This window comes from Gymnoscopelus microlampas, assembly GCF_963454915.1.
Source record: "Gymnoscopelus microlampas genome assembly, chromosome: 13".
Taxonomy (NCBI): Eukaryota; Metazoa; Chordata; class Actinopteri; order Myctophiformes; family Myctophidae; genus Gymnoscopelus; species Gymnoscopelus microlampas.
Genome location: NC_139950.1, coordinates 42,730,485 through 42,799,429, shown reverse-complemented (window position 1 = coordinate 42,799,429; position 68,945 = coordinate 42,730,485). Strand labels below are relative to the sequence as shown.

General features: G+C 41.0%; 8 protein-coding genes across 12 annotated transcripts in view; 2 read left to right on the top strand and 6 right to left on the bottom strand.

The window, feature by feature from the left end:
* Positions 1-16,100, bottom strand: part of rrbp1a (ribosome binding protein 1a) — a 22,631-nt gene extending 6,531 nt beyond the window's left edge. For 2 of the 4 annotated variants that reach the window (XM_084075509.1, XM_084075510.1), the window contains exons 1-18: positions 15,806-16,100; positions 12,065-12,953; positions 10,490-10,638; positions 10,209-10,331; positions 9,355-9,507; positions 6,992-7,110; positions 6,389-6,542; positions 3,691-3,829; positions 2,950-3,131; positions 2,282-2,316; positions 1,985-2,061; positions 1,659-1,695; positions 1,445-1,526; positions 1,291-1,331; positions 1,092-1,173; positions 923-997; positions 313-405; positions 124-213 (exon numbers count right to left, since the gene is read on the bottom strand). In XM_084075509.1, coding sequence (XP_083931635.1) covers positions 124-213; positions 313-405; positions 923-997; positions 1,092-1,173; positions 1,291-1,331; positions 1,445-1,526; positions 1,659-1,695; positions 1,985-2,061; positions 2,282-2,316; positions 2,950-3,131; positions 3,691-3,829; positions 6,389-6,542; positions 6,992-7,110; positions 9,355-9,507; positions 10,209-10,331; positions 10,490-10,638; positions 12,065-12,935 — 2,502 coding nt within the window. In that variant the 5' untranslated portion in view covers positions 12,936-12,953; positions 15,806-16,100. Of the gene's footprint in view, positions 1-123; positions 214-312; positions 406-922; positions 998-1,091; positions 1,174-1,290; positions 1,332-1,444; positions 1,527-1,658; positions 1,697-1,984; positions 2,062-2,281; positions 2,317-2,949; positions 3,132-3,690; positions 3,830-6,388; positions 6,543-6,991; positions 7,111-9,354; positions 9,508-10,208; positions 10,332-10,489; positions 10,639-12,064; positions 12,954-15,805 lie in introns of all 4 variants that reach the window. The other 2 variants (XM_084075507.1, XM_084075508.1) reach the window with 2 other exon arrangements.
* A 6,081-nt stretch (positions 16,101-22,181) lies between these two features.
* On the bottom strand, positions 22,182-32,131 carry snx5 (sorting nexin 5). Its single transcript, XM_084076593.1, has 13 exons — positions 31,960-32,131; positions 30,978-31,082; positions 30,404-30,514; positions 29,711-29,832; positions 29,180-29,303; positions 27,395-27,490; positions 26,299-26,404; positions 25,686-25,761; positions 25,336-25,375; positions 25,144-25,230; positions 24,439-24,598; positions 24,056-24,141; positions 22,182-23,915 (listed from the first exon to the last, which is right to left on the bottom strand). Exons 1-13 carry the CDS (start codon positions 31,996-31,998, stop codon positions 23,865-23,867), a joined length of 1,203 nt encoding a protein of 400 aa, XP_083932719.1. The 5' UTR covers positions 31,999-32,131; the 3' UTR covers positions 22,182-23,864.
* Positions 32,132-32,806: 675 nt separating this feature from the next.
* mgme1 (mitochondrial genome maintenance exonuclease 1) lies at positions 32,807-35,162 on the top strand. The gene is made up of 4 exons (XM_084077248.1): positions 32,807-33,402; positions 34,316-34,553; positions 34,650-34,782; positions 34,949-35,162. Exons 1-4 carry the CDS (start codon positions 32,868-32,870, stop codon positions 35,087-35,089), a joined length of 1,047 nt encoding a protein of 348 aa, XP_083933374.1. The 5' UTR covers positions 32,807-32,867; the 3' UTR covers positions 35,090-35,162.
* A 769-nt stretch (positions 35,163-35,931) lies between these two features.
* Positions 35,932-38,856, bottom strand: LOC311059377 (glycine N-acyltransferase-like). Of its 2 annotated transcripts, none has more exons than XM_084077252.1 (6): positions 38,758-38,856; positions 37,438-37,527; positions 37,178-37,288; positions 36,997-37,102; positions 36,524-36,650; positions 35,932-36,340 (listed from the first exon to the last, which is right to left on the bottom strand). In XM_084077252.1, exons 2-6 carry the CDS (start codon positions 37,507-37,509, stop codon positions 35,938-35,940), a joined length of 819 nt encoding a protein of 272 aa, XP_083933378.1. In that variant the 5' UTR covers positions 37,510-37,527; positions 38,758-38,856; the 3' UTR covers positions 35,932-35,937. The 2 variants fall into 2 exon arrangements, with proteins under 2 accessions (XP_083933378.1, XP_083933377.1); XM_084077251.1 differs by lacking the exon at positions 38,758-38,856 and adding an exon at positions 37,961-38,137.
* Positions 38,857-38,928: 72 nt separating this feature from the next.
* On the bottom strand, positions 38,929-41,336 carry LOC311059376 (glycine N-acyltransferase-like protein 3). The gene is made up of 5 exons (XM_084077250.1): positions 41,028-41,336; positions 40,835-40,942; positions 40,612-40,732; positions 39,940-40,072; positions 38,929-39,720 (listed from the first exon to the last, which is right to left on the bottom strand). Exons 1-5 carry the CDS (start codon positions 41,100-41,102, stop codon positions 39,324-39,326), a joined length of 834 nt encoding a protein of 277 aa, XP_083933376.1. The 5' UTR covers positions 41,103-41,336; the 3' UTR covers positions 38,929-39,323.
* Positions 41,337-43,043: 1,707 nt separating this feature from the next.
* On the bottom strand, positions 43,044-45,017 carry cst3 (cystatin C (amyloid angiopathy and cerebral hemorrhage)). The gene is made up of 3 exons (XM_084075943.1): positions 44,718-45,017; positions 43,639-43,749; positions 43,044-43,329 (listed from the first exon to the last, which is right to left on the bottom strand). Exons 1-3 carry the CDS (start codon positions 44,919-44,921, stop codon positions 43,237-43,239), a joined length of 408 nt encoding a protein of 135 aa, XP_083932069.1. The 5' UTR covers positions 44,922-45,017; the 3' UTR covers positions 43,044-43,236.
* A 704-nt stretch (positions 45,018-45,721) lies between these two features.
* Positions 45,722-51,099, top strand: ephx5 (epoxide hydrolase 5). The gene is made up of 9 exons (XM_084075593.1): positions 45,722-45,956; positions 46,641-46,854; positions 46,971-47,151; positions 47,245-47,454; positions 47,535-47,664; positions 47,939-48,150; positions 49,704-49,812; positions 50,093-50,218; positions 50,331-51,099. The coding sequence occupies exons 1-9, from the start codon at positions 45,934-45,936 to the stop codon at positions 50,530-50,532; spliced, it is 1,407 nt and encodes a 468-aa protein (XP_083931719.1). The 5' UTR covers positions 45,722-45,933; the 3' UTR covers positions 50,533-51,099.
* A 2,299-nt stretch (positions 51,100-53,398) lies between these two features.
* mad2l1bp (MAD2L1 binding protein) lies at positions 53,399-59,191 on the bottom strand. The gene is made up of 6 exons (XM_084076218.1): positions 58,837-59,191; positions 57,636-57,884; positions 55,843-56,100; positions 55,397-55,645; positions 54,747-55,000; positions 53,399-54,208 (listed from the first exon to the last, which is right to left on the bottom strand). The coding sequence occupies exons 1-6, from the start codon at positions 59,108-59,110 to the stop codon at positions 53,681-53,683; spliced, it is 1,812 nt and encodes a 603-aa protein (XP_083932344.1). The 5' UTR covers positions 59,111-59,191; the 3' UTR covers positions 53,399-53,680.
* Positions 59,192-68,945: the final 9,754 nt, after the last annotated feature.

The following is a 68,945-nucleotide window of genomic DNA, read 5'->3' as shown; positions in this document are numbered from 1 at the left end:
ATGTATATACTGTGGTATGCGTGTGTATACATGTCATATTGTCTCAAAGTTTGAAGTGAAGCTCAATGTGTACTCCATCTCACCGTTGTGTGACAGACTGTAAATTAGGCTGGAGTAACTTACCGTTTCAGCCAGGACTGTCCTGTACTGATCACACTCAGCCTGCAGTGAGCCGTGACTATCCTCAGCCTCTTTCAGCTTCTCCAACAACTCCTGGGAAAGCGACAGAAGAAGAATAGAACATTGTAACTTCTGCTTCCCTGTGATATTCAAACCACAAGGTCCATTAACAAAGCGTTCATCGTGGCTTACCGGTAGCTCAGTGCTCGTCTGAGACTCCTGACTCTGCTGACTGTGAGAGGTAACTTCCTGTGCTCTCTGTGCAAAGACTTGCAACCAGTCGGGCTTCAAAAAGGGGGAAAAGTGAGACATGTACGATTAACCCATTAAGACCTGAAGCCGATTCTACAAATGTCTTCTAAATCCCAACAGTTTTATGAAAGAAACGTATGTTTCTATATCAGTGGTGCTCAAACTTTGTCATATCCAGGACCCCCAAAACTATATGAATTGGTCGCGGACCCGCATCCCAAAATATTTTGTTCCAGGCACCCCCAGAAGCAAAGATTTGAGTTAAAAAATGTTTGCTTTAAAATAATATATATATATATATATTCAAAGATTTGCACACATCTTCACGATTTTTCAAAAATAGCAGATCTACAAGCTCGTAGCGCGGCACTCGGTGCCGCGCTATGAGCTTGTATATCTGCTATTTTTGAATAGCCAAAGTGTAAAATAATGATTTGGAGCTCAAATCAAAAAGTGACACAGACGCGTTCCAGGTCTTAAAGGTGATCTAAATGTGATCTTTAATGTACATATTCAATATTTTTCAAAAAATCGGAGAAAGGTTTCCTACCTGCTCTGTTTCTATGGGTATCTGTGGGAAGAGTGTCTGCAGAGTTTCTTTGGTTTCAGTTTGAAATGTTGTCAGCTGTGGGATCAAGAGATGGGGGTCAGGAAAGCGATTAAGAACAAAGCTGTAAATATCAGTGTCACTCCACAAACCCCACAGATAAAAAGCTTACGCTGTCCAGGGCCTTTGATTTTTCCCCGGCTTCTCTCAGCTCCTCTTGTAGTGACGTCACCAGGACATCTCTCTCACTTAGACTGGTCACACGGCCAAAAAAACAGGACAGAACAGTTAAACATCACATTCACGTAATTAAAGCCATTGTGAGATTTAACATTTGGTTGATTCCAGACACCATGCTTCACATTATTTACCTGTTCTGCAGTAGTTCCAGCTCTGCAGAGTTGTCCGTTTGCTAGCAGAAACAGACAGAAGTGTAACATTTTTAATTTGGACTGATGGTGCTTTTGGTATTTTGAAGTGAGTAAAGAAAGAGAAACAACACAGCACAGTGATGGTAAAGCTTACAGGTGTGTTTTTAAGTTTCTCCATTTCTTCTTGAAGATTTTTAAGTTCTTCTTGAAGTGATGCCACAAGGCTGGCATCTTCACTAAAATGAAAGAGAAACATTATTTGTGTAAACATTATATCATTAAAAAAAAGTGTGAATGAGAAACCATGCAAATTCAGTTTTCTAGAAATAATCAGAGCCAAAACATGTGGTTAGTCAACAACAAAGTACCTGTTGGTTGTCTGCTCTGTCTCAACAGCAGTGTTCTGTGTAGGACACAAAATAATTGTGATTAGCTAGCAGGGCCAAAGTATACTTGAATAGGCCATTCACAACAATGTACTATGCATATTTAACCAATATCAAGATGCTGCGACACAGAAAAATCATCATTTAACTCAGAGTTTACAAATGTAACCAAATGGACCTGTAAGTGTCCATTTGGTTACATTTGTACACTCAGTTACAAATGGCAAAATTAACACTGAAGATTTTACAGTGTAAGAACTTTATCTTTATGGTGACTGTTGCAGTAAAAGACATGTATAGAGCATTTACCGTAACCTCCGGCGTCATCTGTAGCTGCTTTAGTTCCTCGTGGAGTGAGGCCAACTGATCATCCTTCTCTTGAAGGCTGAGAGAAGAAGGCAGCAAGCCTTTCAGTAAGTGCAAAAACTCTGGGCCCTATTTTGTACCAGGTCTTATGACTTAACTTAAGACCTGGAGGTATGGCCAATGCTGTTCGGCCACTCAAAATAGACAAACAGCATTGGCCATGCCTCATACTTAAGACGTGCAAAATAGGGCCCTCTGGATCTTAACATTGCATTGCAGTAGGCTTACAACTGACATACCTGTACTTCAGCTGCTGTACTTCTGTGGTGTCCACCTGTCAATTCAAAAGCCATAAGACGTTCTTAGAAGTGTAAACTGTGGCTTAAGTTGTACATCCGGAGGATTTTTTCTGTCAGTACCAAATTAAATGTTCAAATCATGGGCAAAATTGTTTGTTATGAATGCTGGTTTGCTTGGTTAATGAGACGGTGTTAAGGGTGGCTGTCTCCATAGAGTCCTAGGCTCCAACAAAGCTCTAGCAGTGTACAACATTTTGGCCATAATCATTTAGTCTGACAGGTGCCACAATGCATGAGTGCTCCGAGCGATGGGTGGGCATGTATGACGTAAACTAACATCTGTTTTTATCCATGTCTTTATATTTATTTTTACATTTAGACTAGCCAGAATTATATGTACGCTTGGCCAAGCCGGTTGTACCGCACTGGATTCAAACCCACAGACTCTGCGGTGGTGGACAGGTACTTTAACCCTGCGCCACCCGAGCACTACATCTCGTTGTTAACCCAATGACAATGGAGAAGCTTAAATCACAGTCTGACAGGCAGGGCTGAAAGCGAAATGTCAACTCAGTCACACCGACATGTTTACACACAGTCTGTAGCTACCTTTATCTAACCGTCTTTGGCAAAGTCAGTTAAGTTGGACAACTTCTGCAGACTCTTACCTGGCTGCTGTCCTCTGTAGTTTTGTTCTGACTGGCCTCTAGCAATGAGTTGATGGAGGTCACCTGCTGTTCCAGATGGCTCTTCTCCTGCTGTGTCTGCTCTAGCTGGACATTGAGGGCATCTGCCTGTGCAGTGCGCTCACCAAGCTCAGCTTCAACGCTCCCCAAACGCACCTGGAGCTCTGCAGACACACAAATCACAGTCAATACTCAATTACTCACTCCACCGGCACCAGATCATACTCCCAATATTTGGTATTCTACACCATTCAAAACGAACTCCTCAGGAGAGTATAATATATTTAATCCATTTGAATATGGAACATATTCTCATAATCAATTTGTTGATTATATAACAAAAATAAAAATTCAATTAATCTATACAAATAATCTATACAATTAAAAAGAAATGTCTTAATTTCAAGGTTTTATTAGCACCTTGTTCCTAACCATTATCTACATTTGTTTTCAGTAGCACCGTTTCTCATGTTGTTTGAGCTCAAAACCCTCCACGGTTTTAACATGTAAAATGCTAATATAACTTCTTAGCCAAACTGGCCCTGGCCAAAAATAGTCATCCCAGTACAGTATAAAGCATCAGGAAATATCACGTTATTCAATAACATAAACACAATGACACAACAACAGTGATGCATTTTGAATCACTGTTATTTTGAGAAAGTTGGTTTGCCTGCACTAAGGACAAAGAATCACATAAAGATTTCAAGTGGACTGCCTTACCAGAGTAGGCACCGCTGTCCTGCTGGGAGTTCTCCACGCTGGCCTGCAGGCTGCCGTTGAGGGTCTGCGCGGTCCTGAGCTCCTCACACACCTCCTCAAGTCTCCTCTGCAAAGCCTGCTCACTTTCTGCATGACTGGCCTGGTGGAACAACATAATACATGTATTAGTCGAACAGCAGGGGGCAGCAGAGGCTCACAACCGTGTATTCCACTCTCATAGGGATGTTGATCAGCAGTTCATGTGAATCACATCCTCTTTCTATCAAAGACTTGTTTTTTTTTTCCATGCCGTCAAAACGGCTAAAAGGTGAAGTATAGTACATCACTGGAGAGTTCATGTGAGAGTCACAGTTCTTTGGCCTGTGCATGCTTAGAGGAATTGAGAAAGCGGTTTGGTTCTGTGCACACCACAGCATGTCACTTTTTTTATTATGGGTGCTTTCGGATATATAGCACTGAGCGCACTGGCCAGAATACAAACTAATACGTGAGTGAGCTCCTGGAGCGCATTTCCGAACGCACCCTATATTTAATTATTCATTATAAATAAATTAAAAAAACATAAAACACTGTTTACAGTATGCAAATTGTTTGGTTTTGCAAGTTTTAGAAAATGCTGGAAGTGCACATTGGACTCCCCTATGAGGTGCCAGGTGACTCCTCTGAGGTCAAAGAACTATCGCAACCCGACAACCTTGAATTACCATTAAAGAGCCTGGACCACATCATGTACGTATACCGACTAACGACCTATGCCATTGCACAATATGTTGTTGGTACACCTTAAACTGTTGGAAAGGGAAGCTGGTAAATGATTAGACAAAACGAACACTTGACCGTCAGGAAGCGCTGACTCACTTGCTCCCCGCGGTGACTGACTTGACCAGCATTCTGCTATAGTGCACACAGCAAAATCCTCATTCTTATTCATCCATTTGTAACTCAAATAGAAATTGTAATCACAATTGTATCAACATTTTAATCAAATCTAAGTTTTTCAAATAGTTTTTCATGATTTTGCATTTTTGTACAAAGATATCTATCAGTCAAAACTTCGGTAGGCCTATTCGGGATCGGACCCAAAACTCTGCCATCGGTCAGGCTCCATTTAACAGACACTTATAGATGGCTATAGTGGAGTGATGCTTGGGCACGCACGCATTCCAGCTGGCGATGAAACGCATTTCCCCCACAGCCCCATTATTGTGTGGCTGCATTCCAGCAAAGCCTGCAGGGCTGTGTGATTACAACACCATCAACCTTCACACAGCAAGCATGGCATTAAGCAGGGGGCTGGGAGGACTAGGCTTGCCGATTTACTAGCTGTTCCGACAAGAACTGGAGAATTCTATCAAAGCCGTATTCAAGATTCTAGAATGACGCTGCTGGCCACAGTGTGTCGTTCTCTCCCATGGGAGAACTTAATGGGAGAGAACTTCATTGATGTCAAAGTCCCACTGTACTGCAGACTACTGTCTGCAGTACAGTGGGACTTTGACATCAATTGCAGACAAGTGTTGCTTGTCTGCAATACATGTAATATGTTGTAGAAAATGCCTTAAAAAAGGCTTCTCAGAATTGTTACGGTCTGGTGGTAGTCGACATAAAACTGTAAATGCTTCACTGAGCAGCACTTATTTGCATTAAAACGGAAACCTTCACCTGTTGCTCCTCAAGTTCCAACACAATAAAAATGAACAGTGCGGGGCAGTAGTGAGCAGCAAGCAATTTTAAGTGCTAACCTTGTACATCGATAGTTATTCACGGTTTAAAGCAGAAACATAATATCCCACATAGAAAGTTTGACCTGCTGCAGGTCCTGTACAATTTTTATGTTAAAAAATAAAATGCACTTTTAACAGCACTGTTTATCTCGACTGGCCACATGGCACAGCAGGAACAAAATGAGGGATAAGAAAAAGCAATTACAGTAAGCTTGCACACTACGCCGTACTATTATGACTCATGCAGCAACTGTGGGTGGAGGGCTAGTTCACAGGAAAATGTTATGCCAAGTAGCAGCCACACAATTTACAGCATGCAGCATAAGAATTTAAGATCGGTTTAAAAGGCTGTCAACTTTTATTCGATATGTGAGGTTAGGTTCATACTGTGGGACTTTAGAAAACAAACTTCCTTTACATTATTAATGTTACTTTGCACAACACATACTGTACTGTAGGGGAAATGAAAACGGCTGCGATTAGGTTTCCTTATAGCTGCATTTTGTAATACATTCCAAGCGTTGTGACACCAGGCTTGCGCTAGACCACTGTTTCTCAATATTGGGTCCAGGGACCACCATGGGTCCAAAATGGAGACTGTAGTCTGTAACTCTGCGAGTGTACAAATAGAACCGAATGGACCTTTACGGGTCCATTTGGTTCCATTTGAACACTCTCAGAGTTCAAATAAACACAGAGGATTTTACAGTGTAGATTGGGGTCCGAGCGATTTTTTTTTGACCAAACTGGGGGTCGTTGAAATTGAAACGGTGGGTACGGAGATCCTTGTGAAATCTTTCATAGTAACAGAACTTTAATCCCCGTTGTAATGCTTTAGCTCCGTGTTAGTACCGCGGGCGAGAATGCGTTAAGCAGGGTGTTGCAGTAAGAAGACTGCATCAATGTTCATTCAATCTGAACCTGGAAAGCAATGGTGTTGATATGGCTGTGCCACACATGCTAGTCTGTCTTACCTGCAGCAGGGAGAGCTGTTTCTCCGCGGCGGTGACACTGGCCTCCGAACGTCTCCTGGCGCTCTCTTCAGCCTGCAGGCTGTCCGTCTTCTCTGCAAACTCCTTGGTCAGTTTGGTACAGTCCTGACGTAGCTTGGCCAGCTCTGCGTTTTGTCTGCAGAGGCCAGAGAGATGGGGGGGATCGTTACAGAGTCAGGACACGTGCCTTGCTCGAACACAGGCTATTTTAGGCTAACAGTTTCCATTTTTTTTCCAAAAGAGCTAAAATGGCCGGTCTACAAGCCTGCAATGCTGAAGTTGCAGATTGGTCATTTTCACGTGACACCATCATACTACGAGTATGAAACAGGGCTTAAGTGGTTAATGCCGGCCCCCAGTCTGAACACAGTCACGCTCCACAGACATAACTTTTAAGTTTGTAATTATACACCGTTACAACAACCCAAAAGCAACCTCCACCAAATCTCAGTGTTTAGAAGTAAAATGTAGGCCATTATAGATCTGCAAACCATTGGCTCTAAGTTACTGTCATTTCCTCTTCCCACACAAATGCAAACGTCCTCCCGTCATGCCCTCCCCAGCCCAGGGGCTGGAAAAACTCACTTGCTCTCAGCCTGACTGGTAGCTTGGTTAAGGGCGTCACGGAGAATGGAGTTCTCCTGCTGGACACGGGCCAGCTGGGCATTGGGGCCCTTCTCCAGTTGGTCCTGCAGGCTAAGGATCTGATTGGAGGAACAATGATGGGAGAGAGTTAACTTGTCAATGAAACATGCAGGTTTGTGCCATTGGTAGCCGCATTGAAAATGCAGAAGATTTTGCTGCGGAAAAATCCTCCAGCCATATGAAATGTAAAGGAATGATTTGAGTACTCAACTCAATGAGCCCTACTTAACCCTTTCAGCCCGAGAACCAGTGATGCTATGCTCATTTGAGAAGTGGTTGCTCTCTATTTTAATGACATGACGCGCACGTCGCTTAACACCTACAGTACAGGTCACACAATGGACAATTGATATGCATATAGGCCAATTCTTATGTTAATGTAGGCTACCTGGCGTGAGTCGGGAGCCTTTGTAAACTTTGATGAAGTGTGAATTTAAAGTAGTTTTAAATCTATGCGTGTGCCTGCGCGTCCCCCTGGCCAAATAAGTGGTTGCTCGGCGTGCAACCCCGTCCACTGAGCATTGCACCCCTGCCGAGAACGCATCTGTGTCATTTTAAGATTCCTTTGGGCTGTTCAAAAATAGCAGATCTACAAACTCATAGCGCGGCACTCATGAGCTTGTAGATCTGCTATTTTTAGAAAAATCGTGAAAAAGTGTGAAAATCTTTGAATATCTTTTTCTCTGTAGCGCACATTTTTAACTCTGTTACAACTTCTGGGGGGGTCCCTGGTACAAAATATTTTGGGATGGGGGGTCCGCGGCCAAAATTCGGCGGTCCTTGACATGAAAAAGTTTGAGAACCACTGATTATAGCAACTTTTTTTCTTTCTTTTTTTAAACTAGGATTTTGAAGACATTTGTAGAATTCCCCAGAAGCAAAGATTTGTGTTTAATATTTTCGCTTTAAAAAAAAAATATATATATATATATATATATATATTCAAAGATTTGCTAAAATTTTCACGATTTTTTGAAAATGGCAGATCTACAAGCTTGTAGATCTGCTATTTTTGAATAGCCAAAGAAATTACAGATTCTTTACCGGTGCTAATGGGTTAAAAAAATGTTTTTAATGGCGTAGCTTGTAAGCCAAGTTGTCTAGATTAGAACATGATTTGTCCAGGATGTATCCTCAAAAGGTAACCAATAACAGCTCATGCTGCTACGTGCATGATGTCATGAAACAGATGGCACGCCTTCACTTCACTGCCTGGTGAAGTAATAGTGAAATGAAACTTAAGAGAAATGTGGAAGTTGGGTTGTAGTTGAAAATGTAATGAATCGAATTCTATGTACAACAACAAGAAGAAAAGAAACAAAATGTTGATGAAGTAGTCTATTCATAAAAATCACCACCATTTCCATTTGACCAAATGAGGCACAGAAGAAGTGAAAGCAAAACTTGTGTGAAGAGTGTGAAAGTTAAGTTGTAGTTGCATAATCTATGCTCGCCAATAACTGCACACAGAGAAACCTGCACAGATAGTTCCAAGATTGGACAGGGACACCATAATGCCATCATTAGTCTATGTTTTGTTTTGTTTTACATTAGTTATTGTCTTCCATTGCAGAGTTGATGAATGAAGACTCAATATCTTTGGACTGCAAACAAAATAGACATTTTCCATACTGATAGTTCGCATCCAGTTTATTAAGTTAACAGCTTCCAAATGAATAACAATTACATTTAAGTTAAGTTGGCATAACAGAAATCAATTGAGCTGCATTTTGTTCCATGAATGCATTAACCCATTAAGACCTGGAACGCATCTGTATCACTTCTTGATTTGAGCTAAAAAGCATTGTTTTACACTTTGGCTATTCAAAAATAGCAGATATACAAGCTCATAGTGCGGCACTGAGTGCCGCGCTATGAGCTTGTAGTTCTGCTCTTTTTGAAAAATCAAGAAAATGTGTGCAAATTAGTATATTTATATTCTTTTCAAGCGAACATTTTTAACTCAAATCTTTGCTTCTGGGGGTCCCTGGAACAAAATATTTTGAGATGGGGGTCCGCGGCCAAATACATATAATTTTGGGGTCCTTGACATGAAAAAGATTGAGAACCAATGACATAGTAACATACGTTTTTTCAAAAAACAGTTAGGAATTAGAAGACATTTTGTAGAATCGGCCTCATGTCTTAATGGGTTAATTATAAATCAAGTTTATATTAGTACATTTTAGTTTTCCGACCAACAAAAATACACACAAAAAAAACAAGCACAAGCTAACTGTGCTACAATCTGAATTACACAATGGAAAATATCTGTTTAAAATGATTGTTTTATGAAAGCTGACCTTAGCACTGAGCTTCTGGGTCTGGGCCACGTGGTCCTGGTAACTGGCCTGCATGCGAGCCTGCAGAGCAATCATCTCTTGTTCTCGCTTACTCAGCTGGGAGCTCAGCCTGGTCTCCACGCTGGCCACCTTGGACTTCTCAGCAGACAGTTCCTAATTGACAAGATGCAAGACAGTCAGAGTTAAGACTGAAGGCCGTTAACAGCACATCTACCAGACGGATGCTGAGTATTAATCATAATGTGTCTGAGTGGCCGACACACACATCAGGACAGGAGCAGTTTCAGGAAGTTTGCCTCGCTTAGTTTCCCTTTGCTGCTGGGACGGAGCAAACAAATGCCAATCAGTTTGCCTTGGCAGCAGGCAGACGCTGGTCAGGGTTGGCCTATCATCAGCACATATTTGCTGCAGAGTTGTAGGGCGAGCAAAACCAACTCTGTGCTCTGTGAGAGAAAACTACACACATGCTGTTTTTGAAGAACATTTCCCTCTTTGAGTTTTTCCTGAAATAAATGTATACTACATTGCACGACAGCGTCGTATGACACAAATTACAGATTTTCAGCAGAAAAAAAAGGTTTATGCCACTTTAATCCTGGCGTCTCTATTTTGGGCATAGGCAACAAATCACACAGTTCAGAAAAATGCTAGGTAACTCTTGGTAACTCTTAGTCTCCAAGTCTTGAGAGGTCTGCTTTAGCAGGTTACTTTTAGTTATGGGCAACACTACTGGTGTGACGTTAATTTACATTGTTTATTAAAAACAGTACTTAATGTAAATTGAATAAGGTGGTGATCTTGTGCAGGACAAGTCTCCTGCCCACACCCAGAGACCCAGAGAGACGTGTCCTAACCTTGGTGAGCTCTCTCTGACGATTCTTGGCAGCGGCAGCATCCTCCTGTTCAGCCGCCAGCTGTTTCTCCCTTTCATCCAGCTGCTTCTTCAAGATGGCCACTGGGTCTCCCTTCTGAGTGGCCTGCGCACACGCACGCACACACACGCGCACACACAGGAAAGTTGATCAGCCTCCAAGTCTCACATTCATTCAGCAGCCATGTGCCTAGACAGTTGTGCTAGTGTTCCAAGTATTAACAGACACATCCTCCCCCTCCGGTCCAGTCTCCCATACAGTACCATATGCCAGGTGTCCTGCTTGACGTTGGTCTTCTCAGACAGGATCTCGATGAGCTTCTGAGCTTCTCCCTCGCTGAACACCATGCTGCTGATGGTGGAAACCAGGGCCTTGTAAGGCAGGTACAGCGGGCCGTCCACAGAGTCCACCACTGAGACAGAGAGAAAGGGAGAGAGAGACGGACACAGTAGTGTTCCAGAGAGACATTTAGAAACAAAAGCAGTAAAGAATAGTATGGGAAGACATACCACACAAAACACAGTCATAATAAACTCTCAAGGTCCAGGCGGTTTCAATGTTGATTCAATTCATGGCTACGCTGAAGGGTAAAAAGCCAAGCATTTTTTGAGTGCATCACCAGACTGCCACCACAACAGCCATTGCCTCGGGGCAATGGCTGGGTTGCGAGCTCTCGCTCTCGCCCTCTTGCCGTTGAGCAGCTATACGGCTGGGCGAAGTGATGGGGCACTGTGGCACCAGGCAGAGACAGCCCTCTGGCAGAGGAGAGACCCCTCCATTGTTGGGGCACTGAGAGGCTTTGTCAGTTTAACAAAACAGGGCAGTGGTGTTTAGACAGGCCAGTGCGCAATGCCCTCCAAAGTGGAGTGCCAGACATTGCCCACCTCTGTTCGACTGGCACAACTTCGCATGGATGGGATGATGCACACACTGGAGGTTCATCAGGAGATTGTGTGTGTGTCTTTAAAATTGTGTGTGTGTGTGTGTGTGTGTGTGTGCACTGCAGTCTAACCACCAGACATCTGAGAACTATACGATCACCAGAGCCGATGCACTTCCTGCCCAGACAACCATTTCCATCAATTCAAAAGAATGGGCTAATTAACATCCTGTCACTTATCTCAAATCAAGCACAATCACGACCCACTTGGCAATTTGTCCTGCTGAAAAAAGGCAAGTGGGATTTTCCATCTGTACACAGTGGTGTCTAGACCTTTTTATGAGAAGTATACCTACCTAGGCTTTAATTAATTAAACATAAAAATATATTTAGTCAGTCAGTACTTAGTTATGATTGAACCTGGCAAGTTTACTAAAACAAGTAGTAACAGCAAGTCTTGGAGAGCAGTTACAGAAGGAGAGAGACGATTTATACTTGCCGGTGCACGCACAGATACATTATATAGCAGTTCTACAAGCTCACAATGCGTCACAACGCAACACATCATGAGCTGGTAGATCTGCTATTTTCAGCATTACACACAATTAAATCTGGGAGCCACATCTAGTGGACCTTTGGAACAGCTGTGTTGTTCCTACACACTGTGTGTGTGTGTGTGTGTGTGTGTGTGTGTGTGTGTGTGTGTGTGTGTGTGTGTGTGTGTGTGTGTGTGTGTGTGTGTGTGTGTGTGTGTGTGTGTGTGTGTGTGTGTGTGTGTGTGTGTGTGTGTAGGGGGTTTTCCCAATTCATGTACTTTGCCTAGACTTTGGTCACAACAACCTTGCTTAGTTCAAATCTGCTCGACCCACCCCTTGTCAAGCCATCGGCTCCTATATTTGGTCTACCACCACCATCTCCGACGCAGGTCAGTACATCTCTCCTGACTCTTATCACTTACCAGGCTCAGATTTCTTCTTGGAAGCCTTCTTCTTGGGCTCGGTAGCCTTTGGTGAAGCCACAGCAGCGGTGGGTGTCTGCTGAGAGCCTACCGGCGGCACAGCCATGACTGGGACCTCCTTGGTGACAGCCTCCAGCACGGGTGCAGGCTTAGATGCCACCGCAGCCTTGGAAGGAGCTGGGGAAGACTTGGTTGGGGCTGAAGACTTGGCCTGGGTTGGAGCAGACTTGACTGGCACGGGTGCAGGGGCAGACACCGCTGGGGCAGGGGCAGACTTTGCTGGGGCAGGGGCAGACTTGGCTGGGGCAGGGGCAGACTTGGCTGGGGCAGGGGCAGACTTGGCTGGGGCTGGAGCTGGGGCTGATTGGGTAGAGGCTGGCTCCACCTTGGCAACCTTCTTCTTCTTCTTTTCTTTAGATGAGGGAACGGGTGAGGCCTCGGCAACGGTCGGGCTTGGGGCAGCAGCCGCGGCAGTAGCCTTGAGCTGGGTAACAGTGGTTGCTGCTGGGGCTGGAGTCGGTTCCGGGGCAGAGACGGGTTCGGGGACCGGAGCTGCATCCACGACCGGGGCAGCAGAAGCAGGCTCTGCTGCCAGGGCCTCGGAGATCCTCTCTGGCTCTGGGATCTTTCCATTTTGCTTTTCTTCTTTCTTCTTTCCTTTGTTCTTCTTCTCAGACGCCTTGTCCTTCTTCTTCTTCTCGGCACGAGGGGGCTGCATCTTGCCCAGGTCCTGTCGCTGCTTGGCGAGGGCCTCCTCGTAGGAGGTTTCCTTCATGGAGAAAGTGGATACCAGTGCAATGCCAATGGCAGAGATCACCATAAATCCACCAAACACCATAATCCCAAGGGTCTGGGGGTCGTAGATATCCATGATTCAGTCTGGACTATCCTGTCAGAAGAAAGACCACAGTACCAGCGTCAGAATTCTCGTATACAAGGCATGAGAGCTCTAGGAATTTTACAAATAGAAACATGGAAAAAATGTCACTGTGTTAAACAAAGCCTTCTTAACCTTAACCTCGTTTCTAAACTGCTAACAGAATGCCAACCATTCATAAAAAGGGCCCAAACTAAACACGCATTCCCAATCCCAGCAGAATTTCAAGACAAGCATTAACACTTTTGTTATTATTTGTTCTGGCCTTGGAAAAATATTTAACTCACCGTGGCTGTGGTTCAGTACCAGACACTTGTGTATTAGAATATGAGTGGCTCTGATGAGGATTTCTATTTTATGGAAGGTAAAGTTACAGCTTTTTGGTATGGCTTCTACCATTTTAGAGCTGCAACTATCGATTATTTACTTTATTAAATAATCGATACGCTGTTTTTTTTAAAGTAAAATAATTATATAATAACAAACGTGAAAAAATAAAGACACAGATTTCTAATGGGAAGAACCAAAATGACCCTGTGCATCCTAGAACAGCTTAATTAGCAAACAATAACAATCAGATCATTTAAAAAAACACCCTTTTCATCCATTAGTCACAGTTGTTGCCATTTTACAATGCATGCCGTTTATGTGGCTTTTTTAAAAGAAATCCCGGAAACAGACAAAACAAACCAGAAAGTGTGTGGTTTCAGGGGCAGAAAGCGGCTGAGGGCAGGTGGGGACACCAAACCAATGGCCCCATTCACAGCAGGCATTTTGACAGGTAAACACATGTGAAAGTAATGACATAACTGTGGGTGTGTTTCATTCAGATTTCATTCTGTATGCCAGCATTAAGTTAACAGTACAGGAGCTGTCCATGACTTATTGATTGAATACTTTATTAGACAGAAATGTAAACAGCACAAGGTACAGTCAGACATTTGAGCTAAAAGGATAACACAAAAAAGTCCTGTGGACTTGTTTCCTTGATGGTCCTGTGTATGATAGCACACAGTAACACCTAAATGAAACACAATCACAATTAATGCTATTATAACCTTCAATTGTGATTATCTGTCTGTCAAGTCATCCCAGCTTCATTTGAAGAAATGCTAATCACAGTAAATGTATATATGTATTGTATATAAACATGTATAGTATGTATTCATTTGTAACTCAGAGTGCCAATCAGGCACCATTTGGTTACATTGAGTTAAACTAAATCCATGCAACTTCACTCAGAATGGTGGCATTATCAACACAGGGACACTGCTACATATAATTGTAAGTAAAGTAATTGAGCTGCAAAAGTTAAGGCAAACATTCCATAAGGGAATCTCTCATTCATTGACTTTCATTGAATTAGTTTTATAGAAATATAAATGACCATAAATCTTTCATGTGATGCCGGTAGCCGGTAACAAGCAACTCTTTGATTCTATTTTTAATATCTGGAATCTAGAGTTGCAATACCAGCCCTTGACAGCCCATACATCCAGACAGAAAAGTCCTATCTGGTTGTATTAAACGAGGTTAAACTCACCAACATTGCAGCTGTACGGAAAGCTTGGATTATCCTCTTTCTATCTGCAAAGTTTGTGTTTCATAAAAATCCACCATAGACATGTTATGAAAAGCTACTTTCTGTCAGTAAATTCCGTGCGTGCAAGTGATACTTTTTCTAAGTGTTGGAGTTTGGAAGCGCCCGTTGGAAATCACTGAACGGTCCTTCGGACCAGCTGTTTCTAAAAGCCACATCATGCAGGAGGCAGCAAGACGTTGCGTTATTGAAAACAAGCGCTTCCAAACTCAAAAACGTAGAAAAATAATCACCTGCACGGAATTTACTGACAGAAAGTAGCTCATAACATGTCTACGGTGGATTTTTAATTTAACAAAAACTTTGCAGATAGAAAGAGGATAATTCAAGCTTTCCGTACAGCTGCAATGTTGGTGAGTTTAATGTCGTTTAATACAATCAGATAGGACTTTTCTGTTTGGATGTCAAGGGCTGGGTATTGCCCACTCTAGATTCCAGATATTTAAAATAGGATCCAAAAAGAGTTGCTTGCGGCTATGATGAGATGCCGGGTGGTTTAAAGCATTGGTTCTCAAAGTGGGGTCCGGGGACCCCCAGGGGTCCTTGAGGGAGTTCCAGGGGGTCCCCAGCTAAATGATAGATTAGGCACCAAATGGACCCTTATGGGTCTCTAACTCTGAGAGTGTACAAATGGAACCATATGGACCCTTATGGGTCTGTAACTCTGAGGGTGTACAAATGGAACCAAATGGACCCTTTAAGGTCCATTTGGTTCCATTTGTACACTCTCAGAGTTACATTAACATAGATTTTACGATATAAACTGGGGTCCAAGAGAAATGCCATTAAATGGGGGTCTGTAGCCCTAATGCATGTCAAACTTGTGATCCTTGAAATTAAAATGGTTTAGAATCACTGCTAGAGAGCCATAAAAACCTTCTCTTATTGTGGTCCCTGGCTTATCTTTTCAAATGGGGGTCCGCGGGCTAATAAGTGTCAATTTGGGGGTCCTTTCCTTGACATGAAAAAGTTTGAGAACCACTGGTTTAAAGAAGACCAGCTTTCCTAGAAAAGTTGTCAGCAAGCATCCAGTGGAACTTGGCTGGGTTAGCATCTTGCATCCTGCCCTGCAGTGACTGACACGTATCACTGCGTTCACAATAAAAAAAATAGTTGAAGTGTCATCTGGTCGTTTCCTTGTAGTTTATAGTAGATCACTGCTCGGAATAATGAACTACAAATAGCAGCGGCTAGCTTAAACCCCAAGCTAGCTAACGTTAGCTCAACTGAATGAAAATGTTCAAGATTCCCTTCTTTTACTTACCCTCTGTGGTGATGGAGAGATTATTATAGGCTTCAGAGAGAGGATGAGGGTGGGTTAGAGAGAGAGAGAGGAAGCTGGTGGGGGTTGTTGTGTGGATGAACAAATCTCCGTTATGTACAACTTAACTACCTCTTTTTTTTGTATCTCTAGCTACAACTTGCTGTTTCCCTTTTGCTGCTCTGTCTCCTCCTGTCCAGTTGAGAAGCCGTGGGTCTGTGTGTGTGTATGTGTGTGTGTGTGTGTGTGTGTGTGTGTGAAGTCGTGGCACTTTGAGCTGGCTAGACGCTGCTGGCCCCGTGCCCTACATAGCGACCATTAGACCACAACCCGTCGGATTGGCTGTAGTACGCGACGAGGAAGCGAAAGCCCTCTGGGAGTTGTAGTTCTTTTTAAACTCTGTGGTTGTAGTCCCATAGAGTGTACTGTAGTGTAGTCCACCCCACATAGAGCAGTGGTTCTCCAACTTTTTCATGTCAAGGACCCCCAAAATGATATGTATTATTTGGCCGCGGACCCCCATCCAAAAATATTTTGTTCCAGGGACCACCAGAAGCAAAAAAATTAGAGTTACAAATGTTCGCTTTTTCAAAAATAGCAGATATACAAGCTCATAGCGCGGCACCGAGTGCCGTGCTATGAGCTTGTATATCTGCTATTTTTGAATAGCCAAAGTATAAAAGGTCATAATTATTGTGATGGTATATTAACACGTTTTGCTGGGTACCCCCTGGAACCCCCTCAAGTACCCCTGGGGGTCCCTGGACCCCACTTTGAGAAGGCCCTAGCCAGGCGCACTGTGCAGTGGTGTAATTTAGTACATTTAGGTCTACAAGTACTGTACTTAAGTACAATTTTGAGGTAGTTCTACTTTACTGGAGTATTTCCGATTTTCAGTACTTTTACTTCTACTCTGCTACTTCTCAAAGCCAAATATTGTACTTTTACTCCACTACAATTATTTTAAAACTTTAGTTACTAGTTACTTTGTAGATTTTGATTATTATTACAAAACATACATAACTACTTCAGCTCATTTGAAAATTGCCGATCTACAAGCTCACAATGCTTCATGAATTTATACATTTGAAAACTTGTGAAACAGAATATTCTGCACAATGAGTGCTTTCCACTTTTGGTACTTTAAGTACATTTTGATAACAATACTTTTGTACTTTTACTCAAGTCAATTTTGAATTCCGGACTTTTATATCTGTAACAGAGTACTTCTACATTGCAGTATTGATGCTTTCACTTGAGTACTTTTTCCACCACTGATTGGGACACAGATGTTTGTATTTTGGTGCTACTCTGGAGGACTATATGACAGCATAAGTGTGTTTGACACAGACCCCAAAACAGCTGGCTGAGCACACCTTCTACACAGCTTCTCCCAGAGGGATGCTAGGCTTGGGTCATTCATTCATTCTTTGCCTTTGAGAGCTGTACATATTACATAATGTGGTTAAAAACTCTAACCGGATCTTCGATGATTTAGGGAAATTCAATTCAGAGACCTCCTGGAAGAAGGTTCGGCCCAAGGTACCTCTGATTCATTGCCGGGAACTCCTTAACGGCTATGAATCAGAGCGAGGCCCAAGGCAGAATGCCCATATAAGATTTATACGATTTGCTGTTGCATGGTCGGAGGAGGCTATCCTATCTTTGGCATGGAAGATACATACACTCCTGATGATCTGTACTAATAATGATCTGTACTAATGATGCAAGCTTGCAGTTATTCAGTATGGTGTGGAGCAGTCAGGACTCCCACGTGATCAGGTGGTACCTGGCAGTCATGATCAATTACTACAGCAACAGAGAACAGGTTTCAGACAATGGAACAGAATATGTTTCTTGGTCAATGTGGTCCTTTAAAGCCCTTCGGGACTGCGGCAGAGGACAAGGGTATGATTGGACCATCAGGAGCATAGGTATTTGGTAGAATTCCCGATGGGCTGGTCTGTCCGTGACAGTCACAGAGTGGAGAGAGATCTACCCACTGGTTAGACAATCAGCAAGAGGCCTCCCACGTCGCTGTGACCAGCCACACCTGTTGAATGTGTAGAAAGGTCACCTAAAGCTATTTTGACGTCCAAGCCGTGACAACACTGTGTGTACTTAAGAGTGTTTTGAATATGCCACCACACCTTCCTTTCTCTTAAGACACAATAGACTGTTTCTGGAGGAAGGTTCCGAGTCAGACTGATGCAACATCTGAAGTATAAAACTAACTTTAACTTGAACATGGTTTGTATAAAGATATTTAAAAATATATATATTGGAAGGGTTGGCAGCAACATATTTAAGTCAAGGAGTGAATATTCCTACCAGTAATGTGAATAATATAGTAGCTAATTAATTCACAATATCTCTCTCTCTCTCTCTCTCTTACGCACGCACGCACGCGCGCACACGCACACGCACACGCACACGCACACGCACACGCACACGCACACGCGCACACACACACGCACACGCACACGCGCACACACACACGCACACACACACACACACACACACACACACACACACACACACACACACACACACACACACAGTGTCCTGGTCAGTCAGTAAACCATATAAAAAAGAACCTACGCATCCTTATACCATGGACTTTCCACTGGCAGTTTAACAAAACAGGTTTTATAAGTGGGAGCACTGATCCATGATGACGTAAACGGTCTGTGCTATTACTTAGCAATCTATAATAGGTGTTTTTTTTATATCATGTCAGATGATAATTAATTGACTGCTTTCTAAAATTACAGTAGATCTATTTTCTATTGTAAAATAAGACCTCTATTTAAGCAGCAATAAATACATATCACTGAGTCTGTTACCGTCCCATTATTACCAAACAAGCAGCAACCTCTGAAGTATTCAAAAAAAATAAAAAAAATAATGTATTTGCAGATAGTGCCATTTTTCAAACAAAAAAGGTGATAGGACATGGTTAGATCAATCATGTTTTTAGATATGGAGCCTTGGGGCTGTGTGACTAAGAGTTTAACAAAATAAAACCAATTCTCTGCCCACTGGTATCACAAGCCTCCGGTGAATTTGGTTCTGATGCACAGGAAAGTATCCTCTATTTGCATTGCTATCATATTTACCTGTGTACTAGTGGACATACAGTATACGCTCTGCTGACCGCCCCTTTTTAATGTGCGTATTCTACTTCTTTAAGAGCCTATTATTGTGTTCTAAGGACATACAGTATACGCTCTGCTGACCGCCCCTTTTTAATGTGCGTATTCTACTTCTTTAAGAGCCTATTATTGTGTGTTCTGATTAGTCTCATCAGAGTTGATAATGCCTGATTTAAATGTAGTTGCTCTCTGTTCCTGAGATATAACCCATTATGTAGGCAACATTTTACCTTAATTGGGTTCTTGACCTTTGACCTTTTCTACTAAGAAATAATAATCTCTTTGTAGCAACCTACTGATTGATCACTGACCTGTTACTTTTAGTGATTCAAATAAATTGCCAACAAATAGCCAAATACAGACATCAGGGTTCATAACAATCCACCCATTTTCTTCTCAATTTTGACCGTGACCTTGGTTGTTACCTTGACCCTTGTTCACCCTACAGTTAATTAACTTTTATAATTATCTATTCAGCAGGCTACAGATCGTTCCAAACAAGTGTTATGAAAATACACCCATCAGTTATTTTTGTTCACAGGCAATTACAATACTCTGCCATGTATTGCTGAGGGCAGGGTAATTACAGTATCTGCCAAATGAAAGATGAATTTACAGAGAGGTGCATTACAGCACATTATCTGCCCCAGGCCTCTCAAAGATTAGGGTATTCACATAATTATGAATTAAGAACATCAAATAACTATGTATTGTTGAATATATATGGCATAAAACAGAAGAAATAAGTTTGTTTAGTGCAAGAGTTTGTTTTGAATGGAAGTAAGAATCCTTTACATTGGAAAAGAAAGAATCGATCATGGATCCCAAGATCCACATGGGAACGGTATGGCTCCATTGTGGCTTCATTGTGTCTGTGATGTCAATCGTCTATTGTCAATCATCCCATGACATATCTATGACATATTACTCCAAATTTGGACATGGTTTCAGCCCAATCCAAGCCCTATTGACTTCCAATATAAAAAAAACAATGAGTGGGGCCCAGGGGTATTTCTGTGGCTATACTGGCAGTGTGCACAATAAATGTAGGTGCTAATCGGTCCAGCGGTTTGTGAGATTAGCTCCGGACAGACAGACAGACAGACAGACAGACAAGATAGACAGACAGACAGACAGACAGACATACAGAGAGAAAAAAAACATCTGGGGATGCAAACATGTACCAACAACATGTCTTCTTCTGCATCTCTCTGTTCCTGAGAGATGGACGATTATCTAATTGTGACCCTGACCGTGACTGTGACCTTGAACGTTGATATTTCCGCTGTCAAGTTATTTTGTTCACAGTCACATCAACACAAGCACACACAGACACACAGACACACAGACACAAGCACCCCATCTAATCAGGTGTAACTTTCAGTTACACCAATCAGTATCAACCACACCAGTTTCAGAGAACAGAGGCCAAGCATTTGGTTTCACCAGGCCCCACAGCTGCATCTTTTAACCACTTGAACCCTAAATACTGCACTTCATTGGCCGGAGTTCCCCAGGGCTCTATACCAGGCCCCCTCCTTTCTTTTTCCTTCTACACCAAATCTCTTTGCTGAAAATAGCTTCTCTACAAGCTCACAGCGCATCGCGTTAGCTTCTAGAGCTTTCACTGAATGTTTGCCCCCAGCATAGGGACAGTAGGGTGTATGTGGTTATGTCAGTTCCTTCAGAGAGCAGGGTTTTCAAACCTTTTTATTTCACACACCACCAAATGAACTGCCATCAGGCCATGTTTTGGCTAAATTACATTGTAACAATGTTACAGTTGTACATTAGAAATAACATAGTGGTGACATTGAAAAATATATTGTTTGGATATTATATATATTTTTTGTATTGTAATAATAAAAAAAAGTCAGTTGAACAATACTGAAATTAAACAACTCCCCGGACCCCACTTAGAAAACGTGAGAGGATACAATGGTTTCAGAGGCCTCTTCATCTAGACGTTATAATTAAACACTGTAGTGCTACAGTATACATAATGAGTTCATGTGATCCAATCACTATTGATGTCAGTGCTATTGGTCCAAAAAGTAGGTCCTCCTCAGGTAAATGTCTTAATAGCTGGACTCTCTCAAGTCAATCGATCACTCACTTGTTCCAAGTACAGACATAGTTCACCATCAGCAGGTCATGCTTGTAGACACATTGTTTGCTTTGATCATAGCTGGCAAATTATCTGTTTGCACCTGTGATGCGTTGTGATCTCAATGGGTCTAGTCTGTCATTTCAGCCAGTTATTGTATTGACAGAGGTCAGTGTGACAATGACAATGTGTGTGGTGCTGTCAATATTGAGAACCCCAGAAATTATTTAGAGCCTATACTGTATATATGATGTATTGCATACAATCAATTCAGACTTCTGAAATGAACTGCTCCAGTGTTTACTTGGAAGGGACAGTCCAATTTGAATTTAGTCTTATTTCAAGCATGCAATAATGCAACTTGTATTTTCATTTGAAATCTGTTAATTGCGTGGACAGGTCATTTCAGGTAATAGATAATGCAGATTCAAATAGCACACGTCATACAAGTGATTTGGTCTTTGGATCAACTAGCTTATGCACTTGTAAGTAAAATAGATGTAATAGTAGACCCCGTGGAGGAACTGGAGAATGCTTCAAAATCTTCTAAAGTTTGTTTTAACACAAACTTGGTCAGTAGGCTTTCACTGCTGAATCATTTGTTTATTTAGGCAGGGTTGCTAGGTGATGCTCACTAAGCTTGATATGTGGGTTCATTTCTTTGGGGTTTATTCCCATGATGAGCACACTGATATTTTTTTGTTAGCTTGCCTGATATGCCATATTGACCCAAATCAGGACTCTGGACACATTAGGATTTAGCACAGACATAAATACACGTGTAGACATGAGTGTCCAGCAGAGCTCACTGTAAGGGTGACGTTGCCTTTAGACGTGGACTTGGCAACTTCACCCTGGAGCCTCCAGCACACCAAGCCAGCGGAGCTAGGATTGTGGGTAGAAATACACACCACCACCTAGTGGCTTTAGGGATGCATTTCCTCAATGGGGATACTGTTTTGCTTATGCTTAAGCGCTGACCCTGGCCCTTGCAAGTAAAAAAAACGCTCTTAAGGGGCGGTCCACACCAAGCACTATAACTATTAAAATGCATGTGGTGTGAAAAACAGATGTTCTACAGACACCCCACCCCCCAACAATAGACTTTAAGTACAAATTTGGGAAAGTAGGATTTATTTAGTTGTAACAAATTTATAAAATGCTGATGTTCTGTAAGTAAAACATATCAAGTAATTCACACTGTTGGAATCCATTAGAAATACATTCAATTATCAAAAACTCTAAATACATTTTAAGACTCCACTGAGGTTGGAATGATTGGAAAGTAGTTTTCATTTTAGTGCATTTTGTCGAAACAAATTCTTTAATTTGTAAAAAAGAAAAACAAAAAGGGGGGAAAAAGTGAGTTTTCACAGCTATATATATTTCAAATCCAAAAGAGACAAAAGCAAATTTAAGTAAACGTGATGATGAAAACACAAGGCGGGCATCTAATGACTAAAGAATGAGTGGATGGGAAGTGTTGCTCCAAGTGGAAGGAGCAAGTGAATGCAGTTATCTCAGCTGCAGGCAGATAGTACAACCCTGAACAACTAAAACGATAAGGAATGAAATGCTCTGAGGAAACGCAGACTCATTGCTTTCTTCATTTGTATTATCACTTCGTCTCACATAAATGTGTTAGCTGTTCAAATAATTTAGCTAATGAACTAATAGCTGCTTACCCTCCTCATAGCACCTGCTCTAATGTGTGTGTGTGTGATACAAGCGCATGGGCCACACAGATTGCCTTCACACCTCCCCCGGCTCCAACCCCACAAATTGATTGCCAACACTAATCAGCTATCTCAGCTAATAAAGCGATGGATTTGCCTTCATGTAGTATGCATAAGCAGTAATCTTGTCAAGGGAGTGTGCATCTCTGACAACGGTGAGATCTGGACCCAGTTATTACTGACTGGAAGGAATGCGAGGGCAATCCAAGTGTCCATTCCTGAGGTACAGTGAAGCTATTTTTGAACACAGTGGGATTTCTCTTCGTTTCGTCTTCTTAATCACTGATCAGCACTTTTCTAGTGGTTTGGAGAACTCTGGCTCGGCACTACACTAATCTCAGAGCCCAGGAATGCACAGCATGAAGACACTTTTTCCAGGCACTAGTCCCACACCCTTTTACACTGTATAAAGTGTCTGAGTGAAACAGTCCCACTGTAACCCCTCCATTGATTTGCCAAGCAAAAGAAAAAGCCACAGCTTTATGCGTTTTAAGAGAAGAATCATAAAAAAGGGTTAGAGTGGATAAGCAATTAGAAAAAACACATTCTCTATACCCAGAAAATGGTAATAGATGCTTTAAATAAAAGCCAGAATAGGCTCAATGCTACCAATCTGTGATTAAGTTTGTGTGAGGAAGCAAGGTGTTAGTGTGTGCCTTTATGCAGGCACAAACATCATCAAAAGGCAAAATCCCACCATCTCTATTATAATGAAAACAAGGAAGCAAGAATATTCATAGTAAAAATATAATATTCAGGATGCAAAAATATGGAAGATCTTAGGGTGATGTCAGCCTCAGTCTCTGGAGACTGGTAAATTCCATGGATCATGGACAGAACAAAACAGGGATCTGGGGGGAAAGGGAATCTGTAAACATGGAGACAGACTGCTAACATGACACTTGCTCTTATGCAAAGTTTTTAAAGTGGCATCTGACCCTGGGATTAAGAGCAGGATGGGGGGGTTTAGATTTGGGCTCAGGCAAAGCCCAGGAGATGCAACGATTCCCTTCGCCGAAGTCCAGTCACGTTTTGAAGGTGGGACGCGAGCAGCTGGAAATAGGTCATATACCCTTAAGCAGGTCGATGGACCCCTGCAGAAGAGTCACGTTGTTCTGCAGAGACAAAAATAAATAGCAAGGTTGTCTTCTGTCACGGCATTTGTTCTGTCACAATGTTTGGGTGGGGGTGTTGAACACCTCGTCATTCCTCACATTAAACATTTCATTGCAGTACAAATAATCACTGCGCTCACCTTGGCATGCTTTATCTCTAGCTCGGCCATCTCTATGAGGTTCTTCCGGAAGGCACTCACTCGCCTGCCCTTGAAACTGGTGAGTTCTGAAGCAGAAAAAGTGTGGCAAAAAGCACATGTTAAAAAGCTGCACTCCGAATAACTTTTTATTTTACCCAATCTGACATATAGAGGCATATTAATATATCATGTGGTCAGGTAGGACACTACTGGCTGACAAGAGGTATTGCATGATAATGCAAAGCTTAATACCTCCCCCCTCAAATGGGCCTTCCGTCGAAGGGTTCGAATCGCGGCTAGGACACAAATCTTATGGATTGCAGTTTCTCCCTAAATGACTTCACAAAGTAGTCAAAACATGTATAGGGGAGGACACAACACACCTTTCTTCCCAGACTCTGACAGCTTGTCAAATTTCTGCAAGCACTGTTGCTGATGCTCCTCTGCCTGGGGAATGTCCTTGCTCTTCAGTCGTGCCTTATCCAAAGCCTTGTTAGAGTTCTCGTAGTCAGCTAGGGCCCGTGCTCGCCTGTACAAAAGGTCCTAACAGACAACATGCCCCCATAGTTGAACAAACATTGTTAAAGGGTTCTACTGTAACAGAACACGGCAAAAGTCACACAAAACACAACATCACATTCTAAACCCATTTTGTAGACTCACAGTTATAACTGTAAGGAGCCTCCTGCTGTAGCATTCCATTGCATTATGCAATGGAATGGAATTATTATGTATTTTCCTCAAATCAGATATATATATACTTTAATTTTCATGTGCTGGAAAGCAAACCAAAATATTTCAGCAAGAGGATACAGAGGTCTCCACTATTGACACCAATTATACACAGTATATTTCTAGATTTTAAAAAGCATGTGCTTAAAAAAACAAAGCAGCAAAGGTCGTCAGGAACGGGAATCGAACGTGCGACACGCTGTCAGGCTGGATTACCAGCCTAGGGGCCCAAATTTGATTATTTGTACAACTTTTCACCCGTCATGTCCAAAATAGGGAAGCCAGGTTTAAAGTGGTTCATAAAGCCAGGCAACTGTCCTCCGTCTCCATTATAAAATAAGATAAACATGTCTCACCTTGGCTGCCTGGATGTCTCTCATGTAGTATCGTAGCAGCTCTGTGAGCTTGAGCTCCTGGTCAGACGCCACTCTACCCTCCACTTTCTGCAAGACAACATGTGAAGCAAATTAGATCGTATAGTGCATGTGGAGATAACAAAAAGGTAACAACATTTGCCTCATTTCGCTGGCAGATGAGCTTCTCCTTACTCTGAGCTTCTCAAACAAGTCTGCCAACTTCTCCAAGTGCCTGAAAAATGCAAGGGCAGATTATGACGATTATGCAAAAAAAAATTGCGACTTATCTCAAATAATTGCGATTAGGCGATTATGTAGTAATTGTGACAGGCCTACACCTGCCTTGTTTTCAAGTGATGTAAAGATCACAGCGATGGGGCTACATCATTTATCAACAGGAATAGCATATCTACACACATACCAGCTATCTACATACCTCTTCCTACAATTAACTCAAATCCACAGCGCATCTTGGTTTGTCACCACCGCAAATAATCTTAGAAGATGTGAAGCTTTACAAAACACAAAACAATTGCACTCACTTTTTAAGTGCTGTACTATCATCAGCAGATAGACTGTTGACAGTGGCAGAGATGTGAATGTAATCATCAGCAACGTCTGAAATTAGAGAGGTAAATGATCAGTAATGTAGCATACAGTGGTGGAAGAAGTCAGTAAAAGTAGCAATACCACAATGTAGAAATTCTCTGTTACAAGTAAAAGGCCTGTGTTAAAAATGTTACTTGAGTAAAAGTGCAAAAGTATTGGCATCAAAATGTACTGAAAGTACCAAAAGTAAAAGTACTAAATGTTGTGAGCTTCTAGATCGGCTATTTTCAAATAGCCTCGGTATAAGGGCTGGTTAATGTATGTTTTATAATAAAAATAAAAATCTGCAAAGTAACTAGTAACTAAAGTTTCAAATAATTGTAGTGGAGTAAAAGTACAATATTTGCCTCTGAGATGTAGTGGAGTAGAAGTAAAAGCACTGAAAATTGGAAATACTTCAGTAAAGTAAAAATACTGCAAGATTGTACCTAAGTAGGTAAAGTACTTGAGTAAATGTACTTAGTTACTTTACACCACTGGTATCATAGACATGCATTCACAGTTCACACCCATGAACCATTAGTCACAGGGTGTTCCCTTAATTACTTTTGTGTGAGCGGGTCATCTTCTCGGCTTTAGCAGTGGAATCCTTTATCTTGCTGTAATAATCAAGCAGAAATGTCTTCTCCTGTTCAAAGAAGTCATCAACTTCCTAGAAAAAAAGAAAGGAAGAAAGGAGAAAAACAGTTATCAAAACAACCGTCGATCGACCACGTAGCAGGCATTTTGTTCTCATGTCATACTTGGTGGTATGATGAGGTAAGGGCAAAATGGCCACCATCTGAATATAGTCATCGGGTGGAAACCTCAGGGACGTGCACAGACCAAGACTCTAGGTGGTGCTAGAGCACCTGCCCTTTGCCCTCTTGACCAGAAGTGCCCTTTTGAAAAAAAACGTGTTTTTTTCCAGTTTACAGCAGGGGTCTTCAACAGGGGGTCCGGGACCCCTAGGGGGTCCTCAGAGTTACTACAGGGGGTCCGCCAATTCTTTATGTGATATGATTTTTCTTTTTACCATAACCACTCGAAACCTAGCATCCCTTTTCTGAGGAGAACTTTAGCCAAAAATAGCAGATCTACAAGCCCACAACGCCGAGGCGTTGTGGGCTTGTAGATCGGCTATTTTTGGCAAAGAGGTATAGGTGTAGAGGGAAAAAAGAGCAGACCAAGTAAACAAAAAAAAGTATAATTTACTTGAGCACCTGCCCCTCAAAATGTCTGTGCATGCCACTGGGAAACCTCTTATTTGTTTTATATGTAGATCAATGTTATTGGTCAAACTCTATGTCTCTGTGGGTTTTACAACCAATTAAGCCCAATCTTATACTTTAAAATGTTTTATTTATTTATTAAATAGTCATGAATGATACAACGTGTTTGTGTTGTGAGCTTGTAGATCTGCATTTTTTTTGCCATTTTGGACAGATTTCACCTATGACATACCCAAAATAGGCACACCAGGTTCAAAGAGCTTAAACAATGAAAAGTATTAGAGTTTATGACTAAGGATCTCATAACTCCATTAGATCCATTGGGATTTTTTTTCCGGACATACAAGGTTTCCACTCGACAGCGGAGATATGATGTGTCATGTGCTGTCTGATGCGGTCTCGCACGTAGTGAGATCATGCAGAAGACTCACCTTTATCCCCGAGATGATGACCTCATCAGCGCTCTTCACCATGTTCTTGAAGAACCCTCCAAACATCTCCTTGGCATTCTTCCTTCGCACAGTGAGCTACAGAGAGACATTTTTTGGAAGAGAGGAAAACCAATAATGAATTGTCCCAAATCCAAAGAGAAGATTACTTGCAGCGTTGAATACTGGGAATTGGGATCTCAGCATTAACCACGATTTCTCAACATAATACAAAAATAACATTTCCACCCCCACTGCAAAAACAAGATAAAATGTGCCAGTCTCTCAACAACAAATTCAATTTTTATTACCGTGCAATAAGCCACAAAGGCTGATATTTTGTTTCAAATCTTACTTGCGCTGAGCCATCAATGCTGATATTTTATTGCGGTAAAGTTGCCTGTACTATGAGCCATCAAATACTGATCTTTTGTTAGGCACTGAACCATAAATGCTGATATTCTCTTGCAAATAACCCAGCCACCCAAAGAGTGGGGTGGCTTCCAAAACATAATACACCCCAAATGATATATCTACCCTGCATTTGGCAATTGTTAATTTCAGACCCTGTCACTGCTGCAAATACACTAGAGAGACTTTTATGATTCATAGACATCGCAATGGGCCAACTTTCAAGGCCAATTATTGATTCAAGTTAGTGTTTATTACCCCCCAAAAAGAGAAATTTGGGTAGAAGCAGCCAATACACACACACACACACACACACACACACACACACACACACACACACACACACACACACACACACACACACACACAATAAAGGTTTGTCTTATTGTAGAAATTCCTTCACATAAAAGGACTATGGGCATTATACTTTTTGAAGAGCTTTAAATATTTTTGATATAATGCATATGAACTGGTAGACATTTTGCTCAAATCCCTCTCTCACAGGCTATTGTCAGCTAGGTCTCTGCGAGCTTGTAGATCTGCTATGTTTGAACAAATCTACTGATTGATTTAGAAGGGATTTGTAGAATCAGCCTGATCGGCTGGAAGTGTAATACTCACATTTCAGTGGACTCCAGTTTGAATGCATTATTATTACAGGTTTCAAGGGGCATGTGTGTTCAAGACATCCAACTGTTTGAGTCGTTTCAAAACATGCTGCTGGCTAAATGCATCTGAACACAACCTCTACAACTACCGATTCCTGCATATGATTACCTTATGTAAATCTAATCTGCAAACTACTACTAATTTTCAAGGACATTTGGACCATTGTCATTTTCCATGACTTTTTCCACAACTGGAAAAGTGCATTAAAAATATTCCTGGTTTGCCAGGATGTATGGGAACCCTGTATATAGTGTGCACATTACTTTGTTCAGAGGGTTCTTGCTTCAGAAATGAACTTAAGCTTGTGTATGAAATACCGGCTTCCTGATTTCAAACCAATATATTCCTGGGAATGTATCCATTTTAAGCACCCAGGAAATATTAAACCCAAATTACTTAAATGCAAAATGCTTAAATCTTTCTTCATACTTTATTTCCCCAACACTGGATCTCCTGGTAAGAGTGCATAGTATACCACTTAAATAAGGCTATAGTCCTTCCCACAGCCGGCCTGGGTTCAAATCCGACCCCAGGCTTTTAACACTAAGCTGGCTGCAGCAAATCAACAGCGCTGACAGAGTAGATAGGAATTAAAGCTGACCTCAGCAGGATGTAGACCATGTGTCACAAGTCTGCTGTACTCTCTACTTCCTGTCCAACCGACAGTCCAGGAAAGGAAATCAGCAATATGGTTTACAAGGTACTCACATCCTGGTCATACTCCAAGAAGATCTGGAAGTTTCTGTCCTTGCTTAAAACTGGGTGAGAGGACAGTCTCTGAAGGAAGACTTCGTGAACCTGTACAGTCTTCTTAAACACAGCCAGATATTCTCTAAAGACATGAGAAACAAACAGCACGTAATCACTAATGGAAGCTGTTTTTCCCTGGAACAAACTTTTAAAGGGCCATTAACACCAAGCACTATAACTACCATATAACGTTGTCATTATAGTTGTAGTGTGCACTCAGATAGCCCTTTATAGTAACAAGGACGTTTTTTTCAGAAAAGGAAATAAAGAATTCATGATATTGCACTAAATGGAATAATTTTACATAATGAATAGTGATTTTCAAGCGAACAACCTGATGCCTTTCGTCTTGTTCATTTCCTTGAAAAATCAATTTAGCATACTGTTGTACAACAGTGTGTGAATGAACTTGACTGAAGCTTAATTTATCGCACATACAGTAGGTACTACGGAGTATAAACTAGGCTTTAGATAATATGCCACACTCACGCCTCCAGCTCTTGCTTCATCTTGGTGTACTCTTCCTTGGTCATTGTGGCTTCACCTTCCCCCAACTTGTGCATTTTTTCTCTTGGACTCTCAAAGTCAGGCTTTGGAGGGGCTGGGGGGATCTATAAATGAGACATAATTAAATGAGAATGTACATGACTGAATACACATTTCATTTCTCATTAACCACATAAGCCCTATTTCAGAAAATAATGGATATAGCCAATCTACAAGCTCCCAATATGCCACAGTGCTAGAAGTTGAGGGCTTGAAGAGCAGTGTTGTGTTCTAGGTTTTTTCGGAGGGTATACGCTACGATACGATGCGCGTGGTCGTGGGTATACGCTCTCGCGTTTTCAATGGATGAAATGGTTATTAGACTGTATACGCTTCTTCCCAAAATAATCTGGACTGTGTACGGCGTATACAGCGTAAGACGGTAGAACACACCACTGTTGAAGAGCTGTTATTTTCGAAAAATGTTGCCTATAAAGACATGCCCAAAAGAGGGATGCCAGGTTTAAAGTGGTTATGGATTTTAGGCAGAAATATCCCATTCATAACATGTCATGAAAATGAAGAAATAAAAACAGCCTTCAACCATTGTTGTCCTGGATTCCTTAGTGTTTTCTGACAGTCGAATAGAACTCTCTGACAGCAACGAAAATATGGTGATACTGTATGTTGACTCACAATTAAGCCAGCGTAGTCCTCGGTTTCAACCAGAGTGTCATGTAGCCAGATAAAATCTTCATGCTGTCTCGGAACAGAGAAATCTGGCTTCTGGAAAGAGCTCAGCGTGGTCTGTGTAGGAATTTGGTTAAATAGCAAAATGGCACTTAACTCCAGGTGGGCAAAACGTATTCACAAGATTCTATACAGTGTTTCCCCTAGAATTTCTTCCAGGCCCAGAAGGGCACATCACACCAACCATTTTATTGTACTGTATGTCTGGTGTCATCATATTTGTTTTTATGCAACTTAATATAAAAATGGGAGTTTATATCTAGATAGTTTCTCTGTAATTAAGTAACATTTTGACATGAGGTCACGTCATGTAATGCTTATAGATTTGCTAATTAGTGGGTAGGTTATATGGTTTTAATATCTGAGAAAAGGATTGTGTTTGCTTGGCAGGGATTGTTGTTGGCCAGGGCATGTATAATAGTAGGGGAAACACAGAGCAACAAAGACAAGCTTTCAGGATTAGGGGGTATTGTATTTTGTTTGCATGTCTACATTATCTACAGTAGAGTTTTGTTTTTACCTTAGTATGGACAGTAAACTTGACTTTGTCTCTTTCACAGAGTGCATCAGGAATGTCGATGAGCAGAGAGGCATCGTTGTTTAGGTCCACAGACACAGAGCGTGTCTAAGGAGGAACATACAACATACATTAGGCAAAGCTCTTCTTTACTTACTATACATATAACAGACAATATTATAAACTTGATGCAGACAATAACTAACTAGTTGTACATATCTCTGCTATTGATTGATTGATTGATTGAATACTTAATTCACAGTTTGCACAAAAAGCACAGAGGTACAGTTTCATACAAAAGGATCCTAAAAGGCTAACCCAAGAAAGCAAAGCACTATGGCTTGTTTCCATTGGGGTCCTGTGTGTTCAATTAATCGAAAAAGACTAAATTCTAAGCAAAAGAGACTACGCTAAGCAACTTAACAAGTAATAATTGTATTGTACTTCTCTGTACTATGTCAAATGTGTGAATAGTCTAATGTTTTGTGTATCAAATGCCAATTGCACCTGTTGTATTGAGAAAGTAGTTCAATGAGGGGATGAGGGGATAGGGGATGTGGATATTTTAATAAGACCTTGATTTCCTTGTCATTGCAAGCAGACCTGCACAGAATAAAAAGCAGCTTGGCTTATGTTATGAGAAAGCGACCATAAATGGACTTTATCCATTGTTCTGTTTCTAGCTACACAATACAATCTTCAGTATTCATTTAACTCTGACTGTACAAATCGAACCAAATGAACCCTATCTGGAAGTCTGAGAGCTGTACAAAACAAATGGAACCAAATAACACCTAGAGTTAAATGAACACTGAGGATGGTACAGTGTACAACTCAACATGCAGCGAATACAGATAGTAGTGAGACAAGTTAACATTGCTTAGCATCACATAAGCTAGTGCTATGGCTTTGGCTTTTGCTACGTTGTGCAAAACGGGGGCTTAACCTGCGGGTAGTGTTACTTTTTTAAGCTCACATGACTTACCTTTTCCTTGTCACTCTCATCTGGGGTAGATGCCATCATGACTAACTCCTTAAACCAAGCGAACTAACAAAAAATGACTAGTAGGACAGAAGAATGTTCCTTGTTGGCAGGCTAGTTAGCCGACACAACCTGTCAAATCGCTTTTCTCGCCCTCATCCCGATGACAGACTAAATCCCGCCTTTGAGTTATTTTGATTGGACCATGTCACATTTTAAAACACACTGATTGGTTTTTGTGCCACATCAGTCATGTTTACACTTTGTTTTGTTTCTGTTGTTAGACTGGAATCCGTTCACTTTGTAGTTTGTAGATCCGGTCCATAACGGATACGGAAGCAGCCTGTATGTTTGAGTGTATGTGAATGTGGAAATTCCCGGATACAGTAGATAGGCTCTAGACCGGATATGAGTAAAGATCAGTAGATAGAAACCACAGGTAGGTTTGGCGATTTATTTGGTCACGCGAGAGATATACGTGTCCGTGGCGGAAGGTTCGTATTGTTATATCCTGTTCTGTCGTCATAACTACGCTCTTGTGACACCCTCTCATTATAACGGCATTTTTATGTCTAAATGGGTTATAATTATTGTTGTTAAGCGGTAAGTAAAAGTGGAGATAAAGGTTTGACCCAAATAAATAACTACCAGCAATTCGATGGACAACCCGGACGTGTTTCAATGATACACTGCGAAGAGCATTATGGGATTTAGTGTTTTCCCCTCTTCCTGATTCATTCTTTAACTCAAACAAGAAACTACGGTTCCCAGGTACTAAGATAAGTTAGATAAATTGTGTGTAACACCAAAGAATGTCGTATGGGAGCTGAGAGCATGCAACCAGGCTGAAGTTAGTGGTACGCCCTCAAAAGTGACAAAGTGTTTATCTATTATTGTCTGAAAGCAGGAGAATGCATGCTAACCAATTACTGAACTGTATCAAGCGTGTGGTGTTCTGCACCAAACGAACCCCTCGGTGCACATGCTTGTTTGAGAGGTATTTTTCTGTCCATCTTCCAAGATCTTCCAAGAAGAGGACCAGCCCATACAGTTCAGTGGACAGTGGTCGATATTCTTCTCTGGTCAAATCTGTTGTGTCCACGAGGGTCTCCTCTCAAACCCCTGAAAGCATTGAAGAGGAGAACTCGCACTTTTATGGACCGGTGGTCAAATCTCACACCAGGACATCAGAGCTCAGAGTGCCTAAACATGTTCACCCATTCTTAAACTGTGATGATGGTGATGATGATGATGGGGCTCGTGGACGTGAGTTCTTTGGACCCCCTGCTCGGATCTCTTTACAACGGGACGGCACGTCCTCAGTCCCCAGTGTGACCCGCGTTATTCAAGACACAATGTCCCCCCAGCAAAGATTCTATCTGGAGAGGTGGAAGAGGAGGATGATCGCAGAGCTGGGAGAGGAAGGCTTCAAAGAGTACACTCAAAGTAAGTTTAGACATTTTGCGCAATAAAATCCTTTGATCAGAGCAATGGTCACTGGCTATGGCTATGTGAAGCATTAAACACTGCTGCCTGTTGTGTCCCATATGTGTGCAATTCTTTTTTGTGTGTGTGACTATTCTCATGCCAGACCCCTCAACCCATCCCCTCCCCAAACTGTGCCATGTTTGGAGAGTATTGGAGCATCGGTGGGCCTGTGGCACCTTGGGGCCCATAATGGGGGGGCCTGGTGTGACTATTCTCACAGACAGACACATCATGGCACCTGAACATTATACAAGTACCAAGTTTGGCGCAACTGTGTGCCTGTGGCCCCCAGACCACATGTGGCTCCTGGTGTTCCTATTCTTATGACAGACCCCTCAACAGTAGTTTGGTGCAGATTGGAGAAACGGTCTACCCACCCTCTAGGCAATATTAGTTTAGAATTTGTGCACTCATGAAATGTATGAATACATTAGCCCCACTAAATTACTTATATGTAGAGTTGGTGCTACTTAGGGCTGCAACTATCGGTTATCTTCTTAGCTATTATTCAATCGATTACTTTTTCCATTAATCGAACATACATCAACAAATCGACAAACCTTATTTTATACTTTTAAACTACAAGCTCAAATGCGTTGTTATTTTTCTCTTTAAAAAAAAAGTTTTCACCTTTAATGACATGCCCAAAATAGGGATCGTTTGAATTATTTCATAATTATCAATTAGTTCGATTAACTGTTGCACCTCTAGACTAGTGCTACTTTTGTATGGAAGCATGTAGACCGATTAAGGTTAAGATCTATCTTAAGCTAAGGGGTTAATGGCTTCCTGTAAAACCTGTCTATGCACAATCCTGTGGGTTTATGTTTATGATTTTATCATATATATATATATCTTTTTCCCAAAACAGATATATTTAGGCAAGGGGGGCTTTTCCATAATGCAGTTGAGGACATTCTCGCACAAGATGCTACAGTGACAGAGACGAAGCCTGATGTGATCCCAGGATATGCGTCTGAAGTAGAGGGATACATGGAGAGTATCGGTTACATCCTGGAGGACATAAGCGGAGTAAGAGCTATCGAGAGCACTGTACATCATGGGACACTAGGTTATCGAGGTATTGTGGATTGTGTGGCCCTCTACAGGTAAATGTCTTAGTTTAAAAAGAAAGTAATAATATTATTTTGGTCTTCTGATTTTCTTAGTTCCTCTGTTCCCTCATGTGCTGCTTCTGTCCACAGGGGGGTACTGTGTGTGATTGAGTGGAAAACCTCAGAGAAACCCAAACCCCACCTCAGCAACACATATGACAACCCTATTCAGGTGGCAGCTTACGCTGGCGCCTTGAATGGCGATAACAACTACAAGTACCAGGTGCTGTATGTTTTAAGATGACATAACCCTACAGTATATACATTGTTGTACATCAAATAGCGAAAATAGCTGATCTGCAAGCTCTTACACCATCTTGTCCATTCCTTTTCTCCTGTACTCTGTGTCTTGCATGTGCTTAATATGTTGTTTTGGTTTCCCCTGGCAGGTTGAAAGAGGACTGATTGTAGTGGCCTACAAAGATGGTTCACCTGGCCACGCTCATCCTTTGAACTCAACACAGATGTTGGACTACTGGGAAAGGTGGCAGCTCCGCCTCGAGGAGTACGTGGAAAAGAGGTCACGGTGAATGAAGCTACAGCTTGGTTTCCCTCTGAGGATGTTTCAATGTGTACTCGGCTAAAAGGACTTTTCATGCAATGTGCTGAATGCTGATATGATTCTGGAGTGCCTGTTTTTGGAGGAAATATCATGATTTGGAAAGGACTATTAATTCATTTTAGAAATCTAATTTAATCAGTATTCTATTTCATTATCAATAAAGTATGGTTTCATAACACTTACTGAATGCATTTATAATGTCTGACTGATGGTGGGGTTACCTGCAAGGATTCATCCACCAGATGTCACCATAAGGAGAAAGTTTTGTATGACCTGAGAGTGCTTAGACACCATGAGTGATAAATCATATACTGGAAGCCTAAGTGACCCTTTGACGTTTTATATTATTATTCTTTATTTGCAAAAATGGATAAATCAAACCAAATTGTGATGATAACCGTTTTCCAATTTTACAAAGTATGAAATAAGGCTTAAGTGATTACCAGGAAAATGATATTCTAGACGATATAGTTTCATATGACAAATAGTGAAAATAGCAGATCACCAACTCACAACGTGTCACGATGTCGATGTGACATGGGCTTGTAGATCTTCTGATTCTGCTATTTTTTGAAAGTCCAGTTTTCAAAATTTGCCCAAATGAGGAACATCAATGTCATTATGGTTAGTTTATGACTTTTAGATGATCTTTTGATTGATTGAATACTTTATTAACAGATTGAAGATTGTACAGAGGTACGGTTTACAAAGACTTAAAAGGATAACACAAAGCCCTAGGGGCTTGTTTCCGTTGTGGTCCTGTAATCTTTACACTGTATCTTTGACACTTAAGGTCACATTTGTAAGGAGTTTATTTCATAGACTGTTGAAAGCAAGCCATGCAGCCCTGTATGAGGAGTCTTCGGTGAAGCCCATGTTCTTAAAGAGCCTGAGGGACACTGCGTTCTCTTCCTCAATGAAGCAGTACACCGGGTAGCCCAAAGCATGCAGTTTCTTGGCCATGCTGCTGATGAGAACTTTGGCATATCCTTTGCCCCTGTGTCCTGGCAGGGTGTACAGCATGCCCATGGCACACGATGTGTACGTCAGAATCCAGGCGACAGGCTGTTGGCTTTCTTCGTCCAGCACACAGCAGGAGGGGAAGTTTACGATCATTTCCTGGATCATCCCGACACTGTCCTCGCCTTGCCCAAAAGACCATGTCTTATTCACCAGGGCAGTGTGGGATTCATCCAAGGAGCCTACTGAGACCTTTGAGCTGATGCAAAACAAAGAGTACATTCAACTTTCAAGACCACAGATGTATTTGGTTTGTAAACTAAATTGATGAAAAGGCAAGGCCCATTACTACACAGTAAATCCTCAATGTTAAATTTAATTCTGAGTGTAAAAATGAACCCTGTACAGTGGATCTGTACCATAGACTTTATAGGATCTGTACCCGTCTATTGGGGAAAGGATGGACATGTCCTCAAGTGTCATCATGTGGCATGCTGCTAATTTCCTCCCAGACACATTTTTCTCCAAAGCAACTTCCATGATTATCACCTCGTGACAGAGATCTATTCCTGGAATGGGATTGAGTGACATTTCTTGTAATGAAAATAAAATGTATCATTCAAATAAGCTTGCTTTGGGATAATTTTAATCTGTCAATGAAATCCAGTGTTCCATTTTATTCCCAATTATTACATGCTTTCACTAATCAGTATGGTATATATAACAGTACAATATGTAAATAGGAATAGTAAAGTAAATCAAGTGTTTTTCAGCACAATGTTCTGATTACTGAAACATGAACAGACCCTTGTGCTTATTTAGCTTGAACTATGTCATTTAAATAAATAAAAATCTATTGTGGTGATATAATTTCATTAGGCTAAAGGAAAGGAGCCAAAGTGGGTACATTCTTACCAAAGCAAAGATATTTGGTCCAGTTAATGTTTGTCTTCCTTATGATTTCCTTTAGGGAAGCTTCTTCTTTAGCAAAGATGGTTGTGACTTTAAAGAGGTCACCCCTCTGCAAAATGTATATAAGCAAACACATGAGATACAAAGAAGAGAGAAATTGACTTATTTAATTCATGCAAATTACCTGTTCACATTTTGGTTGGCAGACAATGACATTGAATTCTGGCCAGTGGTCCACTAGAAACCTGAATGAGTTGCACTGACATCTGTTTCGGAGGACCACACAACCATGAACCTTAGAAATGAAACAAATATTAGGTTTCAAGACCTCTCATTCTATCAAGGCAAATAGGCATGGCAGGATTTGTTTCCACTTACTTGCAATATGAAATATGAACAACGTATTGTGAATTAATCAGTATGTTAAGTTATTTCATGACACACCTGTTGTGACTGAGGTAAGAACATTTTCAACTGGGTCTCAACTATTTTTAGCTGGTCTTCCATCAGTTCCATGTTGATGTAGGATGTTTTCTGCCAATGATGACATTCAACCACTGACATTAATGCAAGTCATCCAAGATAATTTACAATAAATAAATACACAATATACATTAATCCAAATGTAGTAATTCTAAACCTTATTTCTTTTTGTATTTTAAAGTAAACCAAACAGTACATTTCAACATTTTTTTTAAACCAGCAAAACCCATCTATTTCTATTCTATTTTCTGAAGATTCCACCAGACTCTAGTGTGTTCAGTTGTCTGTATTATTAATATCTGTGTTTGTATGTAATTTATATTCTACTATCAATAAAGAAAGATGTAAGAGGGAGAGAGAGAGAGAAGCTCAGAGCCATTGAGCAAAACCAAATTCAAATCATAAACTACATAACAGAGCAGTTATGGTTTTGATCAACCCTTGAACAGGAACAAGTGTGGCAGTCATGCAAGAATTAGCCTACCTTGCCAACAAAAATCTCCGCGATAGCAGCTTGTAAAATGGCTTTGGCAGAACGAAGCGTGACTTGGACAAGTGTCTTAAAAAATCTGATTGTTGATATATAATTAGTGTTTATTTTATTTTTTTAACTTCTAGCTTGTTATGAAAATCTACACTGTACTATTTCTTTGACGTGAAGACAAATGATTCTCCCCGAATCCCCGCCCCATGCTCTTGAGTTATGTTCAAGTTCACTGTCGTTAACATGTTTGTGAATGTTACAGCGTGTGTGTGTGTGTGTGTGTGTGTGTGTGTGTGTGTGTGTGTGTGTGTGTGTGTGTGTGTATATATATATATATATATATATATATATATATATATATATATATATATATATATATATATATATATATATATAAGATACAATCATATATAATCATTGGCTCCTTTGGATATTGTTTTGTTTTATTGTTGTACTTGATGTAGGCTACACTGTACCCTCTTGAAAATATGCTTGCAGATGGTGTGGGAACAGAAAATAATTCACTGGAGAAAACATAATAGACTTTGTTAGTGGAATTGCATTGCTACAGGAACAGCTTGGGAAATACACATTTAAAATGTTTATGTTGAGTGAGAAAAGGCTTTACAGTCAATGAAAAAAAACTTTATACATTCTCAGTCTCAAAACAGAGCAAACATCACCAGTACTGAATACCATGCATCTTTTATTGTATATTATTTGTTACTTTTTATCTCATTCTTAGCTCTCTGTGCCTATACTCTTACCTGCTCCTATCCTAAATGTTTCAGACTTACTGTTGTTCAGAATCAGAATCATCTTTATTGTCACATCACAGGTTTACAGGTGTAAAACAGTGGGTGAAATTGTTTTTTGTGCAAGCTCCATCGTTTTTGATTGTTTCCAGAGAGAAAGAAAAGAAAGAAGAGGTGGGGGGACGGGAAGGGAAGGGAAAAAAATAGGAATCAAAAAGAGACAACAATTGAGGTATCTTAACATATGTATGTGTACATATTTACACATACCATATAACACCTGAATTTCCCCACAAAAAAAAGTTAAATGCACCATTACAACTTAGAACAAATAAAACAATTAACAGTTGCATGAGGTATTGATTTTTAAACAAATGGTAGGCCTATATTAACCTGGAATTGAATGGTCTTTTCTACATGAAATGTAATGAAAGTAAAATATAATAAGCAGAAATCATCTCACTGTAATCTTGGCTCCTTATCCTTACTATATTGGATGTTTGTAATGATGGTGATATAGGATCTTAAACTACATTTGCACTTGCTTCTTTTAATTAGGCTGCTCTGGATAAGAGTGTCAGCCTGCAATACAAAATAAAGCAAGCATATTAAAAGTTAAATTCGAACCAAGCAGCTCTGTATAAGGGGTTTTCAATGAAGCCCATGCTTTTGAAGAGGTTGTTGGACATTGTGTTCTCTTCCTCTATGAAGACATACACTGGGTAGCCCAGAGCATGGAGTTTCTTGGCCATGCAGCTGATGAGGACTTTGGCATAACCTTTTCCTCTGTGTTCTGGTAATGTGTAGAGCATGCCCATGGCACAGTAATCATACATGAGTATCCAGGACACAGGCTGGCCCTGGTCATCCTCAATGCAGCAAGTAGGGAAGTGGGTGATGATGTTTTGAATCCTCCTGTATCCCTTGTCATTCCCTCCAAACTTCCAGGTTTTATTAACCAGCTCAGTGTGGGAATCATTAAGAGATGACAGCTTCAACTCTGCACTGTTGGATTGGGGTGGGGGTACAATTTATTTGGTTACATAAAGGTACATTTAAATGTTTATCCACAAACAATATTCAGCTGGAACAGCTACAAGACCCTCAAGAATGTATGGCTTCATGTCGAAAGTTAAATGGGAAATGGTCTAGCTTTTTTTTCTTTATGGGGCAGTATATTACGTATTATGTAGTATAGTGTACTGTACATAGGAGTAAGCCTACCTTTCCATTGCCAACTGGGGTAGAAGGCTACAGTCTGGTAAATATAGCTGATGTACGAAAACAAAGCCTCTAGAATTGATGTTTCTGGCTGCGGCCACTTCTTTTAACATGGAGGCATGAGAATAATCAAATCCTGTGGAGCAAAACAGCAGGTTATGCTATATGAGCACAATCTGGTCATTTCTCATGGAAATTACTGTCACCCAAAACAAGGATTATAAAGCTGGTTGTTAGCTGATGTTCCAAGAGAACAGCACCATCTAGGGAAATTGTCTTGTACTGTTGCTAAATAGCTGATGAAGGGTTGGTGAATGTATTTAATGCAGGGGTCTTCAACAGGGGGTCCGGGACCCCTAGGGGTCCTCAGGCCAGGGTTACTACAGGGGGTCCGCCAAATATTTGTGTGATATGTTTTTTTTTATCCACTTGAACGCTAGCATCCTTTTTCTGAGGAGAACTTCAGCCAAAAATAGCAGATCTACAAGCTCACAACGCCTCGCAGCGCGAGGCGTTGTTATAATGTATAAACACATTATAAACACATATCAATGACAAAATGTATCAAAGGCGCCGCTACCTTCACACAGGGTGTGATTTTTCTAGGATATGTGCATGTGAGCTCATGCATGAAATCTCAATATTTTCTACAGTAACCTGCAGAAGGCTACTCACCTCCGATTAGGAAATAAGTGCTCCAGTCAATTGCACTCTCCTCAGTCAGCATTGCTCGCAGCACCTGCTCATCCATGCTATAGAATGAAACCCTTTTCGTGCCATCTAAAGCCCTCTTGTTCTGTGGAGTAATCGTAATTTGTCATAATGTTCAGGACCAGATGGTAAACTCGTTGATCAAAGAATTCATAACAACTCAAGGATTCCTTGAATGCGAATTTACCTTAGCATCAGGGCGGCAAATGATGACTTTAAAATCAGGCCACGTATCCACAACAACCTCCAGTGTACTCGGTTTATTTCTGTTCATACCAAACAAGAATCCATATACCTGCAAACACATGTTGCCATGCCATTAGAAATGAATATTGGCTATAGCCAAACAGGAAACTCTTGTATCACATAAATAAAGTTACCTTTAAACTTTTCGGCAAATGTTTTTGCAGAAGTCGCTCAGCAATTCGTAGATCATCTGAGGTTAGGACCTTCATGTTTGCGTGCTCTGGATTAGACACTATAGGCTACTACAGCTTTAAACTACTACTTCACTGACGACTTCCCTGGTCAATATTCGCTTGGCTTTGAAGAGTGTAAACAAACATGGTGCGCAGCTCGTGGAGCCAGTTCAGACAGGCAGCAAGGCAGAGCGCCAACCTGATCCGGTGACCTTCTCCTTCTACAACTACATGCACTCTTCTCTGATCTGCGCGGCTATTTAAACTTCACTGCCCAGTGCCACCTGTTCGTTCTGTCTTATCTGGCTGCGCTGTCGTGCTGCTGCTGTTGCTCCTCTGCTGTCATCGCTGTCTCCTGCTGTAACATCTGCTGTCTGTCGCTTACCTCACTGTATGCTACTGCCCATGAATATTGTTAATCCCACCGCCTCCCCGGCATCCACCTGTAGGCTCTGTTTCTAGATTCCCATGGGGTCTTAATTCATTCCCTGAAAATTCTATTTGGCATGAAACATTTATTAAAATGTTCATGCTTACAGGGAATGAATAGATTCAGAGCCCTGACGCCAAACTATGCTTCATATATCTATGCTCAATTATGCTCAATAAAAATATATTGTAAATCTAATCCAAGAGTTGTCTGACTGAAATGTCCATAAATGTCATGTGATAATGTTAATGTTTTATCTAGACCGGACTTTTGACCCGGCTATCATCTACTACAACATGGCCACGATTATGTTGACCCCCGACTTGTTAGTGTGCGTGAGTGGTGCTGGTTGGTTGACAATTTCAACCAGACACACACACACACACACACACACACACACACACACACACACACACACACACACACACACACACACACACACACACACACACACACACACACACACACACACACACACACACACACACACACACACACACACACACACACACACACCTCAATATTGATCTTTCTCTCACATTTAAGCCTATGTGTAGCCATAAATAAAATATTGTAGGTCATGACAGTAAATTTATAAAATAAGGGTCAGCAGAACATGTTTCAAAATGGGTTGAGGGATAGAAGGGGTGCAGGAAGGTGGGCTGGGTGGCTCTGAATGTGAATATACATTTCTATAGTTACATTTAGTCTACATTGTTGACTAAGTTAGATGTTTTGACAATTCATTATGTATTTTTGTGAGTTTGAGTCACACGGAGACACCAGATTAAACTTTTGAGTCCAAGACAAATAAGTTTAAGAACCCATGTGCTTAATCATTACAAATAAATAAGATGAGTGAGAGTGCAATACCCAGGGTATCAGGCAGCATTGAGGGATCTCCAACACCATGCCAACTGCCATAAAACATTTGCATAAGGGGCAGTAGGCCGCCTATGGGCCATTGATGTATCATTGTGTTGCCCTAAACTTCCACAAAGACTTACTTTACTATCTCATTAGCATTTTTGTAAACCATGAGACAGTTAGGAGGAAAGTGTAGAAAGGCACATGCACTGCACTTCAGATGGTATCCAAACAGGCCAGATAGGCAACATTGCTGATGGTCACATTCTTATTGCACAAATGATAACCCTTTTCCAGTTAGTCATGGTATGATAATGATAATACCAGAGCAGAAGTTATGCAGGAACTGTCTTGACACTGTGACATAAGATTCACTTCCTTTTTATACACAAAAGCTAGCAAAGAGAGACAATTTATATACAGAACATTCCACTGTAATTAAGTGGTAGAATAGCCCCAACAGTGTTGGGTTAATTCTAGTTAATATGACAAGTTTCATAGACTGCTTTCGGCATGATAAAAAAAAGTCTGTCTCAATTTCTTTAAGATAATGGGTATATCCTTTTCAGAATAACTCCAACCATTGAGAAAGATTTAGCAGAGACTGTCTGCAACAATGCATGCATAAATTAGAGGAAGTCAGTCTGAACTTGATACAGACGAGTGCAGGACAAAATGACTATGTTTTAAGTAATTTATTAACAAGTTAATTCTCTTACAGTGTTGCATAGTTGTTTCCTTTTCTAATGCTATCGTGTTAATTGGTGATACATGCTAGAAAATGGTAAAGTAACATAAATTGACATATTGGGAAATGAAAGGTTATAATGTTGAGGTTATATCAGCAAAAAGGCTCATCTTGGAGATGGTGGTTTATACGCTTGCTGCTGGCAGGCAGGTTTGCTTTGTCACCTTGATCATACCTGTCCATGGTTGGCTCCACACAGTAAATTCGCACTGGTACGGCTGGGGGAGGAAAAATAGACATAGAGAGGAAAACAAATAAGCTCACAGGCAAAAAACATGGTAGATGTCAAAAGATCTGCTTTTCAATATAAAATGAATAGTGCAGTCTCACATAGAATAGAATTCTATAAAATCTGTAACAATGTTGTAACATTATTATTCATTAGCTTGAAGATGTACCACATCCACATTAGTACCATTTTCTATGTGAGGGTTCCTTCACTATTACAAAGAAAGTAGCTTTTTCATTTGGCACAAATTAATGTCTAGATAGCTGCATAAATAGATATACGTAGATTTCACCATTACCCGAGCCAGTTGCAAATCCTCATGAACCGCACACACGGTCTCTGTGCCGCCTCTCCTGCATGGGGTCTTTCCCATTTCCACAGTGATGATGTACTTCATGCCACTCACCACCTGAAAGGGAGAAGCAGGAGAGAGATGGATTCAGAACTGGTGGTGCGGGTTTAGGGTCATAGTTATACTCAAAAGGTCAAATACTCTGTGCCTTAGCTGAGGGGGGCCCGGGCGTCACACACACACACACACACACACACACACACACACACACACACACACACACACACACACACACACACATATATTATTATTATTATTTTTCTCTTATTTACGGTATGAGATAAGCTTCAGTATGGCTCATGGCTCAGGGTATTTATTTAGTCAACAATACACGGACAGGCGTCCTGTGACTATGACTCACAATTTATGAGCCGTTCCAAATTATGCCAATGAGCCAAATGATCTGGTTCTACAGTGGTTGTTTTACAAAAATTAAATTATGTATGAATTATCTATTGTCTGATTATGACATGCTATAAATACTACCTGTATCTAGGCTGCTTGTGGTTAAGCTATCACGCACAGCCAGGCTAGATTAAAAACACGCAGTGGTGGAAAGTAACCACAAAGTCAACACCAGAGGGAGCTCCACAAATCACGTTCAACCCAGATTTGGCTGAAACAAAGGGTTAAATTCGTTCTATTGCTACTGCCACCAAAATGTAAAACGCCCTACCAACAGTCATAAAAACATCACAGTCATCCTTACTCTCCTTCCCCCTTGTTGGAAAAAAAAGCCATAGTGCTTGCTTGGGTTTAATCTTTTTAGCAGACCATGTATAGAACTTTACTTCATTTGCTTTTTTTGGCCAAACTGTTAATAAAGTAGTCAATCAATCAATACTCAAGTAAATGTTTTATCCCAGACTTTTACTTGTTGTAACAGAGCATTTCTACATTGCAGAAGTAAAACATTTGAGTAATTTTTCCCCACTATTGAAAACACGATTATGCTTTTCAGTCAGACTTAAATGAGAGTATGTACAAATTAATTCAAAAGCATCCCATTAATTTACTTAACATACCTGCTTCTGGACCTTCACCACCTTGTGCACTTGGCTCAGGTACGCGTCGTTGGATCGCAGGTTGTGCTGGACCACAGCGAACTGCAGGGCCTTCTGAGCCCCCTCTTCGTTGACGTCTGCGTCAGTGAAGCCCCCCGGCATCCCCGCGGACCCCACGGCGCAGACCGCCGCTAACACCACGGCCACGACGAGCTTCCACATCATGATGTTCGTCAAAGACAGAAGAACGAAGTAGAAGAAATATCAAAACAAGTTCACGTTCGGTTCTAGACGGTTTCGACTGACTGCGCTGTTATTATATAATATAAATAAATTACGTCACAGCCTGTCTGTCTGTTTAGGGGTGGGACTACCCGAAGCAAACAGCGTTGCCAGGTTTTGAGAGAGAAACAAGCAGCCGGGACTATGAAAAACAAGCCCAAAAGAAGTGAGCCCTTCGCCCTTAGGCCCTTTAAACACATTGGCTATTTTCAAAGTAACATTGGAAGACATTTTTTAATAATTAGGAATATTTTTGAAACATTTTAACAACACAAATCTTGTATGGGGGTCCCTGCTGGAATACACTATTTTCAGACAAATACATATTAATATGGGGGTCCTTCACTTGAAAATGTTTGAGAAACACTGGTTTAAACAACATTGGGAAGCCCAAATAAGCAACTACACTTAGATTCAAGGCCAAAAAAACGCAACTTGCAACTACCAGTCCAATGTTTACAAGCAACGTTATAGAAAAACAAGCCCAACGTCGCTTATAATAAGCGAACATGGCAACGCTGAGCCAGACACAAAACACGTCACATGTTTGTTAGACTGGGATCGATCCATTTTGCAGGCTGTAGATCCGGTTTAGAACGGATACGGAAATCATCTATTATGTGCTGGGAAATGACGGGATATAGTAGGCGGGCTCTAGACAGAATCTGAGCACTGACTTCCACTGAGCAGTTCTTTCCACAGGCCGAGGTGACGCGAGGTTATTTGTTGTCGACGCTATTGGCGTCAGGTGTTCGTTTGACAGACCTTTTCCGCTTGTGAAAGTTCCTCCAGTCATCCATTAATATCCGATAAAGAATGTAATAAAGTACAAAGTATAGCACAGGCGGGCAAGGTTCAGTGAATTACAGTATTTGCTGCTGTGCTGCTCTGGGTTGTGTGATATTGAAACATTTCCACCTACTCTTCCAGTCAAGAAGCCTCCGAGCATAACAAAATGCAGAGACTTGTTATTTTGAAGTAAGTCGCCCTTTTCACACAAATCTGAATTAATCCCTTTAAGACTTGACTCCAATACTACAAATGTTTTCTAATTCCTAACAGTTTTCTGAAAAACTTATGTTGCTATAATGGTGGTGGTGCTCAAACTTTTTTCACATCAAGGACCCCCAACATGATATGTATTTGGGCCTCGGACCCCCATCTCAAAATATTTAACCCCCCCCCCCCACCCCCCCCAAACAAGATTTGAGTTTAAAATGTTTGCTTTAAACTATATATTCAAAGATTTGCACACACTCTATATTGTATATATATTTTTTAACTTAGTCTGCTATTTTTTCCCTCTACACCTATAGCCTCTTTGCCAAAAATAGCCGATCTACGAGCTTGTAGATCTGCTATTTTCGGCTAATGTTCCCCTCAGAAAAGGTATTCTGGGATTCAAGTGGTTAATGTAAAAAAAACTAAATCCTATCACACAAAGATTTGGTGGACCCCCTATAGTAGCTCTGAGGACCCCCTGTTGAAGACCCCTGGTATAAAATAATGGTTAAAGTGGTTAAAATCTCAAATGACACGGATGCTTTCCCGGTTTTAATGGCATAATCCCTCAGATCATTTGCATATTATCCACGCACAACACAACCAGTGCATGGTTGCAGTGAAGTGAAGGTTTCTTTCTCTTTGATTTAAACATTGCAGACAAGCATTCTTCAATTTGGAGCCTGCTCAACAGCAAGCTGTAATAGGGTCAGCTGTGGCAGGTGGGCTGATCCTGGCATATCTGCTGAACAAGAAAAGAGAAGTCAGAACCATCCCTGTTGGAGAAGGTTGGTGGGGAGCAGGAGAAAAACCTCAAATAGAAGATCATAAAATCTATTCATTTGAAGTGCAAACTTCAGATGAAGAGATTACGGTAATGAATTTGGTTTAATTAATTCGATTATGTGATTTGATTAATTTGATTATTTGAATCAATGATGAATCATTAATCATGTGTAGCATTCATATACACATGTATATTTTCCGTAGGACCTTCATGAACGTATTGACAGAACCCGCTACACAGATCCTTTGGAAAATGGCTGCTTCCAGTATGGCTTCAATTCCTCCTACCTCAAGAAAGTAGTTTCCTATTGGAGGAATCAGTTTGACTGGAAAAAACAGGTTGTGGTCCTTAACAAGTACCCACACTTCAAAACCAACATTGAAGGTATGCCCTGGTTGACAGTGCCCATAATTGACCTGTTTAGCCCTGATCGTATAATATCATATTTGTCACTTTCTCCTTATTGCTTTTCCTCAGGATTGGATGTACATTTCATCCATGTTCGACCACCTCAAAAGGAGGGCCAGAGGGTTCTCCCTCTCATGCTTGTCCATGGCTGGCCTGGCTCGTTCTTTGAGTTCTACAAGATTCTTCCCCTGCTGACAGATACCCAGGATGACCTGGCATTTGAGGTGATATGTCCATCCATCCCTGGCTATGGTTTCTCAGAGGCCCCTCATAAACAAGGTAAATGTGATGCATCAACATGTAGATTTCAGTGAGATCAAGAAAGAAATGTCCATGGATTTGACCCTGTGTCTCCCCAGGATTTAACAGTCTTGCTGCAGCAAGAGTCTTCCTGACACTGATGGAGCGTCTAGGTTTCTCACAGTTCTACCTGCAGGGTGGGGATTGGGGCTCCCTCATCACCACAAACATGTCTCAAATGAAGCCACAGTAAGAATTGAGTCTAAATAGAAGTCTTAATCTAATAATTGCATTGGAATTTGCTGTAGTCACTCTTTCCAGACAGACCGTTGTGAAATTCTTAGTCATATTGTGAACACTGCCTGCAGTGTAAAAAATAGCAGAGCCTATCCCCATTGCTCTATTGAAGAGTCTGAAGAGGACAATGACAGCAAGCTTCACCATTGAGCCACTTTGATAAAACTGTCCTCAAAACCTAATGATGTATTTCTAGATTTATCACTCTGCTCATGTTTCTTTTTAGGTGTGTGAAAGGTCTCCATCTGAACATGATTTCTGCACAAAAAGGTTTCAAAATGTATATGTCAATCCTGTTTGGACGCTACGTGCCCTATCTGGTGGGCTTGACTCGTGAAGATGTCCGTCGCCTGTTCCCTTTCATGGAGAAGAATTTCTATGAGATCCTGAGGGAAACCGGCTACTTTCATATACAGGCCACTAAGCCAGACACAGTGGGTGAGAACGCCCACCAGAGTGAACATTATGAACAAATGTCACTATAACTGTTCATTAGTCAAAATAACTTCTATCTAATTGTTGAGCTCTTGTTAATGACAGTTGTGATGGGAAATGATATACATCCAGTTGAGGGGAAGCTGATAAGTCGAATCAAGTTTATTTGTGGAATCCAACAGCATCAAAAACAAACACTTTTGTCTTCAATGTCTTGTCCCCAAAGCCCAAGATTAGATGGCCTGCATCCTGAGCTAACTCTTTGTGCATCTCCCCAGTATTTATAGTTTATACTCTCTCTCCCAAGCCAGGCCAAGGGGTCCAATGAAAAAGACCTTGAAAAAGAAAAAAAAAACCTTGAACCTTGAACCTCAACAATATCCTCCCTTTTGTGGAGCAAGATGGGGTAGAATAAATTATTGAGTCTGATGCAGTCATTTACAGTTCTTTGATGATCATCTTCATCAAAGGCTTCTCAGCTGATTCAAAAACAGGCTCTTCAGGGCAAGGTGTTAACTCACACCCTTGCTAGAAGGCTTACATGCAACCAGTCAAGGCAGTAAAGAGTTACCATAGGACAGCATAACAAATGGCATAATGAAAGGCTTAAAAGTAAATGAAATAATACATTTCATATTTTTCGTATTTCCCAATACACAGTGCATTCTATTCTCTCTTACATTCATTAACAGAGGGATTATGGATTAGAACAAGTAAAGATGGGAAACGGTGTGAGACTCTGCTAGCTGGTAGCTGGTATACTTCAAGTAAAAGTAAAAGTAGGGGTACATTTCTAAATTTTTATATCAACGAATTGCTGTAATACAAGATGTAACGAAGAGGCGAGCGGAGGGGGAAGCCAGAAATGGGGCTAGTGTGAGAGCAGAAGTGTGGCCTTCCCTAAAATTGCATTTTAGTGAAGAAAAAAAGAAACGGCGAACCTAAAAGTACTCAGTACTTTACAGCATTCCACTTGAGTAAAATTTAAATATATGTCTTGGAAATGTACTCAAGTAAGAGTAATACATATGAAAACAAATCTAATACTCAAGTAAAGTACAGATCATCAGAATCTGTACTTAAGTACAGTACTCAAGTACATTTACTCCGTCGCTGTCCACCACTGTATAAATGTATGTACAGTATATATAGACCGGGATCAAGTCGCTTTAGATGTTGCCGAGTCTAGAGTGGAAACAGAAAGGGTGCGTGCATGTATGTGTGTGTACAAAATGACCAGATATGGAAAGCGGGCTCTAGACCTGGTTACACTGGTCAATTCAAAATGAAAACCAGACTTTCCATACAGTGGAAAGCCTGTTTTTTATGAAGTTGGAATCGCACACCTGTTCTTGTGAAGTTGATGGTCATAATGACACGGCGACTCACACACTCCTACTTCGAACTTCTAGTTTCCTGTTTAGGTGTTCAGGCCTAGTTTAAAAGCACAGTATCAGATGCTATGTATTGTTAATGTCCTCTTTTTCTTTTTTTTAATGTTTAGTTTTGTTGACTTGAGTACATCACTCTTATTGGCACTTTAATCATGTCTACAGGCTGTGGAGTGAATGACTCTCCTGTTGGCTTGGCGGCCTACATACTGGAAAAGTTTTCTTCCTGGACTGACCTCACAAACAGAGACCTGGAGGATGGTGGATTAGAGAGGTAGAAAGACTCTCCTCTATGTACTGCATATGACGAGGAAGAGATGTGCATGAAAATAATGTTGCACTTACATTTTTATTCATCCATTCTGGTATAGTTATTGCATTGTGTTGCTATATTTTCATGTCAAAACAATCTTGAAAATAACATTGAAAATGTATTTAATTAATACTAGTAATGACAACTTTTTATCTTTGAAAGGAACATACTGTAGTTCAACTCATGCACCTTGGTAATAGCTGGTAGTACAGTGAATCAGAACTTGATTTTATTTATGCAGGAAGTTTAGCCTGGATGATCTTTTGACCAATGTCATGATCTACTGGACCACGGGATCTATTGTCTCCTCCATGCGCTTCTACAAAGAGAACTTGAAGACTAACATTGAAGACAGAGTGGATTCAAGGTGCCACTTTAATTTAACGCTTATATTCTACAATGGTGGTGACCTCAGTTTTGTTAAATAATGGCATTTGCAGATTTGAAAGACTCTTAATCGGCTTTGTTTCCTTTCTTAGGACTGGGATATTCGTTCCCACAGGACTGGCCGCCCTCCCAAATGAGCTGATGCACTGTCCTCGTTCATGGGCAGCAATGAGGTACCGGAACATCTACTCCTACTCTTACCTGTCCAGAGGAGGACACTTTGCTGCCTTTGAGGAGCCACAACCGCTAGCTGATGACATAGTCCAGTTTGTTAAGAAAGTGGAGAAGTTATAATGCTGTAGAACTAATGCATGCCCAACCCATGTAATGGTGATACATTGCTTTTGAAGAGACACACACACACACACACACACACACACACACACACGGTTTGTGGTTTCTGTCATGTCACATGAAAGTCATAATGCAGTCATAATGAGTCAATGTTGAGTTTACAGTAAAAAACAGAACAAACCTTTCATAAACACAAACATGAACACATCTGTTCAGGAGCAATTGAGGTAAATTGAAAAACACTGATTCACCTGACTACTTAATCTGAGAAACATGAATTGTAATAAAAGGATTATGCATCAAATAAATCATCTTTATCATAATGCAAATAATAAAATGCAAAACCAATTGCCCTCTGGGACAAATAAAGTTGGTTATAACTTCACAGGTTTTTCACTTTTAATACCAACTAAGCATGATGATACCCACAGGCTGTGATCTCCAGGGCCCAAGAGTTCCAAACCTTTTAATCTCTATCTTGAACTCGAGCCTGAAGTCAATACCAGTGCCTCCATGTTGATCTCATACAACTCTGGGCTGGACAAGAGAGACGTATATTAACAGAAGTATAGGGGGTACCAGGCTGAGGGAAAAAAACACTTCCAGCTGCTGTAGCAACGTGTCCAACTCCGCTGACTCTTCCTTCAGTGCATTTCCAAAGCCACAGTAAGAATTGGGTCAATACAGAAATTGTAATCTAATCTCATGGAATTTGCAGGAGTCATTTGTTTTCCCAAACAGACCTAGTCATTATGGTGAAACACTGCCTGCAGTGTACAAAATAGCATAACCTATCTCCATTGCTCTATAGGCAATTTTGAAGGGAGAAAAAAAGAACAAAAGGGTTTTAAGAGCCCTTAACCACACTATCCTCCAAACTGCTCATGTGATGTATTTCTGTATTGCTCACTACGGTCCTATTTTGTAGGTGTGTGAAAGGTCTCCATCTGTACATGATATCAGCATGGAAAGTGCCGATGATATCACAATATCACAATTGTTGAGCTCTTGGTAATGACAGTGCATTCTCCCTTAACATTCATTAGCAGAGGAGATGAAGTTATAGGTTAGAACAAGTAAAGATGGGAAACGGTGAGACTCTGCTAGCTGGTACTGTAAAAAGTCTAGCTTATCACCGGAAATGAGCCCCCACCCCCCAACTGTTTACTGTACATATGTTTTATTAGCAGTAATGTACCAATAAAAACTGATTGTTAAAAAAAAACAGTAATGGTATTGTAATTAATATATTTGGTCACAAGTGGTAGATAATAATGACAGTTATAATATTATATACACATAGTATTATAATAGTACAGTAGCTTACATTATGCTTAATGTATGTAATCTAATGAATAGATTACATTCATTTTATTGTTATATTGTGACTAGTTAATGGCTATAAATTAAATGCACCCTGTCTAAAGTCTCTGGACATTTGACATTTGACATGGACGAAACTAAATATTTGATGAGTTAAACTAGGGCATTAAACTCTTCTGAGAGAGGTCAAAGAACACCACAATCACTCAAACAGCACAAAGAAAATAAATCAATTAGTAGCATGTATTGGTACATGTGCTGACTAGAACCAGGCGTTTATTGGATAGAATGATAAGACATTTTTAACCGGTTGTTGTTTGTGTCTATAAGGAAAAATTAACTGAAGTTGTTGTTTAGGACAACATGGGTATGGCAATGGCTCGGAGGGTTGAGTGGCCACTTGTTGGCAATGGGAAGTGTGGTAAAGTACAAAAGTTCTGTGAAAGATTCGTAGGCCTTGTCTGAAGAGGAGTTGAAAGGTCGAGACCAATAATATTCCTTAAGTCAATTTATTGGCTAAAAACAGAGTACAACAGTGTTCCATGGAGTCTGAACTCCATGGAACACTGCCTGATTGTGTGGGTAGTGGGTAGTGCCCCCCAAACAATTTGCCAAAATCCCCCACAGCTGTGTGACTGGCACCTGACCAAGGGTGCTGCAACTTTGACAGAGATCTGTCTGTGGTACCGTTTGTGAAAATCTTGCCTGTAAATCTCTGGAAGAAAGCCTATGGTTCCTCAGTGAAGCAGGGTGAGTAACCGGTCTTCTTCTTGGGGTGGAAATGGTATCAGGGCTGACACCAAATAATGCTGCCACTCTGCATAACAGAACACCAGCTTCCACTTGCCCTATTGCACAGGCCTTATCTGGTCACTCAAAGCGAGAATGATTACCAACAGAGGCATATTGACAGATTTTTTGGGGGGCTACACACACGTTTAGCTGTGTTTCTCAAGTTATATCTCATTGTAAAGGTGACTAGTCAACGATAACGATGTAAAATACAATACCAATTGGTATTGTTGAAGGGGAGAAATAATCGACCGAAGTCAAGTTTCCAATGTTTTTTTGAGGAATTTATATGAAATTCGTCATCTGCATTTTCCCATCTTAACTATTAGGAGCAGTGTGCACTATTAATACAGCACCCAGGGAGCAGTATTGTTCAGGCATTTAATCAGAGCCCCCTAGACCAGGGGGAGAACCAGAGACCTTCTGTCTCCCAGACAACCCATTTGCCCATTCAACTATAGCCGTCCATTATACACTATATTTGCTCCATTAAACCCTTCAATTTCAATAATTCCAAATCCAGGCACATTGGTCACTGTGTCAATTTGATTCGACCTTAGTTATGTTTGAACTACTTCTAACATAACAGCACAGTGATTGCTTGTACATTACATTATGTTGGAATATAAATGTGAATAAATTCACGACTGCAAAAAAAGGTTTATATTTATATTTATAAGACAAAACAGAAAAAATGCAATAATGGCATTTTGAAATGCACATAAAACATTTTTGCAATAAAATTGGCGAGCTTAGGCTGCTATATACATGCCGATATATATACACACATAAAAAAAATGACAGACCTTTCAGAAGCATTTGAGGAAAATTGAAAGATTCACTTGACTGTAAATCTTGAGAAAAATGATTGAAATATCGTATTTACAAGTTTCACTTTTAATCCAAACTAAAAAAGAAAAATACCCATAATAATTAATAATTAAAATATACAATTCAAAAGTCCAGAAATCACCCGAACCCCAATTAAAAATTGTTACAAGATTCCAATCACTGTACTCCCCTGCTTTGCTCGTCATGAGCTGAAGCCCTTGATGGCTGTAGGGGCCTGAAACCAAACATACTCTTTCCAGTCTGACCTCTCCGTCTGGAGGTCCCTACAGATGTCAGTATCAGTTGACAGGGCAATAATGCGTCTTTTTACCCGGGTTGGCACTTTAAAGCCTAGTTTAGGCCGGAACCAGCCGACGCCACATTCCCTGTGAGCCAGAACCAAGACCGTGGTGGCCGTCAGACGCACGGGTGCGGTATCGGACAAAAGATCGGTGACAAAAAGTGTGCGAAAGAGTTGCCGTAAGCACGACGAGACCCGCAGGCTCTTATCTGCAGAAGACAATATCAGTGCCTCCAGGTTGATCTCGTACAGTTCTTTGGGTAGGACAACAGAGCCACCTAGTAGCAGAAGTACACGGGGCACCAGGCTGAGGGAAAACAGCACCTCCAGCTGCTCTAGCAGCGTGTCTAGCTCCTGCAGGCTCCGCTCATTCTTCCTGCAGCTCATGTCTGCTGAGTGCACTGGTCTCCAGCTTGCCACCTCCTTATTCTAGAAGGTAGGGAAAACACATTACGGGTCAGTAAAAAACAACAACTTTGATGTAGGGGATGCAACATTTAATCAAACTACTGTAATTGATTTAATTGATTATAAAATAATACAATTTGCTAAAGTAAGTGTGGAAAGTATATTGAATTTTTTTTTTTTTTGTCCAATAATTCTCAAAAAGTAGCTAAAATTGCAGATGTACAAGCTTCCAACACATCATGATGTGACACTTTGTGAGCTTGTAGATCTGCTATTTTAGCTCTTTTTTTTAACTTTGACATCATTGTATGTCAAAGTATGAAATAGCACTGTGGTTAATCGGACTAATTGTTTTAGTTGATTATAAAAAATCTATTCACATTTTTTCACGTCGGTTCCTTGATATATCAAATCAAATCAAATAAAAACATGTATCATAAGAAAATATGTGATACAGGAGGTGACAGGCCTTCCTTGTTGACGCTGAAGTGAAAGGGAAATGATCTCGATTCACACTGGATGTGCAAATGACAGAGTCTTAAGAGGTAACTGAATTCACCTGCTTTGAAGCTTGACATTTCTGAGAAAGCTTCAGCTGGTCGTAGGTCATGGGCAGCTGCTGTCTCTGGTAGAGGACACATTTAAGGATCTCGTGAACAAATCGACAGCAGCCCTCCAGAGTCACAGTGCCAGGGAACACCACATCCACACAACCCTCCTCCTGTGCTCTTTTCACCATTTCAGCATCACGATCATGCTTAGTGGGAGTCTCCGGACCCTTCAGGCGGGGGCTATCATCTTGTTGAACGTCATCTGTCGTGAGAGATGTCAGTAAACAAGTTTATTCACAACAAGGAGCTTGCCTGGCATTGCCGGGTTATTGTGTTAATCATAGGCGTTGTTTTTTGTGTGGATGAAATAGACTCTCTCTCTCCCTCCCTGATGGAGCTTTGGTGATCAGATACACACACAACAGAAATCTCTCTCGCTCGTCAGGAGCCAAATTGACCTTATGGTTCTGTAACTCAAGAGTGTATAAAAAATAAAAAAATAAATTATACACTCTCAGAGATAATTAACACTGGGGATTTTACAGTATAGATGGGAATCCCAGAGATACAATTTGTAAGAAATAGAAGGGTCCTATTAGGGTTGGGAATCACTTTTCTACACAGCAGGATAACTGGCTTAACATTAAGCTATACTTACCACTATCTGTGGTTGTAGAGGGCACAGTGTTCTCTTTGCCTTCCATGATGCTCCTAATGAGTTGTTCTGAATTGAGTTGATTCTCTGATGTGACAGCTTCATCATTAGACATGATGACGACTTCCTGCATTGAGAGTTGTCCTGTGGTTTCCACTGAAGACTGGCACGAGATTGTCTGGTCTAAAGTTACCGAACCGGAAGGTGTTTGGTCCTCCTTCAGGCAGAGGCCTTGAGCTTGTTGAGCGTCATCTGTAGAAAACATGTCAGTAAATAAGTTTATCAACAACAGGCAGCTTGCCCCGGCATTGCCAGGGTTATTGGACCTCAGAGGTCCTTGATGTGGTTCTAAATGGACCCTTACAAGTCTGTAACTCTGACAGTATACAAACGGAATCCAGAGGTCTACACAACAGGATAACTGCATTAGCTTAACGATAGCTACTTACCACTATCTGTGGTTGTAGAAGGTATGGTGGTGATCTCTTTGTCTTCCATGACGCTCGTACTGAGTCGTTCTGAATTTAGTTGATTCTCTGATGAGACATCTTCATCTTCATCATTAGAAGACACAACGTCTTCCTGCATTGAGAGCTGTACTGTAGTTTCCACAGAAGATTGGCATGAGATAGCCTGGTCTAAAGTTACTGAACCGGAAAGTGTTCGGTAATCCTTCAGACAGAGGCCATCGTCTTGTCGAGTGTCATCTGTTGAAAATATGTCAGTAAACAACATTGTCATTATAACAGGTATTGTCTGGGTTATTGTACAAATTGACGCAGCGATCAGTGTGTTCAGGTTTCGGACTTTCGGTACAGTATTAGTTATTGTGTGGGTCTAATAGGCTCTCCCTCCTACTCGCACACTCCCTTCCCCACCTGCTCCTCTTGCTGATTAAGCAGCGGTGGCCTAAAGGTTAGCGGTTCGATTCCCCGCACCGGCAGGAAAATCTGGGTGGCGAAGTGAATGGTCACCACTCCCCCAACATTGCTGAAGTGCCCTTGAGCAAGGCACTGAACCCCCAACTGCTCCAGTGGAGCTGCTTAGTGGCCAACAGTATAAGATTGTGGTTGTACTGGTCAGCTCCCAGATTTTAATGTGTGTGTCTGTCTGTGTGTCTGTGTTCTATATGTAGGGCGTTGCTGAAAGTAGCTAAGCACTTGTGCTTAGCTACTACCCTGGGTAAATAAAGAACAGAAAAGAAAAAAGCTCTGGTTTGCTGATTTGCTGATTTGCACTGATGTCGAGGATCTCCATAATTATTTGCCATACTGTATGTATGGGCGGTGTGTCAGTTATGTCCATATATGTCCAGTAGTGATGTCCGGTCGGTTTTTTCATGACCCGCCCCGCCCCGCCACGGAACCCATCCCGCCCCGCAAACCCATATATAAATCTATGGCTCAACCCGCCCCGCGACCCGCGGTAAAAATAAAATCGGTAAAATCACGAAGGAAAATAATCTTCAAGTATACACCCCAAGTGTATTCAAACTGTTTTATTGTTATTATTCTTATTCTTATTAGGAATAAAGACAAAACAAGAGCATGTGATTTTTTTCCGTGTGAGAGCGGCTGACCCGCTCACCCGCAGCCCGCATAATTGCCTCTGAAATCCTGACTCGACCCACCCGCGCCGCGGGTTGACCCGCGGGTTACGGGTCGGCCCACTCATCACTAATGTCCAGACATACTTCACAGACAAACTTTAACTGTACAGAGAACTGTATCAGCTGCTAGGCTACTTCCTTTTGATAGTTAGGAACCAAATTAACCCTTATGGGCCTTTAACTCCAAGAGTGTAGAAAGAATACAAGAACGCTCGCCCCGGGTCAAATCCAGCGGCTTCGGCCACCAGATATGCCTAAACCTAACCTTATTCCTAAACTTAACCTCAGTAAAACTATGCCTAACCCAAAAGTTATTCCTAACCTTAACCTCAGTAAAACGAATAGAAGAACCGCTGGGGGGCGATCTGTCCGCGCAAAAATGGGGGCAAGAGTGTTTTGGGGCGAGCGTTCCGGTTACCTGTAGAAATGAACACGAAATGGACCCATAACATGTGGTTCCATTTAGATACTCTCAGATTAAAAATAACACTAAGAATGTTACAGTGTACATTGGGGTCCCACCCAGAGACAAAAATCGTCTGATGCAAGAAGGGTCCTTGAAAATAAAAAAAGCTTTGGAATCACAGGTCTACAGAGAAGGATAACGGCATTAGCTTAACGTTAGCTACATACCACCATCTGAAGCTGTAGAAGGCACAGTGGTGTTCTCGTTGTCTTCCATGATACTTGTACGTTTTTCTGAATTCAGTTGATTCTCTGATGAAACATCAACATCAACAGAAGACACGATGACTTCCTGCCTTGAAAGTTGTCCTGCAGTTTCCACTGAAGATTGGCACGAGATAGTCTGCTCCACAGTTACCACACCAGTAAGTGTCCGGTAACCCTTCAGACAGAGGCCATCGTCTTGTTGAGAGTCATCTGTAGAAAAGATGTCAGTAAACAAGTGTATTAACAACAAGCAGCATGCCCGGTGATGTCATGGTTATTATTATCAGTGTGTTGAGTGTTCAGGTTTTTGATTGATTGAATACTTTATTAACAGTTTGCAAATAGTACAGTGGTACAATTATACAAAGGATAACACAAAAAGCCCTAAGGGCTTGTTTCCATTGAGGTCCTGTGTATTCAATTAATCAAGGTTTCAGTACAGCATTGGTTATTGTCTGGGTCAAATAGGCTAGGCTCTCTTCCCCGATCTCCATAATATCTGGACAAATATGGACATAACTGAGTGACGCCCAGTCCACAATGCATTATGCAGCTGTCCATATTGGTCCAGAGTCAGACATACTTCACAGACAACTTTAACTGTACAGAATAGATGTAGGCTAATTCCTTTTGATAGTTAGGACTAATAGGAACCAAATGAGTGCACAAAACCAAATTGACCCTTTTTTCAGTGGGGGAGAGAGTGAAAGTATCAATACTGCAATGTAGATTGTCGTTTTGGTATTCAAAGTCCCATATCCAAAATGTCCTTGAGTAAAAGTACAAAAGTATCAATATCAAAATATACTTAAAGTACCAAAAGTAAAATGACTCAGTGCTGAATGTCCCATTTCACAAGTTCTTCACAAGTTATATATATATATATATATATATATAGAGCTGAAGTGGTGATTGTATTTTGTAATTATAATAATAATCTAAATCTACTAAGTAACTAAAGTGTTCATATGCTTGTAGTGGAGTAGAAGTAAATGTATTGAAAATAGTGAATACTGAAGAAAGTAAAAACTACCTGAAAATTTCACTTAAGTTAGTTACTTTACACCACTGCTGTTTTTAGAGTCACTAGATTGGGGGTCCCCAGAGATTAAACGACAACTGACTTAGCTTAACGTTAGCTAAATGTAGTTAAACTACTTACCACCACCTGTAGTTGTAGAAGACACAGTGGTGTTCTCTTTGTCTTCCATGATGCTCCTAACAAGTTGTTCAGAACCTAGTTGATCCTCTGATGAAACATGATCATCATCTGAAGACATGATGTCTTCTTCCTGCATTGAGACATGTTGTCCTGGAGTTTCCACTGAAGAGGACTGTTGATGTTGTTGTGAATGTGTCTGGTCTAAAGCTAACGACCGGCTGACTTCAGTTCCGCCATCTTCATCTTCCTCCTCTGGTGAAAACGAGAGACACATTTTTATCTCACCATTTTCACCAGTATTATTGTCAACAACAGCGTTCTTAAATTCCTCTGCTCTGTGTTTCGTGCTCAGCCCTTCTTCATCTACAAGTCCTGCCATCATTTTGAAAGTGGCCGGGGTGCGAGTCGTGGTGCATCATGGGAAACTGGGCTGCGTTCAAAAGCAATCGTCACCGCGGAGGTTTCATTCTAAACTGAGCCGTGTGATCCGGTTTAGAAAAAAAGGAAAAGAAGAATCTTATTTAGTACTTTTACTTTTGATACTTTACATTTTGATGCCAATTCTTTTGTACTTTTACTCAAGTAAATTTTGAATTCTGGACTTCTACTTGTAACAGAGTATTTTTTATATTGCAGTATTGGTACTTTTACTTAAGTAAAGAATTTGAGTACTTTTTCCACCACTGTTATTAGTATTATTATAATTATTTGTATTCTTATTATGCTAACCGGCCCCTGTAAAAAGCCAAAGCCCCCTTGAACTGTTTACTGTACATATTTTTTATGTTCTACTCGTTTTATACAATGTTTTTGCATAGTATTGTATATTCATTTGTTATTAAATGTTTCGATGAATTGAGTACAAAGGTTTAGGTTTAGGAGGAGTTGATCTGTGGCAGTCTGGCAGATTTCCTCCTATGCACAGTGACAGTACATATCTCATTCTTATAGTGCCCTCTAGTGGTGAGGTTGTGTTACGCACAAGATGAAAAGCAAAATGACACAGGTGTGTAAACATTCAACATGTCAAGTAGAACGTTGGTTGGTAATAAATGAACATCATAAGAACATTAAAACATAGTTTGCTCAGTTCACCATAAGCCTCGTGTTAATATGGTCTCTGCACAGCAGCCCTATATAGGAAAGAAATTGGGCCTCTTCCTTATCCTTCACAGGTCGTATCTTTAAATAGGGCTCTGTTCCCGTTTAGTGTAGCACAGTGGTTCTCAAATGTTTTAATTTCAAGGCCCCCCACACCTGTAAGGGGCCATTTGGAACCCCCCCAAAGAACCATGAGGGTCCCTGGACGGCCGGACCACACTTTGAGACCCACTGGTGAACATTGCAGAGTGTTTTCCAGTGAGCCAACATGCACAATATGACACTCGGTTTCTTCCAATAGGCTCTATTCACAGCAGCCATATTATGAAGACGTTCACAGGTGTTACCAATGATACTAATGAAGGCTCTGTTTCATTCTGGTCAAACAGAGTCAGGGTGCTGATGTTGTGCATGTTGACTCACTGGAAACACTCTGCTACACCAGTGGGAATACAGTTGGGGTCCGTCCAGGGACCCTCATGGGCTTCCAAATGGCCCCTTACAGGTGTGTAACTCTGAGAGTGTACAAATGGAACCAAATGGACCCGTAAGCCATAATATGGCTGCTGTGAATAGAGCCTATATGGCTGCTGTGCATAGAGCCCATTGCATGAAGGTGGTGAATCAATGGACTGGTTATCCTCTGGTCTGTTTAGACCAGATAACAATGGCTTCAGTGTGAGTGGTAGTCCGAGTTCGACCCTTGGATAAAAGGTAGGCTACTGTTGTTTGATTAAATCCCTCCTGGGCCTTCATTGTTTTACCCAGAGTTTAATGTAACGACAGTGGTGGAAAAAGTGCTCAAATGTTTTACTTTAAGTAAAAGTATCAATATTGCAATGTAGAAATAAAGGAGAAATGCTCTTACATATACTACTAACAGTCTGGAATTCAAAATGAGTAAAAGAACAAAGGTATTGGACTCAAAATGTACTTAAAAGTGCCAAAAGTAGAAAGTACTCGTTATGCAGAATGTTCCATTTCACAAGTTTTCAAATGTATACAAATCTTTTGAAAAATACTCCAATGGCCGAAATGTATGAAGGGCTGAAGTATGTATGTTTTGTAGTTTTCAAATAATTGTTGTGGAGTAAAAGTACAATATTTCCCACCCTGAGCAATCAATTTAGCAACGGTGGCAACGAAAAACACCCCCTAACTGGAAGAAACGTCAGGCAGACCCTATACCCTAGACCCCTACCCTAGAGCCGGGGGCCTTCTGCCTCGACCATGTCGGGGGGGGGGGGGGGGGGGGGGGGGGGAGAGAGGGAGAGGCAGAGATTGAGATACAAGTAGTAGCAATAACAATAGTAGCAAATATAATAGTGTAAGATAGTATATGATGATGATAATATGGTACACTGAAAAGTAAAATATAGTAATGTTGACTAATGTGCACATCATCACGTTTCCATAGAGAGAGAGACAGTTATCATCTAAAGTGATTGTCCACATGAAGGGCAATAACACAACCACCATTCTGAATAAAAAGGTAGGCCATATCTTATTTCATACTGGAATATTAGGCATTGACTAGGCAGCCTCCCCGATTGATTTGAACAGATTGTATGTAATGGTAAACTTAGGGGATGGATCTAATGACGGTGAGAAGACCTTCTCTTTTGATTTGGCTTATGATTCAGCTGGAGGAAGCCCTAATTTAGCATCCCAGGAAAAGGTAATCAAATCCTAATATCCCATACTGTCTTAGTGACTGAGAGAATGGTTCCTAGATTCATATTCAGGAGTTTGTATGACTCTCTCTCTCTGTCTCTCTCTCTCTCTAACAAATAATAATTCGAAGTACAGTATGGGCATATTTGCAACACTGTTCTCCCTTTACTTACATACTTACCTACAGCCAGGCAGGCACTTGAAAATCCCACACTATGATGGGAAATTAAGTAAGGCCTCCTTTCATATTCCACGTTCTATGATGTGCTTGGAATAGGCTAATGCTGTCTTGCATGCTAATTTGACAGTCACAACAATCGCCCAAGCACACAGCGTATCTGTCCCTGAACTATTCACCCAGTGAACACCTCAAGTACTCAACAGCTGTACCTCCTCTTCTGCCAGTGGTTTTAAAGTTGGGGTCTGGGGACCCAGGGTTGGCCAGCAAAATGATTGATCGTTATTATTACGCATGCTTGCAAGTACAATAAATACAACTAGAGGACATACAAGAATGGTTTTGATCAGCGTTTCACTGTTATCTCTATGCCTACAATATATAGGCCGTAAAGGAATTCTGGACCAAGTGACAGACCATATCAGACCAAATCATGTGTAACAATAAACATGTTATTGGATTGGGGTCTCACTCCCAGAGATGAAATAAATCTAATGGGATTCCATGGCCTAATCTAATCATTTTTAGAATTTTAGAATCACTGTCTTATGCTGTGCCGTCTCTACACAAATCAGAAAATATGATGATGGAAGCTATGGCCACCTTTCTTTTATCACCTTGCACGGCATCAGAATCTTTTTATATGGCTGATGAGATTATCTGCTTGTCTACCAGGAGACATATGCAAGGTCATCAGCAGAGCTGCTGTCAACATCCTAGATAATTATACAGCTCTTAATACGTACTATCTGTTACGTTGTAATTAAAACAAGAAGGCACACAAATCGGAGTGGAATTGCTTTCACGCTTCGGTAACCCTGTATCAGATGAGCCAGTGTTTGTGTTGTTCAGCAGGCTTTGCATGTACCAACTTTTGGTGCCCATTAAGGGAACACAGTAGGAGCAAAATGCTGTTGTCCTTTCAAAGTAATTGACAGAATGTTTTGTGATTTTGGGCCTATGTGTACTTACTGTTCTCTCTTTTTATGTACCAGGGGGATAAAGGCTTAATCCCACGTATCAGTGAAGGCTTGTTCAAGATGTCACAGAGAAACGAGAGTGATGCTGTGTCATTTCGTGCCGAAGTCAGGTAACTAAGGGCTTGTCACACAGTGCGTGAGTTTATGTTCCAGGTTTTCTTTATGAGGCCACAAATCTGGGAATCTGTCTTGAAATGATGAGGCAAGTCGGGCAAACACGTGAGCCATCTAAATATTAAAGCTAGTCTTTTTGTATTGGAATAGGGCACCAGCATTCATTTTGCCATTTGTTACAGCAATTTATGTAAGTCACTGGAGAGAGAAATCAAATGTCTCAACATCACACACAGTGTTGGAAAAGAAAGTACAAAATTGTAATTTCAGTTGACACTCAATCCCTGTGCAGTTGCTAAAGTGGTAGAGGTCACCTGGGTTTAGTTTTCTGGTTAGATACTGGCTTTCCTGTGAAGTTGAGCAAGACACTGAACCCCTAACTGCTCCCTCAGTAGCTTCCCATTGATACCAATTAGCATAGGATAAATTCAGAGGACAAATCGCTGGTATGTGGATGAATTTACCGTAACAGAAATTACTTCTGTCAATAGGGACTTTAGTGCTGACTATATGAAATTATAAGAAGTGCCATGGAGTAAACAACAGTGAACTGAAATCACTTTTCATTCTCTTTAAACAAATTAAGCCTGGCATCACTATTCTGGGCAACACCCCTTGGTCTTCTGCGATACACATGCCAAGTTTGAAATCAACATTTCACGGTCTCCGAGTTGACACACACACACACACACACACACACACACACACACTCACTCACTCACTCACTCACTCACTCACTCACTCACTCACTCACACACACACACACACACACACACACACACACACACACACACACACACACACACACACACACACACACACACACACACACACACACACACACACACACACACACACACACACACACACACACACACACACACACACACACACACACACACACACACACACACACACACACACACACACACACACACACACACACACACACACACACACACACACACACACACACACACACATTCTGTGCGTTTATAGATACTAGATCATCTCTCAAGACAGATTCAGAGCTCTGCAGCTGAATCTGTCGGCAACTACCGTTACGTGTAGAGTTTGTTGTTAGAAGAAATGAAAACACAGACTCACCACCGGAAGAGGAGGGCTGAAGGCGAGTGAACGGGCCGACATCCGGTCTCTCCACGGGATTGAGGACGGTGCCCTCAGACGGTGCCCTCGATGACGGTGCCCTCGATGACGGTGCCCTCAGAGGCAAATATTAATTTGGGGGTCCTTGCCATGAAAATGTTTGAGAACAACTGGTTCAAACAACATTAGGAAACAAGGCCAAAAAAGCAACTTTACAGAAAAACAATCCCAAAGTCGCTTATAATAAGCGGACATGGCAACACTGACTGCTTTTGACGCGAGAGAGAGAGAGAAGAGGGAGGGAGAGGGAGAGGGAGATATATCACAGGGGACGTCGATTAAAACGAATTGGAACTAGAAAAAGTGCCGCCAGGTCAGGTACGTTATTGTGGCCTCCTGGTGGCGCTATAATAGGCCAATGTGAAACGGGTGCCATTTATTCTTAGGCCTTTCACAGCAATCAGACACTGCATTCATGATTTGAGGCATTTCGTTCCAAAAATGTGCTGGTGGCGCTATAACAGGCCCATGTGAAAAAGTTGGGTCAGAGGTTCTGAATTGGCATCCAGGGAGTGTGTGTGCACAGTTTCAGAGCGACCGGGCCAACGGTGCCGGAGATTAGCTGCTAACGGACGGACAGGACGGACGGACACACGGACGGACGGACGGACACACGGACGGACGGACAGGGGGTAAAGCATACTCTCTCGCCATGCCTTTCGGCCTGGCGGAGACAACAGTGCTTAATGAGTCTTCTCAGTGCTTAATGAGTCTTCCAGTTTAGTAGACCTTGTATTGTGAATTTGTACTTCCATGTACTGTTGTTCTCATGTCTTACTAAATAAAGTTCATCAATCAATCAGTCAATCAATCAATCAATCAATCAATCAATCAACCAAATGTGAAAAGGTCTCTGCACATTAAAAAGGGCAGGCTAAATGAAGCAGTTTTAAATGTTGGTCACATTCCTATCAAGTGGTGGGCCATAAATATATATTTTTTTAGGAATGTTTTAAATCCAAAATCTGCCCCATACCACGATTGGCCCTGGGGCCGGACTTTGGACATGTCTGCTTTATAACACTTTGTAGGAATGTGACCTACATTTAAAACTGCTTCATTTAGCCTGCCTGACCTTTAGTGGTCAAACAGAACAACACAACAGCATATCAACACCATTGATATGCATTCAGGGTCATTCCTATGTTAGTTCACGCCGGTGACACTCGGCAGATTTTGTCAACTTTGTTTAGAGGTGTGAACTTAAGGGTTGTTTTTGATCGATGCATGTGTGTGTGCGCCTGAAAAACTCTTTGGCCGGACGCCGTAGTACCGTGTGCAATGAGCAATGCAACACTTTGCTCCATTGCTAGGGCTGGGATACTATCTTGAGTGAGAGAGAAAGAAAGTAAGAAAGCTAGAAATGAACTAAATGAACGGCCATGAGGAATAGCCACCATGGTGCCAGTCAGGAACCAATGCACCTGTCACAACTCACAACCTTCAACAGCAGCCACAACACAACATACAAACTATAGATTCACATCAGCATTCAAAATCCAGAACCAGAAACAGTCACTGAACATGTTTCATTGCCACCCAGTGACTGGGTCCCAAAATGACAGCAATAGTACAACAGCTTGAATCACATTAGTATAAAAACACAACATACAACACAAGCAGCAGCAGCAGCAGAAATAATATAAAATAGTGGTTTTCAACCCTTTTCATATCAAGGTCCATTTATTTGTTCGGCATTTGAGCCACGGAACCACCTTTTGATGAGATTTAGACCCTCAGACCCAAAGACTTAGAATATTTTGTTGTTGTTGGATAAGATTTTGTCCACAATTCCATCCATGCTGTATTGATGTTGGTACCAATAGGAGAGATAACAGGCAAAAACAATCAAAAATAACTATTCTTTAATTAAGTAATGCAGATGTTTAACAATAATGTATCTCTTGAGTCGCACTGCGACGCGTTTTGAGCTTGTAGATCTGCTATTTTTGCTACTTTTGTATGACATAGAATGGGCCAACAGTATATGCAATGTGTCCCTCTGGAGTGAGTGTGGAAATATAGTGGCCCTCTACATCATCAAAGTTGCCCACCGCTGTTCTATATTATGGTATTTTTTCTTTTCTTTTTTTTATTGTATTCTATGGTCAAAATGTCCCCTTGTTTCAGGACGATAACATTTTTCATGATGACAAAATAGTGTTGCATAAAATGTAAACTATTAAATTGTAATATCGTTGCATAAAATGTGAATATTATCTGCCAAACCATGTATGTTTTTCTACCGACAGCATTGATGGACATTTAAGTTGAAGCTGTCATCAGATAAATGCGAAAGAAAGAGATTGTTTATTTTATACCCAACTGTAAATAGTGTAGAATCAGTCATATTAAACAAGCATATTAGACAAACCATATACTAAGAAATATTGGAAATGGAAACAATTAAAAGTTATTTTAAAAACACTGATTGGTGTATCATTGGTGATTGTGCAGAATTAACAGTCAACATGTGAATATTAGCACAATGTCAGTCTGTGTGAGACAGTCTGTGAATAATAGATGCATTCCATTTTATTGTATTTCAGGCAGCTATCTCCTCTGTGCCTTTGTCTGATTTATTTTTATTCATTTAATTAATTCACATTTTCACCCTTTATTCTCAGTAAAATATATATGTAAAAAATGTGTAGGTATTTTTTACTTTACTGGGGTATTTGCAATTTTCAGTACTTTTACTTCTTCTCTATTACATCTCAGAGGCAAATATTATAATTTTACTCCACTACAATTATTTGAAAACTTTATACTAGTTAGGCCCACTTTGTAGATTTTGATTATTATCACTAAACATACATTAACCACTTCAGCCCTATAAACATTTCCACCATTTGAAAATAGCAGATCTACAAGCTCACAATGCATTGCCACGCGACGCATTGTGAGCTTGCAGATCTGCTACGTTCAGTGGCCACACTCTTCGTGACGTTACCGCGCGCGCCCATTGCAGTCCGCTGTGACGTCAAAGGGACAGCGCGCGCAGAGGCCAGCCCCGTCTCACCGACACACACAGAGCGGCAAACGCGAACGAGCGTTTGTTTGTTGTTTGGAGGTAAAAAAGAGTGTTAAAAAGTTAACTAAACAAGTCATAATGTAACATTATTCCACATGGACGTCGAGTAGAGTTAACAGGGAGGTGGAACAAGCTGTTAAAACCCTAAAACAAGACAATTATCTCCAAGCAGGTGAGTTTAGGTTACGTTAAGTAGGCTACTTAGAATTAAAGGTATTGATGGAATTGCGAGTAATTTCACAATTCCAACTAGTAGGATGTGTGAAGTGAATATATAATATATGTTTTATTGAGCTGTGTTTATGACGCTGACACACATTGAAATGTTATTAGGCAAAACAATGTAAAACATCACAATTACATGTAAAATACTTTGTCTAGAAGGCCCGTCCAAAAAAGTCCTTGCGGCCTTGTTTCCATTGAGGTTCTTCATTTCAGGTATTCATTTCATGACAGGCCTAGGTCCATAGAGTTAAGAATAAGCCTAGGTCAGTGCTGGAAAGTAACTGAGTACATGTACTCAAGTACTGTAGGCTACTTTGAGTACAGTTTTTCCTTTACTCGAGTATTTCCAATTTGCAGTACTTTTACTTCTACTCTCAGAGTTACAGACCCATAAGGGTTCATTTGCTTACATTTGTACACTCTCAGAGTTATAGACCCATAAGGGTCCATTTGGTTACATTTGTACACTCAGAGTTACAGACCCATAAGGGTCCATTTGGTTACATTTGTCCACTCAGAGTTACAGACCCATAAGAGTCCAGTTGGTTACATGTGTGCACTCAGAGTTCAGAGTTACCAAATAATCATATTTGAACTGGGAACCCCCCAAAATAATATTTGAACTGGGAACCCCCCAAAATAATCATATTTGAACTGGGGACCCCCCAACATAATCATATTTGAACTTTGTTTTTTAGTTTGACATTTGTTTAGTTTGACTCGGTTCCACAGATAAATATGATAATTATTTTTATTTTTATTTGTCATTTTAGAGGAATTAAAAAGGTCTTAAAAGTCCTTAAATTGTTACTTTATAAATGTGCAGATACCCTGTATACACTTATATTGTATGTTGGTTTGTTTACTGCTGAGTGAGAAAATAATGCTGCACATTAAGCTTACCATCTGGGGTAACCAGACCCCCCAAAATAGTCCTGACCCCCAGTTTGGGAACCATTGTTCTACTACTCAATGCTCAATCTATGCATTATCATTGTGTTTTGTAATAAAATGGAATAATTTACAGTAATACTAATGTTTAAGACAATTTAAAAATATATATCTTATGATGAATCTGAATGCCTGCTAAATGCACAATAGCTTAAATGTGCTCTAAAAATAAAGTTTGACTTGATTCACTAGGCTGTTTATGTTGTGTCAGGATACAATATACGTATATCTGACTCGTCACTTGAATTAATATTTTTTTCTGTCTCTGTCTCTCTGTCTGTCCCTCTTTCTCTCTCTGTCTGTCTCTCTGTCCCTCTTTCTCTCTCTGTCTGTCTCTCTGTCCCTCTTTCTCTCTGTCTCTCTGTCCCTCTTTCTCTCTCTGTCTGTCTGTCCCTCTTTCTCTCTCTGTCTGTCTGTCCCTCTTTCTCTCTGTCAGTCCCTCTTCCCCTCTCTGTCTGTCTGTCTGTCCCTCTTTCTCTCTCTGTCTGTCTGTCTGTCCCTCTTTCTGTCTGTCTGTCCCTCCTTCTCTCTCTGTCTGTCCCTCCCTCTTTCTCTCTCTGTCTGTCTGTCTGTCCCTCTTTCTCTCTCTGTCTGTCCCTCCCTCTTTCTCTCTCTGTCTGTCTGTCTGTCTGTCTGTCCCTCTTTCTCTCTCTGTCTGTCTGTCCCTCTTTCTCTCTCTCTGTCT

Coding starts and splice junctions, on each gene's coding strand:
- mgme1 (XM_084077248.1), top strand. CDS start 32,868: ATGCATGCTAACCAATTACTGAACTGTATCAAGCGTGTGGTGTTCTGC. Junction 34,554..34,649: donor GATTGTGTGGCCCTCTACAG/GTAAATGTCTTA, acceptor TTCTGTCCACAG/GGGGGTACTGTGTGTGATTG. Junction 34,783..34,948: donor ATAACAACTACAAGTACCAG/GTGCTGTATGTT, acceptor TTCCCCTGGCAG/GTTGAAAGAGGACTGATTGT.
- snx5 (XM_084076593.1), bottom strand. CDS start 31,998: ATGATGGCATCTACCCCAGATGAGAGTGACAAGGAAAAG. Junction 30,515..30,977: donor AGTTTACTGTCCATACTAAG/GTAAAAACAAAA, acceptor ATTCCTACACAG/ACCACGCTGAGCTCTTTCCA. Junction 23,916..24,055: donor TAGAGATAAAGCATGCCAAG/GTGAGCGCAGTG, acceptor TTGTCTCTGCAG/AACAACGTGACTCTTCTGCA.
- mad2l1bp (XM_084076218.1), bottom strand. CDS start 59,110: ATGTGTCTCTCGTTTTCACCAGAGGAGGAAGATGAAGATGGCGGAACT. Junction 57,885..58,836: donor TTCTACAACTACAGGTGGTG/GTAAGTAGTTTA, acceptor TCTTTTCTACAG/ATGACTCTCAACAAGACGAT. Junction 55,646..55,842: donor TTCTACAACCACAGATAGTG/GTAAGTAGCTAT, acceptor TGTTTTCTACAG/ATGACGCTCAACAAGCTCAA.
- LOC311059376 (XM_084077250.1), bottom strand. CDS start 41,102: ATGAAGGTCCTAACCTCAGATGATCTACGAATTGCTGAGCGACTTCTG. Junction 40,073..40,611: donor CACTTATTTCCTAATCGGAG/GTGAGTAGCCTT, acceptor TTTGCTCCACAG/GATTTGATTATTCTCATGCC. Junction 39,721..39,939: donor CCCCAGTTGGCAATGGAAAG/GTAGGCTTACTC, acceptor CCAATCCAACAG/TGCAGAGTTGAAGCTGTCAT.
- ephx5 (XM_084075593.1), top strand. CDS start 45,934: ATGCAGAGACTTGTTATTTTGAA. Junction 45,957..46,640: donor CAGAGACTTGTTATTTTGAA/GTAAGTCGCCCT, acceptor TAAACATTGCAG/ACAAGCATTCTTCAATTTGG. Junction 49,813..50,092: donor GAGGATGGTGGATTAGAGAG/GTAGAAAGACTC, acceptor TTATTTATGCAG/GAAGTTTAGCCTGGATGATC.
- cst3 (XM_084075943.1), bottom strand. CDS start 44,921: ATGATGTGGAAGCTCGTCGTGGCCGTGGTGTTAGCGGCGGTCTGCGCC. Junction 43,750..44,717: donor TGGTGAAGGTCCAGAAGCAG/GTATGTTAAGTA, acceptor TCTCCCTTTCAG/GTGGTGAGTGGCATGAAGTA. Junction 43,330..43,638: donor AGGATTTGCAACTGGCTCGG/GTAATGGTGAAA, acceptor TTCCTCCCCCAG/CCGTACCAGTGCGAATTTAC.
- LOC311059377 (XM_084077252.1), bottom strand. CDS start 37,509: ATGGAACTGATGGAAGACCAGCTAAAAATAGTTGAGACCCAGTTGAAA. Junction 37,103..37,177: donor GCCAACCAAAATGTGAACAG/GTAATTTGCATG, acceptor TACATTTTGCAG/AGGGGTGACCTCTTTAAAGT. Junction 36,341..36,523: donor ATCCTTTCCCCAATAGACGG/GTACAGATCCTA, acceptor GTTTTGCATCAG/CTCAAAGGTCTCAGTAGGCT.